This window comes from Drosophila innubila, chromosome X, assembly GCF_004354385.1.
Source record: "Drosophila innubila isolate TH190305 chromosome X, UK_Dinn_1.0, whole genome shotgun sequence".
Lineage (NCBI taxonomy): Eukaryota > Metazoa > Arthropoda > Insecta > Diptera > Drosophilidae > Drosophila > Drosophila innubila.
Window position 1 is genome coordinate 25,601,171 of NC_047626.1, and position 60,088 is coordinate 25,661,258.

The 60,088-nt window shown below is 37.6% G+C and overlaps 1 protein-coding gene across 5 annotated transcripts; it reads right to left on the bottom strand.

The window, feature by feature from the left end:
• Positions 1 to 4,355: 4,355 nt before the first annotated feature.
• On the bottom strand, positions 4,356 to 58,089 carry LOC117794275 (ras GTPase-activating protein raskol). Of its 5 annotated transcripts, XM_034634866.1 has the most exons (10): positions 57,748 to 58,089; positions 45,220 to 45,332; positions 44,959 to 44,991; positions 44,669 to 44,855; positions 24,721 to 24,792; positions 11,276 to 11,396; positions 11,088 to 11,215; positions 6,336 to 9,947; positions 5,143 to 5,425; positions 4,356 to 5,058 (listed from the first exon to the last, which is right to left on the bottom strand). In XM_034634866.1, the coding sequence occupies exons 1-10, from the start codon at positions 57,824 to 57,826 to the stop codon at positions 4,836 to 4,838; spliced, it is 4,851 nt and encodes a 1,616-aa protein (XP_034490757.1). In that variant the 5' UTR covers positions 57,827 to 58,089; the 3' UTR covers positions 4,356 to 4,835. The 5 variants fall into 5 exon arrangements, with proteins under 5 accessions (XP_034490757.1, XP_034490758.1, XP_034490759.1 ...); XM_034634867.1 differs by lacking the exon at positions 44,959 to 44,991; XM_034634868.1 differs by lacking the exon at positions 24,721 to 24,792.
• Positions 58,090 to 60,088: the final 1,999 nt, after the last annotated feature.

Genomic DNA, 60,088 nt, shown 5'->3' on the forward strand with positions numbered 1-60,088 from the left:
ATCATCACTCGCTAAAAAGTATTTCAATAAAGTGTTCCCTCAATTCTCTGCTTCCTTGTAATTCCCTCCGACTAGAATTCGCCTAGACACCCTGTCTCTCCAACTATCTCCATCTCTATCTATATTCCTACTCTCTCTCTCTCTCTCTCGCTCTCGCTCTCTTCATATCCCTTGACTGTTCAATCGTAAATAAAAATTTATCTGTGAATTTATTGCATCATCGAAAAACTTTTCAATTCTTCGGACAGATAGACAGACAGACAGACAGACAGACAGACAGACAGACAGACAGACAGACAGACAGACATACAGACAGACGGCGGGACATTTGGACAGACTAACTGCATATTTAAACACCTGTTGCCTCAATGGGAAATTTATTTGTCAGTTTTCTTAGGCCATTTGTCGTGGCTTTTAATTTGCTTTCAAAAAGCGTCAGCTTAGTTTTTCATTTCAAAATGCTTTCTTCTTATTTGTAGTGTACACTTCTCCACTCTGTGCTATCCTACAGTATCTAAAACAAAAGCTTGTTGACTTTGTCATTCACTTTGTCAAAGTTGATTAAACAAAAAATAGCGATTTCTAAACCTAAGTTTTAGACTATCTATAGTATCATTTAAGTTCAATTTGCTTTTCATAAAGATTTCTCTATCGATTTTACGATAGGAATTGTTAATTGCCGCTAACTTAAGAATCGAAAAATGACAATCTTTATTTAAACAGATTAAAATTTAATGTAAGAACACTGAAATTTTAATGCATAGCTTACAGCTTTAAATTAAGATCATAATATGAAGTAATAATCTTTGAAAGACTAGCAATTTCTATGTTAAAACTATTTTATTGGCTTGAAAATTCTAAAAAAAAACTTAAAACAACTTAGTGAATTGACTACAAATTTCGTTTTTCAAAATCTTTTCGCAAACCGAACCAGTTATGCAGCCTTAGTTTAAAGTTAAAAATTTTTGAATAAAAATTGGAATGTCTCTAGAAATATTACTATCATTTAGGTATTAAATATTTATATACTTTATATCTGGCAAATATAATCGTTAATTTGGTAAGTGTATAACCTGGAATATTATTATCTGGTTTTTGAATATAAAATGGAATGTCTCTAGAAATATTACTATCATTTAGGTATCGAATATTTATATACTTTATATCTAGCAAATACTATCGTAAATTTGGTAAGTGTATAACCTGGAATATTATTATCTGCTTTGGTTAACTCTTGGCTTTTTTTTCGTCGTCTTTGTTGACTTTTTGTGAATTGAGTTAGCGCTTTCCGTTGAGTCTTTTCCCTTTCCTATAGACTCCCGGTAGTCTCTCATTTTCTGTCTCTCTCTTTCTCTCTCCCGCTTCCATTTAGCTCCCCCCACTCTACACTTCGTTTTGTGACATTTTTAAATGTGCATGGCATATAAAAATTTGTATGATATGATTTTTATAGACTTCAAATCGATATTTTTATGATCATCGCTGGTTTTTTATGCGCTCTCCGCTGCTTTATGTGACACTTGACGGCAGGGGGCCTTGGTTAAATGGCGGGATGGAGCAGGGGAGGTGTCGGGGAAGATGCCTCCAATTATGTAATTAGGTGTTAAGGCAAACAATGGACTCGACAAATATTTATGCATGTTTGCTTCTGCTGTGGCAGAGTGGCAGAGTTGAAGATGATGTGTGGACCGTTAGAGTCCGACTGGACAGTGGGACACTAGGGGGAGGGGAGGAGGAAGGTCTTATCGATGTGCTGGCATCAAGTGCCATATGTTGGCGCAGCCAATATCCGGCCGAAAAAATGAGAAGAAATGAGAAGAAAGACGAACTCAAGTCTTGATCAGGAGCTGGAGACGCCTCCGCTGTTGCTGATGTTGCATTTGCTGGCCACCTGTTGCATGCTTTTCTATGCGCCTTGAACATATTGTATTTAATGTCTTTATTCTCTGTTCATTTTAGCAAAACTTAAATTATTTGTGGCAGGGTCATCGTCATCGACTGCTGATTAATAAAGCCGGCAATACGAGGGGCAACAGCTGCTGGCCAAAAAGGCAACAGCTTGGCCAATTTGTGCACGCCAAGTGGACTTAATGGTGTTGTTGTTGTTGTTGGTGTTGTTGTTGGTTGTGCAGAATGCAAGTGCAAAAAATGTGGTTGCTTTTCAAGATCATTTATTAACCATATCAGTATTTCAACTATTTACAGTTTACAACTAATTATTAACTATTTACAACTACATGTATTTATTATATATGTCCCATCCCTTGACTGTCCTAGGTCGCCGTGAAGTGTCGATGGAACTGGCAGGCGGTGCGGCAGCCGCGACTGCAGAAGATGCGATCGGCACACATGGCCGCGGCCAGACTCCACTCGGCGATGACCAGGACTCGGCAATAGTCGTGGCACATGTAGCAATCGGGACGAGCGCGGCACAATGCCGGCGATGTGGATTGCAGCAACGTTTGATGGTAACAGCGCTGACGACACTGCCAAATCCTCAACTGCAACGGCATAGGCAGTGGTTGTGGCTGTGGCAATGGATCCCTTACCGACCTGGCTGCAACTGTGGCGCTCAGCGCACTGGCAAGCAACCAAATGATGCAAGTGATGCGCAATAAAGTTGATGATAATGATGATGCTGATGCTGTTGTGGACGACATGGCTGTGGACAACTGTCTGCTGTGATGTTAACTTGGCTTCTAAATATCCTGTGACAAGGTCCAGTTCGTTATATACCCAGAGCAGCATTCATTCAGCTAACCTCTGGAAAATCCCTGTTAGCCGCATTACCTGATCAATGGATTTAGGGTCTAAGCATGTTACCAACTTATGGCCAGGTAATTGACAACACATGTGCGCAAAATTCATGAATGACGAGCTCGACTGGAAATCCCTTGGAATTTCAGCTCATTGACACAGTGACGGGTCGCCTTTTTACCTGTCACCCGCTTAACCGTTTTACCTGCTGGCTAACGGTCTTACGGTTCGAACGACATCAGGCATAGAGATTTATTTGTGTCAACCAGCGCACACTTTTTTATTATTGCGTAATTCGGCGACACTCAAGGAAATTTACGGGCATTTGAAGCCATAAAATTTGTAAAAACAGGCCACGTGGCGCCATCTATTGTTCATTTGATTGCTTGTGGCCATTGAAAGAATTAAGCGACTCAGAGACGACGCCACCTTTAGTTAGTTATACAGTTAGGCAATAGAGGGCTTCGGTACAGTATCTTTTCACACAAACGCCCGTTTCCCATAGATGGCGCCACAATGGCGGCAGTAAAATATAAATGGTAAGGCAACACTTCTGACAATAAATTATGTAAAACCTAATGCTGGTCCTTTTTAAATCCTTTTATAACAATTGTTTGTCTAAATTTATTCATGCATATGCATTGTCTTTGTCTTCTAGAGAAAGCGACGCCGCTACCCTGGTGGGCATAAGTATTTTGACAAAAGATTGAGGAACATGTACTCATAATTTGAACTTACTTCATGTACATTTTGGCATTAACGGAAAGATCATTTGAGTTCCGTTTGAATGATACAAACATTTCCTTAACCCATTAAGTTTCCATTGAAAATTTTGAATTTATGTAAAAATCACTTTTTTCTTAGGGCTTAAACAAAAAATGTTTTGATGCAAAAAGTTTCTCCAAACAATTATAATAGTGACTGCAAAAAAATTTGTTCAAAAATCTCTTTGCTTATATTTTTTAAACTTTTTTGTATAAGATGATCCCAGAAAAATTTTGTAAAGTTTCCATATTAATCTGCCAAAAACGTTTTTGGCCTGGAAAAATAGCTTTTTTTTTATTAAAAACTATAGTGCATTTTTTTTTACAAAAGATAAGTGTGCTGCTACCTTATTTTGCAACTTAAACTAGTCGGAAAATAAACTAAAAAATACAAAAGAAATCATTTATGACAACATAAAGATGATTTAAAGCTAACTTATAAGGTGGAGGTTTAAGGTGTGCTTCTGGGGTAGATTTGGGAGTTCGACTAATTGAGATCCAAGATCTTTAAGTCAAGACCCGGCCCTGGTCTTGAGGGTGGTGGCGTTTAAGTCTTTTTCAGACAGTACTTAGGCGTCTAGCTAGACTTTTCGGATAAGCTTCTACCCTCTCCGCGTACTTTTTGGCAATCTCTTGTAGTTAGTCGCCAATTTTGAGCACCATAAGGTCGCGCTTAATATTTGTGGTTCTAATGTACCATTCAGACCCAAAGGTAAAATAGCTGATTTACATAGCGAGCAAAACAGTCAACCTGTATCATTTTTGTGACTTTTGTTTTTGCTTTTAAGTTATAGCTGAATATTCAGTAAGTTTAACAAATAAGTAACACAACGATTTTTGTCTAACTTTGGTTATATTTTATTCATTAACTTAACTTGTTCTGTTTCTGCTTCTTCTTCGTCCTGTTCTTCTGCTGTTTACAATCATATCTTCTGCTGTTGCCGCTGCTGCAGCAACAGTTGCGTTTTGTTTTTAAACATAGCTTGAGAAATTCTTTTATAATATGTATATATCATTTTAATATATATGTATATATATTTAAACATGTAGCATAATTTATGTAGCATAGGAAAAAAAAATTTGGGCGCAAAAAAAAAAATAAACAAAAATGTTCTTATGACAATAACGACGACAACGGCGGCGTCTACAACTTGTGTGTTGTGTGTGTGTGTGTGTATGTGTGTTGGTGTGTGGTTGTGTGTGTTTTGTTTCTGTTGTTGTTGTTGTCGAGAAAGGAGCTGCATCTATATCCGCTCCTGCGTCAGTTTCAGCCGCTCACTGTGGCTTCTGGTTCTTTGGTGCTTGATGCTGTTCTTATTGCTGCTGCTGTTGTTGCTGCTGCTGTTGTTGTTGTTGCTGCTGCTGCTGCGTCTCGTAGCGCTGACGCAGTGCGGTTAATGCGCTTAGCAGTCGACTGTTGGCCGCGTCTAGCGCCGCAATCTGTTGTCCCTGCTCCTCGATGACGCGCTGCTTGTGCGACAACGCCAATGACATTTTCAGCTGCTCGCGTCGCAGCTCCTCCTCCATGGTGATGAGTCTGCAATGAATAACACTCATGAATATGCCTGTTCGGTTGTGTGTATGTGTATGTGTGTGCGTGTGTGTGGGAAAGAGACGGCACCTGTCAATAATGCTGCGCATGGTGGACTCCGATTGCTGGCTAAGGTTGCCAACTCCGTTGCCAGCACCCGAGGGACGTTGCAAGGCGAACAGCTCATCGCTGGAGTCACGCAACTCCGCCTCGTCCCGATCCAGCGTGTGACGCAACGTGTCCAGCGTCTCCTGCAGCAGCTGTATCTCTCCATTCTGGTCGTAGCCTTTGCCCAGACCCGATTCCGAGGCGCCTCCACCGCTGCTGCGTAGCTGGCGACGTCGCTTCCCCTCCTGCAGCTGTGTGCAGTGTCCTGAAGAAGAAACATAAATGAATAAATGAGAATATTATTTAATGAAGTCTACTTTGATTTGTTCATCTAAGAATTACAAAAACAAATACTGGTAAATACTAAGAATAAAAATCAAATATTAAAAAAATAATCATTCAGAATACAATAGCTAATAAATATTAGATAATAGTAGCTTTGCATTTTCTAGCGCAGGTTTAATTCTCCTTTCAAATAGTATATGAAATGTAGATTTTTAATTTAGTTTTACCAATCATTTTAATTTTATCAATCAAATATTTTGTTTTCTTAAAAATTCAATATAATACAAACTGCATTATTTCTTAATAATATAAATTTTAAAATTATTCGTTTTATTTTAAAATAAAAGATATGTGCAATTTCGTAAATGTAAAAATTTGTTTTGTCAGCAATACAATAAAATAAATTTCACGTAATTTTTTAATTTAAAACTTATAATAGATACGGTCCCTGTTCTTTTTGATATTGAACAAACAATTTTTCACTAAATTTTGAGTTCCCAGTTCTTTTTCGTAAATTCAATTGTAGAATACCATTTTTTCTAATAACAAGTTTGTTTTTCTGATTCATAGCCCGGTACTCAAAGATTGTAAAGGGACTTATAAGTTTGTGGCAGATAAATATTCGATATAGCCGTGTCCGCATGAGTACCTTAATCTCAGAGACTATAGGAGCTAGAGCTACCAGTTCGGTGACAGTTGAGAGAACTCGACTGACGTCTTTTCTACTGGTGTTTTTCTTGATTTTAATTATCTTATACAATTTTTTAGAATTTTGCTTTTCTTTTTATGGTATTTTTTTTTTGGCTTATTGCAAGTTCTCTAGTTTTGCTATTATTACGTTTACTTTTCATTTTTACGATTATTTTATATAGGGTATACTGGTTGCTTACCCTCGGTGTCGGTGCTGCTGTCGGAGAGCGTGCGGGCCGAGTCGAGGCTGAGACGACGCTGTGCCACCGCAGTTGTGGATGCACCACCTGTGCTGCTTGCACCACTGCTGGCATATTGCTTATGCTCCAGCTGCAACTGTTGCTGCTGCAAATGTTGTTGCAGATGCAAATGTTGTTGCTGTTGCTGCTGCTGCTGTTGCTGCAGCTGTTGCTGGTGATGATGATGATGATGATAGGCAACATTAATGTTGCTGCCATTGGCGGCACTGCCGTAGACATCCTCCCGCTTCAAGGGACCATTGAGGCGACCATAATTATGTGGTTTGCCCGAATTGGAGTTGGAATTGGAGTTGGAGGAGCTGCTGCCGCCGCTGAGTGAGCGTTGTGCCTCCAATTTGTTGCTGCCGACAGTGGCGCCAGCTGCTGCAGCTGCCGCATAACTGTAATAATTATCCGCCGACAATTGCTCATCCGATGAGCTGGGCGTCAAGGTGGCCGCATCCAAGGTGCCGCCGCTGTTAAGGAACGCAGCGCGGGCAGCGACCAAACCAACTCCCAAAGGCTTCACACGTCCGCCGTAAACGGAGGCGGACGCTGCTTGTTGCTGTTGGGGCGTGGCAGGGGCACGACTCGAGGACGGCGTCTGTTGTGGCATGCTGCACTGTTGCAGCTGATACGATGGATTCTTAAAGGCCAAAGGTGCGTTCAACTTGAGTTGCTGCTGTTGCTGCTGCTGTTGTTGTTGTTGCCCCTCGACGGGACTGGAGGATTGTGCAGGCGAGGGATTTGTGGAAATGCTTTGATAGCCAGAGCTGCAATGACTGCTCTTGGCCGACAATTGTTGCTTGTTGCTGTTGTGATTGTTGCTGGTGCTGCCACTTGGCTGTGGTTCCGCCAACACCTCATGCTCCTCGGCATACTTGAACAGATCATCGAGATCCTCCAGATTCTTGGGCATATTCGAGTTGGGATTCAATGGCGCACGCGTTGGCCCATACGAGTGATCGGGTATGCCCAGATTAAGGTTCAAATTGTGACGATTGATGCGTGTGGCACGTGGCAAATTGCTGCTGCTGCTGCTGCTGCCATTGCCCATGTTGCTGGCAGCTGCCTTCATCAATGGCGTTGGCGATTTGCGCACAAAGGCGCTGCTCGTGTCCAGGCCAGAGATTTGAATGAATTCGCCGTGCATGTCGTCAAAGCTGCCGCTTTGTATGCTGTTGCTGCCGCCGTTAGCAACATTAGCCACATTGTTGTTGCTACAGTTGTTGCTGTTACTGTTGCTGTTGTTGTTGTTGCGTGGCAAGGTGCGCGCACGTGAACTGCCTGTGGATGCATCATAGTCATTGCCATTGGACACATACTGATAGCTTTGGCCCAAGCGATCCATGCGCTCCATGGTGCTTGCCGCACTTGTTTGTGGCGCGGGTGGACAATGTTGCAACTGTTGCTGCTGCTGGGCGGGATATGCTGCTGCTGCTGCCGCTGCTGCTGGCAACAAGAGATTGCTGCTGCTGCCATTCAATGATGAGGATGCCATCGAACTCTGCGATTGCGCATGTTGCAACACGGGTGAGCTCATGTAGCCACCACCACCACCGCCTGTGGCAAGTGAGCTCTGTGAATTGGACAACAGCTGATGTGTGGCATGTTGATGATGCTCCAACTGTTGTTGTTGCTGCTGCTGCTGCTGCTGTTGCTGTTGCAGTCGCACATTCACTGTGGGATCATTGTAGCGAAAGATGTTCTTCTCGAGCGCACTTGGTGTGAGTACTCCACGCAACATGCCACGCTCGGCGGGCACAGGTTTGCTCAGCACCGCATGTTGTGGCTGTGCCAATTGATGTTGCTGCTGCTGCTGCTGTTGCTGTTGTTGTTGCTGCTGCTGTTGTTGTTGTTGCTGCTGCTGCTGTTTCAAAGATGTAGCACCCAACTGATCGGGCTGATGATTCTCCTGATTCTCATGCGTGGACATGACCGTGGGCAAATAACCCGAGCCAAGTGCATGTCCAGCCGTCAACTCCTTGGCCCGACTAATGTCGTCCAGTATGTGCTGCAACGGATCGAGCTCATGCTGCCGTGCCTCGGGCAACTTGGCGAGACTCTCGCTGAGCAGACTGTGCAGTATGGACAACTGTTTGCCCTGGTCAATGTACCCGGCCCAGTCGAGTATGGAATCGGGCGTGGCATGCTCCGGTCGCGTCGAGATATACTCCAGAAACTGTTGCATACGCGATGCCTCCTGTTCGAGGAAATCATTGAGAAACTCCATGAAATTCTCCTTGCCCTGGAAGCGTGTAAAGTTGGCCAGCGTTTGCAGTGTTTTGGCCACCAGCGTCAGGTTGCGTGTGGCACGTGCCGATGGCAATTCGCTGGTGATGTTGAACAACGATGGCGACAATATTGCCGGGCAGAGGAAACGCAAAAAGATGCTGGCCGAGATCAGATTATCGGCCATATCCTGTCGCCCCAGTTGCTGCAACCTCTCGCGGAATGTGGCAAAGCAGGCGCGCAGTTGGGGTGGGAAATGCTTATGCGACTCGTAGATGCATTGCCAGGCACTGCGAACGGCGCCACGAAGTGCCGCCTGCTGGCGCTGCAACGATCCCGCCGAGGAGCCACTTGTCTTTGTTGGATCCACCTCACAGTCGCGTTCCGATTGAATCAACTCATTGATGGGAGCCGACAGTGTGTCCTGCAGATACTGTTCACCCGTCAGCTTGAGGAATGCCTCCATGCTCTTGGTGGCCAGCGAGTTGCCGCGAAATGTCAAGCGTTGATCGCCCACCCGCAACAGATCGAGGGCCACGACATCGGTGAGAAAGGCACCGGCCAATCCCTGGGCATGCATCAGCAGCACCAGCGCCTGTCCAATGTCCTCCTTGGCCTTGACACCAATCACCGGCTCCAGAGTCTCGCACACCCGTTTGTAGTTCTCCTTGAGGTAGCCCAGAAAATTGCCATACACATTGATGGGCAGAATATCCGTGCTCTGGAAGCGACACTTGATCCGCAGCGTGGGCAACAGCTCGCGCTCCTTGTCCTTGTCCTTGCCACTGCCACTGCCGCCGAGTCCGCTCCGGCCGAGACTGTCGCTTGCCTTGTCACTCAGGATGGGATACCAATCCTCGCAGATTAGACGTGATGTCACCTCGTGCACGGGAATCTTAACGGAGCCAACGAATTGATATTTATCGCGCTTCTTCTTCTTGTCCACCTCACGGAACACATTCACCGTGATCACATTGATCTCCGGTATGTCCGGGAAATCAAAGTATTCACCCCAAAACAACAGATCCGTCTGCAGCTTTACACTCGTCCGTCCGTAAAGCGTCTTATCCAATTGCAGCTCGCAAAAGTATTTCTTCTTGGCGGGCAGATTCTTCGCCTCGTAGACCCACAGCTTCAGCGAGTTGTCGGTGCGACGAGTGTGCTCGGCATTCGGTGCTATCGATTTGCGCAGCGAGTAGATCCACAAATCTCGCTCCTGCCGAGATCCACATGAATAATATCGCTCGCCACGCGGCCCGCCGCGCACCTGGAAGCAATGACGTCGCCCAAGCACCGATTGATGCACGGGCGCCACGCCCACAGCCCCGCTGCACGACAAATCTGCAACGAGTAAAAGCAGCGAATAAATATTAAATGCATTCAACGAGTGAGCGAGTGTTTTTCTTTTTCATAACCTTACAGAGGATTAATTCATAATTTGTCATGGAATGAAATATATATAGTAGTATATACATATGTTCAGAGTAGTGATGTACAAATATATCGAAATATCGACAACTCGATTTTCGCGTAAGCGATTATCGATCGAGTACTTCAACTAGATGATTTTTTTGACGATCTATCGAGTTGAATAAATCGATTTCCATGAAAAATCGACAACTCACAGAGGATTGTTCATCGTAGGTTATTTGTAGAATTGAGTTTGGTCGTTCAATTTTTGCCTGAATTGACAAATTGACAAAGTTTGAATAAAACATGAAAACGATGCAAGAAAAATATGATTTCTAATAAAAGTACGCGTGTATTTTGTGATTACAATTGTGTTTTCAAATTAAAAAATGTTTGTATTGAAAAAACTCGATATTTGCAACTCAATCTACTATTTTCCGATATATCGACAACTCGATACTTAGTTTTGGCGTTTTTCTATTTCAATATAAAACTCGATCTAAAGTTTGGATTTACATCACTAGTTCAGAGTATATATGTACAGTCAGTTTATTTTTTTTTTTTTTTCAAAATAGTTCAATTTATTGAAAATTATTTTGCTCTTTTTTAATTTGTTTAACATGCCTATAGGTAAGACAGAAGTAATAAGAAAATTCAATAAATATTCATAAAATATGTATCTTTTTTGCAAGAGAAAATGAGTAAATTTTGGACTTTGTCAAATACTCTCTTGACTAACTGTATGTATTTGATTTTTTGGAATTTTTAAGCCCAATAGATCTTCTTTATTCTTATTTCAGGCAATTGTATTTCTTTTTATAAATCATTTTAATTTTTTGTTTTTAAAATTTTAATCAGCATTTATGCATTTTATGTCCTATTTACAAATGTACATACATATTTCATATACTAGCTTTCATAATAACAACCGGTCTAAAATTGCATATTTGTATTTAAACTAAATTAATGAAAACTTTTTATTCAAATTTTTTAAAATCTTCTGTTGTCTGCAAGGGTAACAAATCCTCGGCGTGCTGAAGATAACTTCTCTTCCTTGTATTTGGTACTTACCTATGGTAGACATGACCGCATGACTGGAGAGTAGACTCTCGTGAGAGCGTGATCCACGTAAGCCCCCAGATCCACGCTTAGTGCGCTCCAATTTGGTCACAGATTTTGTGCGCTTTAGGGGATTTGTTCTGTAAAAGATTCGTTAGACATTTTTCTCTTAGCTTTGGAGATAATTCGATTGTTGTCACCTTTTGGAGAAGAAGTTGGTGAAGCGGGAGGCGGCATTGTGTTCCGGCTGATGCTGTTTGTTGCCCAAAATGGGCGTGGTGGGCGCCGAACCGCGACGACACGCCTTCTCATATGAAGTATCTATGAGCAGAATAGAGAAAAAGATTGAGATTAGAATTTAATGCGTAATATGGAATGAAATTAAATGGAATGGAACTATTGAACATGTTCGCATTGCAAATCCAAATTTGTTTTTTATTAATATAATTCAATGCAATTGCAAAGTGAAACGTTTTGGCAATGGAACACATTTGATTTGCAGTCAATTTTATTTTAAACAAATCCTATTTACATATTTATTTACAAAGGATCTGTAAGCATTAATATTAAGTGAAACTTATTGGCAAGGAACCACATTAGCTTTGGGAAATATTGCAACATTCGTTACTCGGTTATTTGACAGTATATCTGCACATCTTAAACTCTTATATTATATTTATATTTAAAGTATGATTGTTGAAATGTCTTTACTTTCTTTTTTTTTTTTAATATATATAGCAAATAATAAATAATAAACATTTTGGCAACGGAACATAGAAAACAATTAACTAAGAAATTTAAACTCTTATTGAAAATTGTCGGACAAGATAATTTGATTTCAACAATAAGATTCTTAACATATTTATAACTCCCAGTGGAACGTTTTGGTAATGGCACACAGAGAAAGATATTTAAACAGTCTTAGCTTCTATTGCTACTCCGCTTTGACAATAAAACAAAGGAGAAAAATAAAAAATGTCACAAATTCTATTGAAACGTTGCATTCTAATAGTAAAAACAATTTAAATTTTATATTCCTTTGTTCTTCTACAATTCCTGTTTGTTGAAAAGAGGGAGACTGAACAAGGGAGAAAGAATTAATTGTTTTATTTGAACACTCGATTAAATCATCAGCATTGAGAAACTTGTATTTAAACCTGTCTTTAAATTGTGATTATACTTATTTCTACATTTTAATGCATTCATAAAGATGACGTTGGCTTATTTGCTGAAATTTGAAATTTGTTCAATTGTTGGAGATTTAAAAAACACATAACAGTTGCAATCGGCTTAAAGATATTTGCAATATCCGGTTGAATTTAGATTGAATTGGATTTGAGAATTTGGCTATGACCTTTGGCAACCTTTGCTGGAATTTGAGGATTAAAAATTTGGTTTACGAGAGATTTATATATACATATATATAGAGAGAGAAAGAGAGTGAGAGTAAGAGAGATGAAAAATGCGAGAAATGCAGGGGCCAGTTAGGACCCGCATCGGAGGATAACCGGTTTTTGTATGCCACTCGAGGCATACATAAGTACAACAAAAGGAGTCGAGAGGCAGCAACAGCAGCTGCTGCACATCACCTGCCCCGGTTGTTGTTGTTCTCCTTCTCGTTGTTGTTGTTGTTGTTGTTGTTGTTGCTACCCCGCCCCTGATGAGACAGTGACGGCAGGTACTCGTAGCATGATTCATGATTCATCACCATCGTCATCATCTGCCCCGAAAAAAGGTAACTCAGCACAAGATGCTGAGATGATGATTCTTCTTCTTCTTCATGTTGTCTTCTTCTTCTCCCCTTTTGTTTTTCCTGCTTTAGCTGTAAACTGGTTTCTTCTTCTTTGCTGCTTTATGGTATTTGCCGCCCTCACAGCATAAAGACCAGACAGACAGAGAGAGAGAGAGGGAGACAGAGACAAGCAACGACCTTGCCCAGGCCACCCAGCTAGCTGATTAGCCTCTCATCAGTTGCGGCCCTTTAATAATATCTGATTCATCCAGTTAAGCAAACATCATTAATACTTCTATGCATCTCCCTTCCCCATCCTCAGATAAAGAAAAGAATTCTAAAGATTTATTCACATTTTGATAAAAAAGTGCTTTGGGGGCAGCAGCTTCCACATCGTTGATTCATTTCCAGTTGCCCAGATGCAAACAACGCGATTTGTCATTTCAAAAGCCAAAAGGAAAGACCCCCCAACAACAAACAACAACAACACACACTAATACACTCACACACACACACATGCTCAGAAATTGTGTCATGTTTTTGTTGTGGCAGCTTCTATTTATAAAAGATTTCTATACAAGATCAAAACTCGTTGAAACATCTTCTTGGCCGGCCCTAAATAGGCGCAGTCACAAAAACAACAAAAAAAAAATGAAAAAAGAAACAAAAAGTATATAGCCCCACTTACAAAAATGGCGCATGATTATAATTATGATTTGTATGCTTATAAAGACGCCCCCAAAACATCCACCCACGTCTACGCCCATGGCTAATAGAAATGCAAAGAGCGACGACACTCGGCACACCACACAAAAGTGCACAAAGCGAAAAAGAAAAGAATGATGATTATATAGATCAGGTTATGAGATGAGATGACTGTGGGGCTTAATTACAGAGGAAGTTGTTGCATGTAGTTATCATTATTATCAGTCATTACATTTGTGAGATTACTCAACACTGCACTTATAGGCCGAGACTAATAAAAAGTAATGAATACCAAGTAAAGTTGATGAACATAAATTTTCAACTACTTACGTGTAAAATGTACTAGCTTATGACTTTTAATGTCAAATATCTCTTAAAATATTTATGCATAAATGTATGTAATCTCCTTAAGTTATAGTAAACTTTATCTTTAAGGTCTCAATTTAATTTTATAATCATTCAAATTATTTGATTAACTTATCTTTTCAACTCAACATTAATTATACAAATTTTATAGCTGTCTTACTTTATGAAATATTCTACTCAAAACTAATTTTATATTCGTAAAAATGTCTAGACATTGGCTTTCTAAAACTTTACATGTTCTTCATAAAAATTTAATTTTATAATCATAAAAATACAATTTTAAGTTTTTTCTAGCTTATTAATCACTAAGTTCATGAACTTTTCAACTGACTAAAAATTATCATCAGAAAACTACTTTTAAATCACATTTTATATATTCTTTTTTATCTCTACACTCATTAAATCCTCAAATCAAACACTTGCATAAGTCTTAATAAATTTAAAGTCTTGAAAAGATAATGAACTTATAATATGAACGGTTTCTTAGTGAACTTTACATCGAACTTGGAATCTTCTTATCAGCCTACAGACTGTTTATTTATCGTTTTTACGATGAAACCCGTGATAGGCTCTTCACATAGAAATGGGGTTCAATAAACACGTTTTCAATAGGCTAGCATTCTCTCATAAATTGTCCCTCAAGTGTTATCAAGTATATGAAATGTTTATACTAAATACTATATAACATTTACCCATTCCTATGTACTCTCCGTTTTTTTTTTTTTTCTTTTTTTGATAAAGCAACAAGACAATATCGTTTTCATGCATTTTGTCGGCTGTACGACATATTTAGTGATTTTGGACTTGCGTTATTTCTGTTTTTCTTAATGTTTTTTTTGCTTGCCAATTCTATTTTAGAGATCGCGATCAAGTGCCAGATATGGCGAGGCCAGGGCCTATTACAGCAGCAACTGGGGAGAGTCTCTGATTGTCTCGTAACACTTTTGGTCAAAAGATGAGATGAGCTAAGCTGAGATGTGATCTGTGATGTGAGGAGGCAGCGACCTCCAGTGAGATCTCTGTGATCTACACGCACACATTGTCTGTGGTGATTTCATCGAGTCTTTGGCTTGCCAGCAATCCGTGTAAGGCCAGTGGCCAATGGCCAGGGGTTATGGGTTATTTAGAATGGTGGGGCAGTGAAAGCGATAAAAAAAAGCCGATTTGATGGTGGGATGGATTGGAAATTGTAGACAAATTCGATTGGTTTCGTTTCTAACTGTGCGATAAGGTCAACTCAATTAACAGCGCGTTAAACAAATTTATATTCTATGCTCTCTCACACGATCCGTCAACTCCAACTGATAAATGGTTGAAGAAAGGGAATTATTGGAATGTGAGGGAATTGAAGTCAAGCAATGGCGACGATCGTTTCTATTGATGGAAAGAGACGACAGAGGGGAGAAAGATTCCGGTAATGTCAATAGATGCATTTGTGATCTGTATCGATAACCGATAAGAAAGCATAGATCAACAATAAATATGAAAAGTACATATACACATAGATACAAACTCAGCAACATGTGTGTGTTTGTATCTATACTTTGTATGTATTTCAAAACACACATTTCGAGTAAATGTTTGCTCATGTGTCTTTCTATCAGTTTCTTGTGTTTATTTTCTGTATGCTTTGGCTTTCGCTTTATCGAGAATCGCTCAGCTGAGAGTCGTGTGTCGTTACAAAACCGTTTTTCGCCTTATCAAATTTCAAATAAAATGCACCCAACAAATGCAACAAACACTGACCGCATCTCTCTCTCTCTCTCGTTCTTTGGTTCTCGCTTACTCGCACTCTCACTCCGTTTGCCTGTTTGTCTCTGTGTGTGTGTGACAAGTACAACAACAATATGCACACTGTGCACGAAAAATGCCAACAACAATTTAGTGAGTCAAAACGCTTGTTTGCCGTTTTCTACGCTCTCATTTTGCTCTTGCTGTTGCTCTCTCTCTTGCGCTGGGATCTTACGCTCTCTGCTGCGTTCAGCTCACGACTGCGACTTCGTCGTGTTTCGTTTCTACTCGTTCAATTCCCTAACTGGTTTGTGGTGCGGGTGTGTCAGTGTGTGTGTGTATGTTTGTGTGCGTCTGAATCATAATAAAAACAGCGAAAAAAAGAAACCAACGACAACAACAACAAGGAACGTGCAATGAAATTGAAATTGTAGCCAAAGAGACCGAAAAACAAGCAGCAGCCACAACAGCAACAAAAACAATAATAATAACAACAGCAAGCAGCAGGCAATGGAGACGGGACAATGGCATAAGTGGACGACATACAGTGGGTCACAGCTTATTTTAGCCCCTACATTTTTAGCTCCGTTTTGTTTTTATGGCTTAATTTGAACATACAATTTTTTTTTAAATATGTTGCTTAAATTAAAATATTAATTAACAAATCTGTGTTTAATTTTAATATTATTTACTTTCCATTAAAAAGATTAAATATTAATTTTAAAATTAAATACGTAAGATCAGTGCACTATGGGCGATTTCATGTGTTCATGTTCTGTGCTGTATTACTTTTATACAGAAAAAGATATAGAAAAAGTTGAGCTAAAAAAATTGTTAACAAAAACATCTAGAATAATATGTTATTCATAATTTTTAACGGCTTTTGCCCTTTTTCTTAAAAATACACATGTTGCAAATGTGCAATTATCCCAAAAAAAAAAACTGTTTTTCCAGTATGATGGAAGTCATAAGTCTATCCAACTTAAATACAAAATTTCAAGTCTCTAACATTAAAAATAGAGTTAATGCCGCATAAATCGAAAGATCGCCAATAGTGCAGTGGCTCAAATACGCTGTGAGCCACTGTACTGCATGCCATTAAATTAGTTCATTTAATAGGATGAACTATCGAAATCACACGATAAGTATCGCTATAGTTTTGCATCGCTTCTGTTTTGTGCTAATAGCATATAATAGATGCTATTATTTCCTTGAGTTTTTTTTTGTGCAATTTCTCTAGTTACCTACTTATTGCCAGCTGTACGTTAATTGTAATTCTTAATTAACATACGATACTCTAGCGTTGTAATGGATAGTCATATCAATAGATTGTAGTGCAGTTTTTGTTTATAAATTAAAATAAATCATTGTAAAACGACCGTTCGAAAGTAATTCCATTTTTTTCTTGATAATGTACATAAACAAACTTTTTGTATCTTAGTTTTTTAAATTGTTTTATATATTATAAAAAGAAGGTTACCTCTGATCTTCTATAATATCGGAAAAATTGCAATGCTATCTTATTTTTAATATCTTTGGGATAGTCTCAAAATGCAGGTTTTTTTTAGATACCTAAGATAACGTAATCGACATTTTTGCAACATTTTGTTGCATTTGCAAATATAAACATATATTAGCTAATTATTACTTAAAATTTTGTTTTACGCAGTGTTGAATGGAATTTTTTTTATAATTTTCCCAAACACATCTAGATTCAAGGTTTTTTAGCGCAAACAGACAGACAAGCAAACTGACTTCATTTTATTTTGAGAAGTCCACTTCTAATTTCAAATTTAATTATCTTTTGAACTAGTTGTCGGATTAAGGTGATCGAGGTATCAATCGACGCGTATTTTAAATTAAAATTAAAAAATTAAAATAAATTAAAATTTTACCAAAAGGCCCCATTAGCTGCAATCACCACCTTATCTCATGAGCCAGGTGAGTTAGCACAAGTTTAAGTATGCCATTTTGGTAATTTTTGGAGTAAATTTGTTTAATCCTAAAACCTTTCGATCGAAATATAACTCGATCTGATCGGACAGTCGTAGCAAATTTTCCATATTAGCTGTAAATTTTGCTAGTCGCCTTTCGCAACATTCGTGCTGATTTCGTCACTAGCGCGGACTGCCGTCCGCAGTGATAATAAAATAAAGATATGTATATTACTATTATGAGACCTAATATAGACTTTGAACTTTTAGTTTCGAAGCAACATCCCCGGCAAGATTTAAACAAATGAAAAAAAGTTTTGTTCTGTAAAATTTTCTTTTGTTACTCGATTTGAAAAAATGTGACTGTATTAGTGCGTTTCAAAGAATTGGGCATAAATAAAATATTTTAATTGGAACTGTTTTCATGGTAAACTAATCAACTCATTATGTGAATTATGTACGTACAAATGTACATACATATATTTATGTTTACAAGAGGAATAACAATAACAAATATTTTTGTAGAAATGATCACAAAGCAATTTTTTTTTGTCATAGCTTTTGGGTTAGATGACGCCCATTGTGCGACGCTTCGTTGCCTTCTCAGGGCCAACGCTATCAAAATGGGCTACAATTGAGCCACACAATTGGGCTACCAAATACACACATACACACACACACACACACATGAGGAATGAAGAAAAAACGACGCACGATCGAACATTGAATATCAACAACATCAACAACGAGAGAGGGAGAGAAGCAGTCGGCAAGTGTAAATAAAGAGTAGCTAGCGAAGATACACGCCAAAAGAACAGGAAGGCTTAACAGACTGAGGGCACTGGAAGTAAGGGTGGAGGGGGGGCAAAGAGGAATGTGTGAAGTACCTCGATATTCGATCGACGATCGCAACACGGCGAACATAAAAACTGTATGTAAGTGGGGGAAAGGTACATACTATATAAACAGAGGGGAGAGTAACGAATTCATGTTCTCTTATCTTATCATTGTCTTTTTCTTTATATTTCTTTCTTTCACGATCGGAAGGGGAGCGAAACGAAGCGAAGCGAAGCAACGGATGAGGACAAAGTAGGCGACCCTGGCCGTGAGGCGAATTTCAACCACCAGAGGATACATATGTACAACGGGTGTAGGTCGGAGGAGGGGATAAATCGATCGATCGGAGGGATCATAATAAGTAGTAACAGTTACAGTAACAGTAACAGGAAGTGACAAACCCAACGAGCCGTAACCGTTGTCGAGGGACGTGTTTAAGTGCACGACCCCTCTCGACCGACTGGAAGGGGGAGACGCCTCTACAGTCCGGAAGGGAGTACATTGGAACCAAAAAAAGTTAGTTTGTTTTCGATATTTTGGCGAAATCTGTGGGAAACTAGAGTTTTGCAAAGCAAGCTTATCAACTTGTACAAGTAAATATGGATATATATATATATATTTTTTTTTATGACGTATTGTGAATTGCGTGTTATTCCTTTCGAGAACATGACGGGAATTCGCACACACAGAATAAGTCACATTCGGGTTTGTTTGAGTGTAGAAGTTGATTAGAATTTGCGACACCTTAGTGGGAAAAATATAACCTACCAGAATGATGTCCTGCATCATCATCTCCCGCTGATGTTGCATCTGCCTGTTGTTGTTGCTGGTGCTCGGATATTGTTGTTGATGCCTCCATTGTGCATGTGGTCGAGTGCAAGATGAGATCCTTGATCATGAAGCGCTCACAGATGAGCTCCTCACAGTGATCCGTCTGAAAGTAGGCGCCCAATTCATCCAATCCCAAGGGACACACATCGTAATTCATGTAGAAATGTTTTCCCCAACTTCCCGTGTCGCTCGCACAACTATTGGAGGCCGACAACGAGGTGTAATGATGTTGTGCTCCAATCGACTGCATGCCAACGTGTTGCAACAACGACTGATGACCACCGCTTGCCACAGCAGCAGCGGCAGTTGCTCCTCCTGCCCCTACACCTCCTCCACCTCCACCACCACCGCCTCCACCTCCGATTGTTTTTAACAGAGAATTGCTACGCGATAATTTTGTGGAATGTGCGCGTCGTATGAAACTCAACGATTTTTTGGGGGGTGAGGTAATTACAGCTGTTTGTGGCACGCTGGGCGTTGGGGGCGTGGCATCTGTTGTTAGTTTCGGTGTCGATTTCAATAGGAATAGATTCTTGGGCGGAAAGCTATGTGTGATTATTGAGGCAGCCGAGACGCTGCTCTGCAATTTATATGGCGATGAACTGGAACCGGAGCCGGAGCCAGAACTGGATCCGAAACCGGAGCCACTAACTGAACTAGTTGCAAAATTACTTTGACTGCCGCCAAACAGCTGACGTTGTTGTTGTTTGCCCAATTGTTGTTGTTGCTGCTGTAGTGACTGATTGTTGTTGTTGTGATGTTGTCGCTGTTGATTGAAGTAGTTGTGTTGCGTTGTTGTTGTTGTTGTTGCTGTATCGTCTAACGCTGCTGCCTCACGTAATGCAATTGAAGGCGATAGATTTTGCGGCAAAGTTTTCGACTTGGCGCGCAGTGTAATCAATGTTGTTGTTGTGCGCGTTGGGGATGTTGTTGCTGCTGCTGCTGTCACAGACGTTGCTGTCACGGACGTTGTTGTCGTGGCCAGACCGCGCTCGACACTGGGCAACGGCACGGCGAGAATATTTGTGCGCGAACGCGATTTCATTAACTTGATGGGCGTTGAGGTGTTGGTCTGCATGCGGCTTATCTCTGAGTCATCATCATCGTCGACAGCGCCGGCAGCGACGCCAGCGCCTGCAGTCGACGCCGTTGTCGACAACGACGTCGACGTCTGACGCGAGTGTGCGGGCGAGAGAGAGAGCGCCTGCTGTTTGGGCGGCGTTGCCATAACAATATCGTTATCTTCATTGAAATGGGTGCGTGGCGCGCACCTGGCGCTATCTAATGTGGCATCAACACCCACTACCCCACCCCCCTCAATATTGTCCTCTGTGCCGCTGCTGCCATTCAAACTGATCACGTTCAACACAATGCCATAACGTTTCAACTTTGCCGCAGGAGTTGTTGCAACAGTTGCTCCTCCTGTTGTTGCTGTTGTTGTTGTTGTTGTTGGTTGCAACGACTTGATCAATTGCTGTCGTTGCAAGGATTGTTGCAACGATTGCTGCTCCTCATCATCTGAGTCGGAATATTGTGCAGCTGCCTCGCTGCCACTGATGCTCCAATTGAAGCCGCAAGGTGGCGACATTTTGTTGTTGTTGTTGTTGTTTTTGTTGCTGTTGCCACTGCTACTGCTGCTGTTGTTGTTGCTCGCTTTGCGCACAAACAACGCGTTTGCCTTGGACACACCTTGACCCCGCCCACCGCCTCCGACCCCACTCTTTAACGAAGCGGACTTTTTTAAACTGTTTTTTAAACTGTTGCCGCTGCTTAAACTCGAGCTGCTGCCACCGTGTGCCGTTAGTTGTTGTTCCTGTTGTTCCTTTGGTTGTTGTGATTGTTGCTCGTCTTCGTCTTCGATAACCAACGGTACATAGAAGGTGGAGCGACGTCGTTGCGTCTTCTCCTCCTGCGTTGGTGTCGTTGCAGCGCAGTCGCTGCTATCGCCGCTGCTTTGGCTTTTAGTTAGTGTTGTTGTTGTTGTTGTTGTTGTGCTGCTGGCGTCGCTATGCGCCTGCAACATTTTGCGCGCTTGTTTTAATTGTTGTTGCTAATGCGGCGCTCAGGCGCCTCGCTCTTCATCCTCACTCTCTTCGGCACGCTCTTTTACTCACTCTCTCTAACACAAACACACACACGCAGCAGGCAGCAAAGGCGCGCGCGCGCACAAGAGCGCTGCAGTGCGACAGAGACAGCACACTTGTCAGGAAGAGAGCGCACAGTGTGTTCGTGTGTGTGCAGGTATTTCAATGTATGTGTTTATGTGTTTTGTATGTTTGTTGTGGCTTCTTTGGCTGCTGCTGCTGCTGCAATTTGCTGACAAGCAATTTCTTTATTTCTTTCTTAAGTTTTCTTTTCTTATTTTTTTTGCTATATTTCTTTTTGCTTTTGTTTTTATTGTATTGTTGTTTCTGGTGTCGCTTGACTTATAAAAATTATGCGCTCAAGTGCATTTCCGCGTTTGCGAGCCAATGTTTTATTTTATTTCTCTGTTTTCTTAGTTATTTCACGCGTCGTTGTCGCCAGTTGTTGTTATTGTTGTAGTCGTTGTTGTTGTTGCTTGCAGTTATTTTATCGCGACTTTGCATCTCATTCGTTTGCGTTTCGTTGCATGCAGCACAATACTACATATGTATAATATAAGTGTACACACACGTTTTACTTTCCTAACATTATTTTAAGCAGAATTTTAAAAGAATTTCACATTCACAATAAACAATTTCAATTTGCAGCCATAATTTATACTAAAATACAATAACACACAGGAATAGTTCAACAGTATCGCGACAAGCGGCAGAGGAAGTTACAATATCGAAAACTAAACCACAAACGCAACAAGAAAAAAAAAACACACACACAAAACAGAAAAACGCATTGAGGGAAACGCAGGCGTTCTTCGTCTTCTTCGTCTACACGTCGTCGTATTCTTCCCGCTTCACTACCATTCGCTGACGCGCTTCTCTCACAACTGACGCCGACGCAGCCGTTGCTACAAAACAGCGTCACACGACCATGATAAATGAATGAGAGAGCGGAAGAGAGTAAGAGAGAGAGATACAAAGAGCCAGAGCGTAAACGTGATCAACGCCAGCTCAAACGAGGGATGCAAAGCAGCTCAACGGCGAACCAATTGGCGAGTCTAAAGCCATTTTAATGGTAAGAGTGAATGAAATAATTAAAATATTTTCATTTATTTCTTTTTAAATTCAATCTTGCTAATATTTAATTATTATTTATTATATTGTTTCAATATAAACGTACAAGTGACTCCAAAGTACTGCATAAACAAATTACGCATAATTTGCATCCCTGAGCAATTTAGTGAGAATGTGCAGTGCAGCCAAGCGAGGCTGCCAAATAGTAATAGTGCTGCCCATGCGCGTTGACAAAGCCACCAAATTGTCAGCAGAGTAAGCGAGTGTGCGAGAGAGACAGGAAGCAATACAAACACATGTACAAAGTGCAAGGAGCGTGAGAGCGAGTCACGATCCAGTCTTGTTAACAAACAAATGCGCTATAATTGAATAATATGCATTAAACATATGTACATATTTACATTTCTGACGCTTTTTAATGTAAATAAAGTTGCTTAAATATTTATAAAATTAATCAGAAAAAGTTTGAATTCTTTCTTTATGCAATCATTTCATATGATTGATTTCAAATATTTTTTGAATTTTTTCTTTTTATTTGACGCTAACAGAGTACACCAGACTAATATTTCATTTTAAACTAAAGTTAAATAATACATTTACCAGCCCTACGATTAATGGCGGAACATGTTCTGGTCGCTTCTATTGTTTTGAGCCGAGAGTTCCGCTTGTGCGACATTAGCACATGCATGTTTGTACGTGTCCATGACTTGCCAATAAATGTACAAATCTCAGCCAAAGACATGAACAAACATGCTTGACAAAAACAGCAACATTAGCAAACCCTGCTGTGCAAAAATAAATTTATCAAGGGCAAAACAATATGCCCGATTGTTAGAAGCGCAGCGCATTTGTAAGAAACCGATTCAAAAGCAAAGCAACCAAAATACAAAAAATAAGAACAAGAAGAAGAAACAGAAAAGGGAAGACGAACAACAACTAGTACAAGTGGAAGAATGTAATGGAGAAGGAGACGCAACATACATAAGCCATAAGGCAGGCATAAAGGCAAACGGCATAAGGGCGTGAGTGGCAATGTGGCTCGTAATTGATCTAATTGAGCGCAGGTACACACACACACACATATATATATACACTTACACTCATATGTAGTACATGTGCTGGTGTGGTGTGGGGACTTTAAGTAGAGAGAGGCAGCGCATAATAAGCAAATTAGAGGCAGGCACATTATCCAACCATCTCCACCTCCTCCTCCTTCGACTCCCTCGACTTTAGTTTGCTTAACGGAAGTGCGTGACTTTTGTGTTTTACGTGTGTGCGACACGTTTCACCTCGTCCCCCCATCTCCCCTCGCACACCATTTCACGTTGCCTTTTGCGGAACTATGCGACTTATTTATGAAGCCTGCACAAGTCAATTCCATTTCTATTTCCATTTCCATTACCAATTTTCAATTCTCAATTTGCATTCGCCTATGGCAGCAGCACAATGAACTGATAATGCGGGCCCAACTGAAGTTATGGTGTCATTTGATTTGCTTTATTTTTTTCCAGCTTAAAAGTATGCAATAAAAAAAGCTACGCACGCGCCAAAAAGTATGCAGCGGAATTTTAAGCTGTATTTAAAGTTGTCATTTGCAAACTGACAGAGGCAGAGAGAAATCTAAAGGCTACATTTAATAAAGCTTAAAATATATTGAAAATGAAATGAAATTTATACTTTTTTAAATTCTATATCACATTTTACATGCATTTATTTATTAAACAAAATACACTAATAATTAATAATTTTTGTTTAAAAAGTGCAGTTAATTTATGGCTGTATATTTTCAAAATCATGTTTTACTTTAATTTATATAAATAAATAAATAAATATATAAAAATCGGTAGCTCGATTTTCGCTGTACTGATTTTGAAATAATTTAATCAGATTATTATTTTGACGTTATATGAGCTAAAAATATTTTCAAGAAAAATCTATCCCTTGATACATTATCAAAAACTTCAAACTGTCAGAACTTACTCAAAAGATTACAAATTTCCTTGCGGAATGTCAATTTATTTATAATCGATCTTTAGAATTAATACCCCGCTTTCTTTATTTGATTCTACGCACATACATATAATACCTAATATGTATATATACTAATATATTATGTATATTATACATAATTGTTAAATATAATTCCAACTAATGAGATTGACAAGGTTGTTAAATATTGTGAGACATGGCTTAAAACGAAATCTAGATATTTTTTATTTGCAACAACCAAGACCTATTTAGAGGATATATTTATAGATAATAAACTTCAATAATGTTTACCCAAGGTTTCTCAAATTGAAAAACTTTTACTACAGACAAGTGTATTCTATCAGCCTAACAATGAAATTGTTTACCTTCATTTAATGACGTATCGTTTAGCGCCGTATCAAAGTGTATGCGAGGCAGTGTCTTCGATTTGTACTCACCTGCAAAGAGAGAGATATTGTTAAAAAGAGATAGATATATAGTGTTGAGAGTCTTTTATCAGTTGTGCATGACTATATAATAGAGCTTAGGTTTGTGGCAAATTGTTTAAAATGAACCGGAGAACTTTAACAATAACCCGACCCATTTACATAGCTTGACCTTTGTTTCGCAAGGCGATGCCAACTTGTTATGAATTCATTTCAATTAATGCTAAATATGAAAAGTAACAAGACAACAACAGCGATGCCAACAGCGACAGCAACAAGAACAACAAAAAATTGCGCCAATTCAGCGGCAAGCGCAAGTTATGTGCATAATTGTGTCGTCAAATGACAAAAGACGCCTCGTTCAGAGCTACAGATACAGATACAAATATATGTAGATACATTTACAACTCGAGATACATCTACAGATACTGATACGAGCATTCGCATTCAGAGCAGCTGCAGCGGAAGGCGAAGAGGGGGCAGGGGAAGGAGGAGACACGTGTGAACGCACATTGAATAGCCTTCACATAGAATGGAAAACCCTCTCTCCACCCAGCCCCCCTTCCGCCCACCCACCTCCTAAGCAGACGCTTCTGATGAGGAAGTTGCAGTGCGCGAGTGAAAGGGTTTTTTTCCAACCCGAAAACCAGTTTTCAAAACTCACAAATCATTCAGAATCATTCACATTCAAGTCATTCACACTCAGAACGAATGTCAACGAATGTTCCTCATGATTATTCTCATCTTCCAGTCTCATTTCCAATTTCTCATTGCTTTTGTTGCATTTGTAGCGGTTTCTTACAGGTTGCGCTTGCTAAAACGGATTATTGTGTGTGAGTCTGTTGCCACAAAATGTTGCAACGTCAGCGTTGCAATCGCCGTTAGCTCTTTGCATCGATTAACCGAAAGGGCAAACGGAATTCATCCATTTATCCATCTATCCAACCATGCGCCACAAATTGAGCGCATCTTTACTGACTCTACTGACTCTGAGTGCATGAATACACTCACAAACACTCACTCACTCCGTCATTCTTTCAGATATTCATTCGCACTTATTCGCACAACTGTAAAATTCTGCGAGGCCTCACTAATGACATCAAAGCAAAAGTGCCCCGTCTCCAAGTTACAGACCCCTCTCTCATTACAGATCCCGTCACAGTAGCTGATGATGTCATTGGCATCATAAAGTGCGTATCATCAAATATGATACATTAACGAATCCGACTATACAAGCTATATTTTCTTCTGCCTTTTCCTTCCATTTTCTTCTTTATACGTTTTTATTTTTTATCATCACTTGGAGAATGGGAATATATGTATGTACATGTATTTACTATGCTGAATCGATAAGAGTTTGTTTATCTTTAAAATACCGAATGTTTGACACCTCAAACATATCAAAAGTCAGTCAGTTCTCTGTATAGTCTGCAGTTAAACAGTTCTAACAATAATTATTTATCTTTCGAGAATTTTTTCAGCTTCTCCAATTTTTCTCAACTCTCTCTACGCATTACAGATTTAAAAATACATCGAACAATCGAAATCTAGATTTTTGCGAAAGCAATTTTCAATGAGTTTAACACAATTATTTGTTTGACGATCAATCGAGTTATTTAAATAGATTTGATTCAGAATCAAAATTGGGGAATACAATTTTTTCCATCACTGCCAATATTTTCTACATATAGTATTTTCCCCTTGACGCTTTTTCAAAAACTTTAAAATGTCATAACTTTGTCAATATTCAATTTAATCATATTTTGGTCTCTATTTTGATTCTGCATCCGAAGTGAAGAGTTAAATTTTTTCTCCTTTCTTCGAAAACTTCAAGCTGTTACAACTTTATCAAATCTTAACCGATTTCCTTGCGCAATATAGATTTTATCAATATTTGATTCTCTACTTTGATTCTGTGTCAAAATTGGAAAATTTAATTTTTTTTACCAATCTCCCTATCAATCTTTTTCACTCCCTTTCTCCCGCTCTACTGCTGTTGGCATCGTTATAAATATATCGATATGCGTTAAGAATAAAATGAGATTATTGATTAACAATTATTAGTTAATGCAATTATATAAAAATTATCGATAGTTAATACATCGATAACAAATATATCGATATGCACTATCTATGCTTTATCGATACCTAATTACGAACACTTTAAGAGATTGTATATTTCTCTTTCTCACGCTAGTAATCTTCCCCATTCTATCTCTTTCTCCGTCGTCATCTCAATCTCACAAATATATCCCTCGATTACTTACTCCTACTGCCCGCTGCCTCGAGCGCTGCTGTCGGTGGCATAATACCGCTGCCGTTGCTGCTGCCGCCACTGCACAATTGCAGCTGATCCTGTTGTTGTTGGTGTTGTTGTTGCAATTGCAATTGCTGTTGCTGCAGCTGTTGTTGTTGTTGTTGTTGGTAGAGCAACTGCAGCTCACAGTGCACCTCGTGTATGGGCGGTGTTGGAGCATCGTCGCGTTCGCCGCGCAAACAGGAGGCGAGGCCACGCCCACGCGGCATTGTGCTGCGCCGCAGCGGCTGCTCCATGGCAACGGCGCGACACTGCGCTGGCGTCGACTGCAGCGTCGACTGCTGCGTCGGTGTGCGTGGCATTGAATGCATTTTACGCTGCGTGTCCAGCTGATTTTGATCCTGAATTTGTTGTTGTTGTTGCTGTTGTTGGTGCTGCTGCTGCAGCTGCAGTCGCTGCTTGCTGCGCTGCTGCTGCGACGTCTGCAGCTGCGCCTCGTCGTTGACTGTGCGCAGTGCACCGCAGTTCATATTCAATTAACGTATTTTGGTTTCCTTTTATCGCTTGGTAATTTCAGTTTTTTTTTTGGTACTTTTTTGGTATTTTGTATTGTATTAATTTGTTGTTTTTTTTTTGCCTTTTTGTTAGTTGTTTTTGTTTTTGGTTTGTGTTGCATGTGTTTGTTTAAAGATTACGGCATGTTATCCATTCACTGGCTCTGCAAATTCATAACTTAATTAGTCCTGGCGACGAGTAACGAGCAGCGAGTAACCAGTAGCGAGTTAATTTTAAAGCGCGACACGCTCGCTAAACCCGTCAACCGACCGAGTGGCTAACTGGCAGACTAACTGACTCGACTGACTGAATCGTTGGTCACGACGGATGCCGCCCAAAAACACTGCTGCTGCGTCGACAGCGGCAGCGGCGCCAACGTCGCGACTTTGGCGGTTTCGCTTGCCTGCGTCGGCAATTAAGATTTATGGTCATGGCGTGCTGGGTGCCCTAAGGTTTGACCCTGACTCGCTGGTTTAGGGACAACACAATCCCTCAACCCTCACCCCTTAAACTCTCACAATGCCCACCTTCCCCCTCCTGCCCTATCACCTAACATATTTTCCCATTTGTGGCAAATTGTTAACTAATTCATTATTATTTTTAAATTTTTTTGGCACGCGCGACTGCGCAGCGTCTGTTCCTGCATTTTGGCTTCTTCTTTCTCCTCTCCTTCTTCTTATTCTTGCTTGTCTTTAGCCCAAAAGTGTTATCGTCATCGTTGTTTAAACAATTTTCTTTATAACTTGTACAATTTTACGCTAGTTGACTTTTGGCGTAAGCAAACTATACGGAACGGAATGGTAATGAAACGAACATATTTGCCACTGTTGTTGATATCTGATTAGTGACTAATCGATAATAAATCGATCAACTTAATAACCAACGAAATTAAGAAAATTGCACTAGATTTTGTAAACATCAACATCAACAACACTATCTGTTGAAGCCGATTAACCAATATAACTGTTATCGATAACTACGTGTTTACTAGGATTATCATTCGTCAGTTATGGAAACTTTAACACAAGTGTTAACTAATAAATGTAACGATATACTAGGAGCAAACTACATTTCCAACAAATCGATAATAAATTGATAAAAAAAATTATTTTTGTTTAGTAATAATTGTCATAGTGACGATAGTTCGATTCGACATAAAATATCGATAGCATACATATCGATTAGCATGAAAAACTGATTTATCGATATACATTTATGCATAATTAATCACAGTGTTTTTGACGAATACAATGATACGCTCAAATGTTTGTCAATTCTAGGCCGCAATTTATCATTTCCATTTTCCACTTTTCTTTTAGCTCTGCGGCTTTTCTATTACTATTGTTGTTGTTGTTGTTGTTATTGTGGATTGTCGTTGTGGCTAATGAATTTTCCTTTTTGATTGCGTTACGGTGCCAAGTTGCGTGCGTTTTGCCATGAACACTTTTCTATAATCATTTTCAGTTTTTCTTCTTTACTGTTTATATTTTTTGCTTTTGTCTTCAGCTGCGTGAGCCCAAAAAAAAGAAAAGAAAACTAAAAACTCGCATGACGTCTAAAAAGATGACTACACACACATTCGTATGTATTTATGCATATAGTTATGGTTATAGTTGTAGCGATAAACATAAATTTCGCCGTCTCGGCCGCTTTACTTTCTCCATTCTCCATACAGAGAGACAGAGGACGCCGCACGCAGCTGTTCTCAACGCGTCGCGTCGCTGCCAACGCCAACTGCAACGAAGCGTAACGCTAACGTCGACGTCGACGTTGACGTTGACGTTGACGGCAACGTCGCACCTGTAAGCGCAGCTCAGGACTTTAGACGGAATGAACGGAAGTGCGAGCCAGTGGCCAGAAATGGAGAGAATTTGATATACGTGCACATATGGTTATAGGATCGAGCAACCATATGGGCATGGGAATGTGCGTGTGTGTGTGTGTGTGAGTGTGAAGAGGAAGAAGAGCAACAACAACAAAGCGACGCCGACTGCAGCAGCGGATGCGCCGAATAAAGCAATCATTGCAGCGAGTTGCAGCCAACCTAATGCTGATTAATGCAACAATAATATCTCACAACAACAACAACATCGGCCACTCATAACAACAAAGGACAACAACACATCCGCGTGGGTCGCAACATAATGAATAATTTGGCAGCGCTGCATTTTTGCACGTCGCGGCGACGCGTCAAATTCGCAGTTGACGTCGACGTCGCCGCAACAACTCATGCATGAGAAGTTTAGAGGGTTGCTGCTGAAGTTGCTCACACATAACAACTAAGAATCTATGTTTAAATCTATGATATTATGAAAGACTAAATTTTTTTTAATTTAAATGTAATTTATCAATTTTGAAAATTTACAAATATATTTTTTTTAGACTTAGTTTGTACATTTTGATAAGATTTTTTTTCAAAATTCTTTTAAATTTCCTTGACTTTGCCTCAACAAGCAATATCTTAAATGGGTATTTCATAATTGCATGTTGTGACTGAAATTGAAAAACCTAAATCAAATGTCAAATTTTTCCCACTTTGTCAGAGTTCACTGTACTTGAAACGGGTTTAAAGAGCAACATACTTAAAGTCAGTTGACAAATTTAACAATTTATTTATCTAAACATGATCAGGATTACGCATAAACGTTCTCAAGTGCTTACTGTCATGAATTCTTTCTCTTGTAGGTTAATCAACTTTTTCTCTCTTTCTTTCTCTTATTTTTGTCACTTTTCAACTTGATTCTTGCCTGCGACTGGCGTATTACGAGTATCATCACGGAAATGATCAAGCAAACAATGTTTATACGGTAAAGATAATTGTAATTATACACTGATTGACTTGGCTAATGCGAAACTGCCGAGTTCGTTTTCAGCGATGCCACTTTCAATGTTAATGAGCTTCTGTTTCTCAGTAATTTGAGAGCGTTACCACTTGTTTACAAAAAAAATCAAGCACAGTTGCAGAATGAAATGAACTGGTTGAATTATAGATCAACAAGCGACTATCTTTAGTTTATATTGACGAGAATTATTAGCAATACATTATTTATCTCAAGAGATTAATTTATTACAAGAAAATCAGTGAGTTATACATTGGGTGGGCTTTTAAAGCTTGTTAAAAGATATTGTTTTTTGCTTTTAATTATATTGTATTGTTTAAAACAACTTTTTATTGAACTTATAAAGAGTAGAAGCCTTAAAAGCTTTCAAAGCTTACCATTAAAACGAACATATAATTAAAATGAAAGCTTTTACTATAAGAGCTTACATGGAAAAGTTAATATTTTCTGATTGTGCTTTAGAATATTTAAGCTGCTTAAAGTTGAATAGGCAACATTTCGAAAAAAAAAAGTCTTAAAAAAAATTGTTGTATTACAATAGTTGTATTAAAGATAAGTGGAGTGCATTTAACAATGTGTATAAAATGTAATTCAATACAATTACAAAAATTCTTGCTTTATAATATGCAATTAATGTAAAAGTTGGACTTCCAGCTAAGCACATTCTATATGTGTTGATAGTTTTCGATCGACCCTCGTTGCAGGCATTCAACCATTACTTTCTTCGCTTGAACGTGGACGTGGGAAACTTTGTCCGATTGTCGCATAGAACAAAAGATGCAAAAGTCAGACGACGCAGTCGCAGTCGCCGTCGCCGTCGCCATCGCAGTCAGCGTCGCCGTTGACGTTGGCAGCGCTGAAAACGCAGTTAGAGCTACCACAACAATTGGCCATTTCGAGTATGATGAGCGTTATGCAAGCAGAGTCAGAGTCACAGGGTCTCTTTGAATTGTGGGTCTGGTCTCGTAGAGCCGACAAGCACAATTCCCGGAGGGAGCTACCGAGGCCCCTAAGGTCGTTGCCATTGCGGCGGCGCCAACAACACAGCAAGACAGAGGAGGAGGAGGGAGGAGTTGAAAGCGTGCAGATCAGAGTGAGATTTCTATTATATGGTATTATACGATATGCTGTGCCCAGTTTTATTTGCACGGTCGGAGAGTTCAGTCTCCGTTTCGGTTCTCCTCCTTCTCGCCAGGGTAATTGACGCTGGTGATGATCAAAATGGACCACGATGATTGCGGCGATAATTGCGACATACATAAAGCCAGCAAAGAAGTGAGATAGACAGAGAAAGATAGAGAGAGAGAGAGAGAGAGGCACGCACAGAGAATAAAATGAATGAAAAGAAGAAAGAGACGCAGACAAACAAAGCGACAGATAGACAGACTGACTACAGCTGAAGTACGTGAACGAAACAGTCAAAAGGGGAGGCAGAAAGAAGAGGGAGGGCGGTAGAAAGGGGGCAGGGGAGAAGGGGGAGGAGCACATGGGGGCAGATAGCCATAAACGTGTTGCCTTTTGTGTGATTCATTCAGAACAATGCACACTCAATTCGGCTTGAAACGTCAACTGAAAAACTAAGCAGGTAATGCTTTCGGAGGCGTGGCAGTGGGCGGGCGGGAGGTACAATCGTTATTGTTGTGGTCGTTGATCGTTCGTTGGCCACAGTCAAATTAAATTAACAACAAGCCAAGAAAGCAAATGACAACAACAATAAAAAGTGAAAATTGTTGTTTATTGTAGTTCGTCCGGTCAGCTTTTTTTCTCTTTATTTTCTGTATTTTTTTTAGACGGATATTTGCGGTTCTTTTCGGGGACAGCCCATTTACAGAGTGAGAAAGAGATAAAAAAAAAAAGAAGAAAATTCTCCAATTGTCTTTTCTTTCACATAGTACAACAGACCATGAATTTCAATGGGCTCGCAATAATCACACCGAATAAACTCTTGAGAATTTCTCGTTTTGTTTTCCACTCGATCACCAGCATCATCATCATCATCATCAGTTTAATCTGTAAACATTCGTTTAAGTTTACAGATACAGATACTGATACATAAGCTTTAATCCGTTAAATACTTCAGTTATAAGTTATTTTTTTCTTTTTTTTTTGCTTATAAACTGTTATTTGAACATTAGTAACATTTCTTCTTTGTTTTACGATTTTGAGATAAAATTTTTTTAAAAAGTATTATTTTATTCCAATAAAAATATAATATTGTTGTATAATATTTTCTTATCGTCTTGAGTGATGAGAGGAGTCTCAAATTTGACTACTTTTTGGAAAATTAATATTGATAATGAACGCACAACCTTAACGGTTTGAGCTAGAGGACTGCAATTTTAACAGAAGAATTTATAAAATTGATATATTGTTCAAATTCCAAATAATCACATTTCTATAATTAAAACGGGAGCAAAGTCGTGCTTTAATTGTATGTCTCTTTTCCTGTCCCGGGGTATATATGTATATAGCTATATCTGTCTACATATTTTCATTAAGTTCTGGACATTACGCACACAGTGATATTTTCCACATTCTTAAAGGAGTCTGTATCCTTAACATAGATTTAGCTTTAGCTTTCTTTATTCGTCTCTCTCGCTGTCTTATTATCATTTTATCTGTATTTTTTATTATCCTTTCTCTTTGCTATATGTCTTACTTAAACTAAGCGCTTTTCATTGGAAACATTTTTTTGTAGGCTTTCGACGATTTGAAAATAATGAACTTCCCGTCAACGTTTTTTTTCCTCCCTTTTCTTCTCTGCCTTTCTCACACTAGTTCTGAATGTTGCTCTAGTCTTTTCAAATATCTAGAGCTACTGCCTATAACACTTCACTACACAGTCTCAACTAACTCTTCCCCAATTAACTTGGCTCTTGGTGATTCATTATCATCAAAATGACTGAAACACTGTGGTTGAAAATGAGCCACACTTTCCACTCAACACTTGGCAAACGCAATTTTTCACACGCTCAAGCGGGGAGGGGGCTGCAAAGAGGGGCAGTTGCGAATGAGAGAAGAAGCAGAAGCAGCAGCAGCAGAAGAAGAAACGGACGATTGTTAGTTGGCGTCTTTAGCTATCTCCACTTTAAGGGGCTGTCGTAAGTAAAATAGCTCTACCGCTTGCTGAAATAGGGGGGAAGGTGTTGAAGAGCAAGGGGAGGAGGAGAGGAGGTTGTTTCTCATTTGCCAAGTCTTTCAAGCGGCCGCCCGACCGCCCACTTTTGGCTCGTTATTCGTGTCAACATGTGTTGCATATTATGTAAATTATTTAGCAGGGCAAAAAACTACAGCTGCTTCCAAAGGGGGGTTTCAAAAGAGGGTTCAACGGGGGGTAGGGGTACTGGCCAAGGAAAGAGGGGAGGGGTCTGGGCCTTGTCTTTCGGGCCCCTAAGTAGTAGCGCCCAACGGGGTCTTTGTGATGTTGAAATGGGCACATAAAGCAATTTAACTGTTTTGTGCTCTTTCTCTCTTTTTGTCCCTCTTCTATAAAAAGGGGTATAGGGGGAGTAGGTAGGGGAAGGAGGACTGTTGGGCATTTTGTGTTTTAATGGCAGAATTGTGTGAACTTATTGTTGTTGTTTTTAGTTTGCCTTTAGTTTGCTTGTTTACGCGATTATTTTTCCTTATTTTAATTTTTCTTTTCGCTAAATTTATCTGATTTTTTCTCCTCAAGCAGAAGACGTCGGATTGGCGTTGAATTTGAAAAGTTTTATTTTTGGAAATGATTTCAAACGCATCTCAAGGTGTGATAAACATTCGTGTAAACAAATCAAAAGCAAAATAGTGGCCATGGTGCTTCAGTCCCCGAGTAACTGCGCTTCAATCGAACTCTTCCGAATCAATTGTGCCCAGCCCTGAGAGTCGAACCATTCACCGAGCCATCATCTCCAACCCCAACCCCACAACCCAATAATAAAATTGTAGCCCCATTCCGTATTGCGATTCAATATAAACAATGGGCACACAATGGACATGTTTACAGTTTACATAGCTGCAACTGTTGCCAGCGAGATCTGTCGAAGATCTATTTAACTTTGGTCAAAACTAAGTCAATGCTAGATCAACTTATTCTGAAAAGATCGCACAATTCAACTGAACTAAAAGATGCAAAAGTAAAGTTAACTGGGATAGATCTGTCTACAATCGATCTTTAAATCGATAGAATTTCTAGTCTAGAAAGGAATTTTTAGAATACATACATTAAATTGATCGATAGGATACTATGCAGGATCGAGAAAGCTGATCTTGGGAATAGAACTATTGATCGCTTAAATTTCTAGTCACAAATAAAAGTGATTGATAAAAAAAAGTATCTGGAGGACAGAACTAGAAATGCAAAAACATCGATTCTCCTAAACATCGACGTGTAATATAATTATAAATATACACATACAGTGTTTGCAAAACACACATTTTTCGATAACTGTATATATATTTTAATGACTCATTGAATTTATAAAAATTAGTGAATCGGATTTTGATTTTTCGAGAGTCTGTGTTTCTGAGTATCGATGTTTTTGCCCCTCTAGACAGAATAGTGTGAAGCGATCGATGAGCGGTGGTCTACTTAAATCGTTTTGGATGAGTTTCTAAGGTACAGTCAATGGGATAACATATTCACATATTGTGATAAACAATTTAAATGTTAGAATATTTAAGACAGTTTTATTTTTTTTTTTTTTGAATACATTTTTTGCTGAAAAATAAAGTCAGACAATCGACAGACAAAAAATTTAAAATACAAATGAATAATATACCATATGGGATTGCAAATACTTAACATTCTTAGAATTTGAGTACTCTTCAAAATGATGTAGTCCGAAATGAGTCATGGGAAAATTAAGATATATTCACAATGCTCATGTTGAAAGTAAAGTGAATCTGAATGTCAAAGTCATCAAATTTAACGTTTATACTACATTTCCCACAAACTAAGTTCAGATCTGAAAAATTCATTTCATTTTGTTTAAAACATCAAGTTAGGACAGAATAATATCAAAATAACAATGTTTAAATATTTTCCAGTCATATAAGAGTTTTCTTGAATTTGTTCTGCCTAATAGAGAAGTTATTAAATGGTATCTTTACACTTGCTTTGCGTGTCTTAGATGAAAATAGACTAAATGTGAGTGAATTAGTGAGTATACCCCGTCGTCATATATACATATATCTATTATATAATTGGCTATCTGAAATTGGAAGTGGAAACAATTGCCTTATGTAGATCGACTGCTCTCGACGGGGCCACAAGACGTTCATGATTATGATGATAATGATGGAGAAGATGATGATGATGATGACGACATCGCGCAGTTTTTGTGCAAAGTGCGAACGGGCAATTTACATGCACAGCCACAGATACAGATACAGATATATATATATACATATACAGATACAGTCATGCAAATGTGTTGAGCGTGAACCGAGTGACTGACAGATATTTATGACATATGAATTACTGAATGTGGCGTTGTTAATTGTTGTTGTTGCTGCCGTTGTTTTGTAGTTATGCCTCAAATGGTTCAATTGAACAGCAGCAGCAGCAGCAACAACAACAACGACTTCAAAGTAACGGATACAAACTGAGGAAATTCACTTTTAATCAACTGCACACAGTTGCAGATACATTTGTATCTAACACATCCCATATGCGTGCGTGTGTGTGTATCTAAAACTATCTATGCATGGCTGTTCCAGCTGGAAGCACCCATAATGCACCTGTTGGCAGCCGCATCGTTGACAGACAGTCAGACTGACAGACGGACGGGCAGATGGAGAGCTGTCTCAGCTGAATGCGGAGAGCAGACAAGTTGAGGGGAGAGTCGTTTGAGACCGACTTGAAGGTTGCTGTTGCCTATTGCAATGCATTTTAAATTTGACTTTATCTATTTGTGCATAAAATTAGCTAACAGAGAGGTAAACAGACAGAAAAAAAGAGAGAGAAGAGAGAAAAAGACACAGAGAGGGGAACAACAATAGCAACAACTCAAGCAAGCTAGCGACAAAAAAACGTAAAAAAAGCGCGCAGCAATCGCTGTCTTTTTTTGGCCTGGCAATTTCACCCACAACAAGGCAACAACGCGACACTCAGACAGATGGATAGAAGTCCAAAGAGAACAGCAACAACAACATCTATGGCATTCATCATCAACAATGGCAATAGTCGCAGCTACCCGCAAACACCCAACAAAGGGAGCGTCTATTGTTTCGCTTGAAGTTTGAGTTTTCATTGTGAAAACCAAAAAAAAAAAAGGTAGAGTATTTCATAGCGGATATCACGACTATGTGTTGTACCTTGATCTGCAGATTGATTGTTAGATTAACACAGAGAAATTGGCTTAAATTCGATCTAATCGTTTTGGGAGAAACTGTTATGTTGTCTTTCGTTATCAGTTCGTTTGAAGAGCTGAAAAATGCTTTCTACAGCTATAAAAAGACTACGGTTAGTAATATCAGACAATAGTATTGATAAACTTTGCATATTTTATAATATTTGATGAGATACTGTCGAATCTTACTGAATAACTAAATCTGAATGCAGACATTGAAAAAATTCTTTTGGACAAGTTGTCTTAAAAGGCGTTTTTAATAAAAATGCCTCTCAAAAGTTCTCCTTAAACGAAATCTTTATAAGAAAAAATTTTACAGAGAGTTTCCCATACGAAATTTGCAATCGAGAAGTTTTCCACAAAAATTTATAGAAGTACGTAACACAAAAGGTTTTTTTGTGACTTGTCATAAACCATAAAAACATAATCATAACAAAAAGATTGTTGAGAGAAGTTCTCTTTGAATAAATTTCTTGTAGGAAAACTATTTACAGATGAGTTCATAGACGTTGCATATCTTTTAAAAAAAAATCTTACAGATAAGTTGCTTATAAAGAAGTAATTAAAATAGAAGTTTCCTTGAAAAACTATTATCTCAAAGATAAATTGAACTTATATTCATCAGTTGTAATAAAAACCTATGCATATATTAATTTTGATGAGAATTAGACGAATTAAGTTGAATGAGTTAAAAAAAAATATATAGTTAATTTTGGATCAGTTGACTAATTTCGTGTTTTTTATAAATTCAAAAGAAAATGAGAAGAAAAGAGGGAATTTTTGTTATTTAGAAAATAATATAGTATTACTTTAATTTAAGCTTAGTTCAACGGGTAAGAGTATGAATAAAGTTGGCGTAAAATTAACTTTGTTGCGTTAAAATTTTCGTCAGTCTGTAATTTCGCTGTGGTTGTCATTGTTTTTGCTGTGGTTGTTGGTGTTGTTGTCTCGTTTGAGACAATCTCTAGCTAGGGACAGTCCCCAAAGCTCTGTAGTTGGGTGGTGCTGCTGACGATGGTGTAGCAGTGCATTTGATTAATGATTTTATGCTTTTAAAATACACAACAATTTCAATTATTTATGCGCAGCATTAAAAAAAAAAAAAGAAAGTTTTCATAGCAGCAACCACAACAACAACAATAACACTTGTGAATTGCGTATTTATGCAGTTTTATTTAAAATGTATATTTAGAACAAAAAAAAACCTCTAAACGAGGTAAAAGTCTAGTGACGAAAGCCATTTCTAGACCCAAAATTTCTGATATCCAATTTTGTGACGAACAAAATTCAGTTTAATCTAAAATGTTAAATAAAATATAAATTAATATAAAAAAACGAAAATTGGCATTGTGCACTGTGAGTAAAAGGGTGATCTTCTTTGTACATAAAATAACTTTTGCGCAGTGCCGAATGCCAATTTTCGTTTTTATATAATTATATTTTATTTAAAACAGATTAAACTGAATTTTATTCGTCACAAAATGATATCAAAATTTGTCTAAAATAACTTTCATCATAGACTTTACCTCGTTTAGAGGTTTTTTTTGTGGGATATCAGAAATTTTTGCAATTGCTTTTGCTTTTGACATTGTAACTTTATCATTAATGCAAGCAAATAGTAAAATATAAAAATTTAGTTGTTGAACGTATTTCATATTTAAAAAATTTTTTTTCTTTAATTATAAAGAAAAACTAGCGGGCTCCGCCCCCTGCTCGCTTTGCTCGCGTTGCTACAGCCGAGCATACTCTACTGTCGGAGACCCCGAATTTACTATGAAAAAAAAAAGTTTTTCATACTAAGACTTGGATTTCACCCGATCGGTCCTATGACAGCTATATGATATAGTGGTTCCGATTAGAACCAACTTTGTTCAGGATATATAAGTCTTAAATAAATGCATATTCTATTAGTTTGGTTACGATATCTAGTAAAACAAAAAAGTTTTTCATACTAAGACTTAATATTGGACCGATCGGTCCTATGACAGCTATATGATATAGTGGTCCGATTTGAACCAACTTTGGTCAGGATATATAAAACCAAGATAAATGCATATTGTATTAGTTTGGTTAAGATTTCTCATTAAACAAAAAAGTTTTTCATACTAAAACCTAATTTTGACCCGATCGGTCATATGACAGCTATATGATATAGTGGTCCGATTTGAACCAACTTTGGTCAGGATATATAAAACCAAGATAAATGCATATTGTATTAGTTTGGTTAAGATTTCTCATTAAACAAAAAAGTTTTTCATACTAAAACCTAATTTTGACCCGATCGGTCATATGACAGCTATATGATATAGTGGTCCGATTTGAACCAACTTTGGTCAGAATATATAAAACCAAGTTAAATGCATATTGTATCATTTTGGTTGAGATATCTCATAAAACCAAAAAGTTTTTCGTACTAAAACGTGATTTTCGACCGATAGAAAAATGTATTTATTCATAACAGGTAATATCTTCCGAACCCCTCAACCAAAATTTATGTTTCATATACCAAAAAACGAAATTGTACGTATTACAACCTATTAAAATTTAACAAAAATCGTTAGAGCCGTTTTGTCAGAAATCGCCAAAATGTAAGCTAAAAAACTTTATTTCACCTGTAAAATGTTACCTGAGTACTTTAGAAAAAAAGTTTAAAGGTACGCCTAAAAGCCCTCAAACACACCTTTCTAATGATATATAGAACATATCTGTAGCTTCTATGGTTTGGAAACTGTTGAGGTTTCAATTTTGGCGGATTTAGCGTTTTCCCGCTAAACTAGCGAAATTGAAAAAGTCGTAGAACAAACATTTCTAGATTTTGAAAAGGAATCAATCCCCATCATTACATTTAAGCTCCTTTAGCGCTTTGATGCAAACAGACAAACAGACAAACAGACAAACAGACAAACAGACAAACAAACTGACTTTTCATTTCATTTTGAGAAGTCCACTAAAATTTTCAAATTTATTTATCTTTTGAACCAGTTATCGGATTTGGGTGATTGAGGTATCAATCGACGCGTATTTTTAATTAGAATTTTTAAAAAATAAAAAATTTTACCAAAAGCCCCAACGGCCCCATAAGCTGCAATTATCAAAATTTTTCCCTCCCACTTACACCCCGTATCTCATGACCCAGGTTGGTTAGAAAAAGTTTTAGTACGCCATTTTGTAAGTTAGAACTAAACCTGTCGATCGGTATATAACTCGATCTGATCGGACAGTCGTAGCAAATTTTCCAACTTAGCTGTATATATAGTTAGTCGCCTTTCGCACCCTTCGTGCTGCTTTCGTCACTAACGCGAACTGCCGTCCGCAGTGATATTTAGCAGCATTTTGTTGTCGTAGTGCTTGTTGTTCTTGGCGCATAATATAAATAAAATGTGGGTCATGTGCATCAAATTATTTAATTGGTGTCAATTGGCGGCATTTGCAGTGTATTTTATTTTTTTTGTTTTGCTGTTAAAGCTTTTGCCTATTTTTTGTTGTTTGTTTGCAACTTTTCTCTTGTTTTTTCTTTCTACTTTTTTTTGTTTTGGGTTGCTGTTAACTTGGCCAAATGCGACTGACACAGTTTGCAAAGACAACACGCAGTTGAATTCTGATTTACATAGGCCATAGATGGTACCCTCCCTCTATCCCCTCCTCCCCACCCTCCTTTCCTCAATCCCTCCACGTTGACCGCGATCCGTGTCACATGCAGAGACACTTTTAACCAAAAGCTGATCCGGATGCGATTATGGCCGTAAACGGTTTACAGTAATAACAACCACAAAAATAAAAATAATAATAACAACAACAACAACGAGGAGAACCACAAACGTTGGCTTTCCGGTGTCTCTTGGCCGCCTTTTGGGCGCTTACCACGGCATGCCACGCCCCTTTGCCCACCGCAAGAATATTGGTGTCAAGCGCTCATTTCCCTAATTCAGTTTACATTTCTTTCATTTCATTTTGTTTCCTCCATTCATTCATTTTGCAGTTTTTCTTTCACTTCTCTGGCGATCAAAAGAAGACAGCGAATAAAAACGCGCCCGAAACGCGAATGAAACGCGCACAGAACGCGTCTCGTGCGTTTTTGTGGGCGTTTTTAGACGTTACGAATTTTCCTTTGTGGAGGAAAACTGAAAACAGAATTTTTTGTTGTAAATTTTGTTTTTGCTAAATTTATAGCCCAGATCATGATGATGATGATGAGACTAGCCATGATAATTGTGTTGTTGTTGTTGTTTGTTGTAGTTGCCCAGTTTTAATGGGCGATTTTTGCTTAGTTCCTTTTTTTTGTTGTTTGTGTTGTGCGTTGTGCGTCGCCCGTTTATTTGTTGTTTTTTGCATTTGTTTTTGTTGATGTTGTTGTTGGTTTCGCGTTTATTTATAGAACATTTTATTTCGAATTCGCAACGCTCAACGGCGCGCATAGTTTTACAAAATATTTTCACTCGATGATTTTTCATTCACTTTTCACAAAACAAATCGAATAGCTATACAACAAATATTAAAAACAAAAAATATAATTAACATATGTAAATGTTGTGTGTCTCTTCTCTGGGACGCGAACCTAAAAACGCACAAACAATAACAAAAACACACACACTTGCAACATCGACCAGTCAGCCGCCACTCAGCTGTAAGCCCGAGTACAAAACAATAAAGAAAAACAAGAAAAAAAAAACAAGAAAATCCATCTGCAAGCAGAAGAAAACGTACCGAAGCGCGAGAGCTAACGAACGAGTAAAACGAACCCAACCGCCTGCGCCGGAAGCTTAAAGTAGACTGAAACGAATCGAACCGAACCGAAACGCAACAACAGTCAGCCAGCCAGCGAGCCAGCGACAAAGCTGGCCGAAATGCTCTTACAGTGGTACACAGCTGATTAAATGCCGACAAACTTTTCCAAAAACTTGTCAAAAAGTAAATTCAAAATCTTGATGAGGAAAATTTTCTTAAAATGTAGTGTGTCTTTGGTTTTATATATTATATTTAATGATGTAAAAATATAATTAAAAAATCGATATTGATTTATATATGTATATATGCATATTTTTGTATGACATTGTGATGTAAGAAATATGAATGAAGAATGATATATGTAATATCTATATATATATTCTAAAAAAGTTAATTAATCAATGTATCAAGCTGTTTTACTTCACTCATTATATTATATCCGAGCTTTTGCGGCATTGAAAAGTTTGACAAAAAATATCGCTTATGCTTCTGGCCCGGTTAAGAATTAATATGCTAATTTTTTTAAATTCTGTTTTATAAAAGCTATTAGTATTTCTAAAATGGCATATTTAAGCAATTTTTCGACAAATTTAAGTGAAAATAGGTGAAAAATTAAGTGAAAATATGATTATTTGACTATAAAATTTACCAAAAAAAATTAACTAAATTATCACAGAAATATATTTTAAAGATTACTTTTATTGAGCTGAATTTTGAGGCTTGCAAATTAAACAGATTTTATAAAAAAAAATTCATAAAATTTGGATAATTTTGCAGCAATTCAACTAGCTAACTAAGTCACAATATCTCACAATATTTCAACACAGATAAAGGGTTTCTAAAAAAATCAACACCTTTAAGTTTGTAGCAAGTTTGAAATAAAAAGTGCTTAAGTCTTATCGAGTATATTTATTTTAGTTAAATTTTACAAATAACTCAGATGTAAAAATATTACATTACTTTTTATTCACATTTTTATAGTATTTGCTTCACAGTGCATTGACTTGCATGAAATGAAACGCAACGGAAATGAGACACGTTGCGCTCTCTTACTCTCTTTCGTTCTCTCTCTCCCTCTCAAAGTTCTCGGTTCATTGATGGAACAGTTTGGCAGTAGAAACAAAGTTTGAAACGGCAACGCATGAAGCGTTGCAAGTGTTTGCGTCGTGTTGCCGTTGTTGCTGTTGTTGTTGCGCGCTTTGTTTACATTTGCTGCAGCAAGCAGAAGCAAAGGCAGAAGAAGAAGAAGCAGCAGCAGCAAGTAGCAAAAAGCAACTTGAGCTAATCGCAGTTTTAATTGCATTTTAGTTTTGGTGTCGAGCAGCGACGCCTGCGCAGTGTTCGCTTCAGTGATTATTTAGCTTTGAATTGGCTTAACTCGTCCAACAGCAACATCAGCAGCCTTGATACGCAGCCATTAACAACATTAACAACAACATTAAAAGCCAACACCATGCACGCACAACAACAACAAGCGATGCGATGATTAACAATTGAAAAAATGCAACAAAAAAAAACCCAACAACTTAACAAGAAAACATAGTGTACAAAAAAATAAAAACAATGTGAATTTCAAAACAGCATGAAACGATAACAAATACAATAGCAATAACGATAGCGATAGCGATAGGTTCTGACATGACGTTAATGTGATCTAACAACTTTACTTTAAATTCAGCACTCGCCATTTTTTTTGCACGTTTTTGTTTCTTTTATGTAGGCAACAAACCATCCGATATTTCTCTGACGACTGTAAAATTATTGAACACGACATATATTTTTACAGTCGATATTCACCACAGGCAATAAAAAGCGAAATAGTTTGTCTTGCGTTTAGTTTAAGACAAGGCAACTCTGTAAGCTACATAGGCTGGGAGCTCCTCTCAAAATGCATTTTATGTTTAATCGATAACGATAGAAATAGCGATAACGCAGTAATAAAATGTATATTTTCCCCCTTTATTATTATCTCACTCGATTAAAAATTTCTCAAACCAAAAGTCTGCAAAGCTGATTGATAGACAATCAATAAACAATGCTGTAAAACAAAAGCAAAAACGATAGCCATTTCTTATTACGATTAAAGTGTACAAGCTGGAATCATCAATCAAGTACTTTATTTTTTTAAAAGAGAGCACATTAAATGCCTAATCGATAAACAATAATATCGATTCGCAAAGCTACCTTTGTTATGCTCGTTTTGTCGCCTGCACTTCAATGTTGTTCAATCGCGCGTAGATTGTCATTAACGAGTTCGCCATTGTTGTCGTGTGTCGGGTGGTTGTTGTATTCATATCGTTGTTCAATGGTTGTTGTGTATAGTGTATCGTTGCTCTTCCGCCACACAGAGTCGCTACTCCTTCCCTTCCCTTCCCTTACCTTACCTTCCCGCTCCTCCTTCCCCATCGCGCCTCGACAGCCATTCAGCTTCAACGCTGTCTGCTGTGTTGCTATTGTGCCCAATGTGCTGGCATGCGTGACGACGATACAAGCAAATTTCCTGAGTGACTTCTCACAGAGAAAGACAGAGAGAGAGAGAGAGGACGGTGGGAGGGGGGTGGGAGTGGGGTTGTAGTGTATAAGTTTTGAAGAGAAAAGGGCAGTTACACAGACACACGCTTTGATATGATCATCGGCCCCAAAACAACAACACGTATTGCAATTACTGCGCTCAATCGTAGGTCAATGCAATTAATAGTTAACCGCAATTGAGGGTTTGACTTTCCTCATCCAAAAACCTAGCCAACGAAGTTACATAATGATTTTTCTGAATGGAATGTCATTGGCAATAAATTTATCCGGCATTAAAAATTTTCTTTTTTCGTTAAAATAATTTTTTTTTGACAAGATTCGATTTATCCTTTAATCAATTTCTTATGTCATGATTAGTATAAAAAACACTAAACCATTTTAAAATGTTTTAAAATTGATTTGTTGCACCGTTACATTCCGGTACTGATACCGGAACCTGACAAAACTGAAATAGTTGACCCAGGACGTACCGGAACCGAAACTGGAACTATGTATGTTTCGGTTTAAATCCATGGCGAAAACCTTTACGCTTATTGAAATAAAAAATTTATAAAATGACCACGTTCAATCGGTCTGATCCCGAAATTAGAAAGAAGTTGGCTCAGCAGATCGTCTACATATCTATTTGCTATTATCCAAAAACTTACCTAGATCATTGTAGAGCGTTGTGTTCAGCACGATGTCGTTAAGTCCGTTCATGCCGTTGCCCAGACACGTGTCGGAATCCTCGTTCTCCTCGGCGAGCGTGGGCGGACCATCCCAAAGAGCTTTAGCTGGACGACGCACGCGATCCAGACGCACACGTGGTATATCCTCATAACAAACATCTCCCAGCTAAGAGAGAGAGATAGAGGCCGAGTTTAATTATCAGTCAAGTCAAAACAAAATGGCATCAACTTAAAGGTAAACAGTACAATATGGTTAGCACATTACCCACCTCAAGCTCCTTTTTTGGCGTTGCCGGAAATATCTACAAAATTAGTAGCGATTGTTTTTTTTTTGTACATATAATTTTGTGGGATCCATGTTATTAGTGGGTGCAATACAGAATGTGAAAAAGAGATACAGAAACAGAAGCACAGATACATACAATGAGCATGAGAAAGTGGTTTTTCTTGGCATTATTAGTTTGTTATTTGGTACAAGCGTTTCTCGTTACTCGCTACTCGTTGCATTTTGCTCGCTACTCGTTACTTACCGATATCTCTTCGCTGCAGTAGGCGGTAAATGTTTGATCATCCTGTTGCAGCACACAATATAGCGGTCCCCATGGCAGTGTTTTAATTAGACGTGTTAGTTCACCTTCCGTTTCTGCAAATAAAAAATAAACAAATTAAAACCGAACAGGGTATAAAAATAAGAGAAATTCTCGTCACGTTAGTTGAAACTAAAACTAGACACAATAATTTTTTGGTTAAGAATTATGTTATCTTCGTAATCTCAGTCCTTTCTTATCTATCAAATAAACATTCCAAATATGTATTTTTGTAAAGGAACGAGAAAATCAATCAATCAAAAAAATCAAATATTCAATTATTTTTACAATTGTGTCATCTCTAATTCTCAGTGTACTATATTTTAGGAATTTCAAATTCCATTTGTTATTTAAAGGATTAATATTATATAAATATAAATATAAATATAAATATAAATATAAATATAAATATAAATATAAATATAAATATAAATATAAATATAAATATAAATATAAATATAAATATAAATATAAATATAAATATAAATATAAATATAAATATAAATATAAATATAAATATAAATATTTATATTTATCTCTTTATTTATTTAACATTCTTGTAGTTGTAGTTCTACAAGTTTTTCTTGTAAATTTAAGAACTCATTGCATAATTATATCTCTTCTTTCCGTATAAATTAATAACTACACTAATTAAAATGATTAGTTTGCTGCAATTCACATTAATTTCACACTGGCGCCATCTAGTTCTAGCTCGTAGCAACAGCCACTTTATGCATTGAAGAAAAACATTGCATGCTTTTAGGTGGTACATTGAAATAATATAGTTTGCATTGCGCGCGCAGCGCTTTTGAGATAGAAAAAGAAACGGGCTAAAAAATACCAAAAAGCAAACAGACTAACTGTCATCTAGTTCCTCACTCCCCTTGGGACTGCACATATCGAATGCCGCTGCACGCATGCGTGTTGTTGCTAATAAGACAACGGCCAAAAAATTAGAAATGCAGTTTGGCACACGAGATCAGAGTCCGCAACTGCAACAGCAGCAGCGTCAAATGCCGTTTGCCGTCTGTGGAAATGTGAAAATTGTGTGGATTAGAAGTAGAAGATGAAAACGAAGAATTGAAAGAAATAGAAGCAAATAGCAACAACAATAAGAATAGCAATAGCAAATATAACAATGAGCAGCCAAGTTGAACTAAGTAACTGCGACTGCCTCACCTTCCTCCCCGTCCCCACTCCACTGTTCATCACTCACTCCACTCTACTCTACTCCATTTCAGCACCTCCCCCACCCCTGTGATGCTCTATTGCCCCTCCCCGACAACGTGTGGCTGCCCGCATCTGATTCAATAATCCCATCGCCCATTCCTCCTCTCGTCGTCGCGTTGCGTTTCGTGCCCCGGCAAAATTATTCTCAAAGTTCGTTTCACTTCGGTTCCCGGTTCCGTCAACGTATGCGATAACAATGTGAAGCGCAACAGCAACAACAATAACAAGATAAAAAAATAAGAAAAGCCAGTAAGAAAGTTCTGGCCAATTTCCTGACTATGAGATACCCGTTTTTTAAATAAAAATTATTATGGTGTTGCTTAAAAACTTTAAACATCCATTACTATCGTTATATTTATCGGATTTTGATGTGGATAATAGGATGGTTGAAAATAATAAAAGTTACCGTTCACTACTAAAAGAAGCGCTTTATCTTAAAAATAAAATTTTCATAATGCATTGGTTATTTTTAGTCGGTATCATTATATTCAGTCATGCTATTAATAATTCTATTACAAAACTACACTTTTCATGTTTTAAATATGAATATTGATCTTATTAATTTGATCTTATCATTATAAAATTTAATAAATTTTGTCCAACATTTATTGTATTGTTTTTCCTAAAAAAATGTTAAAAACTACTTGATCTCCGTAGGGTTCATAGAAGTCTGTGTGCCAAATTTTGTGGCTCTAGTTCTTACAGTCTCTGAGATCTAGGTGTTCATACAGACGGCGCTCATGATGATAATGATAAATATATCGTTTATTAACTTCAGTACTGTCAAACCACAGAAAAAAACACTCTTTTTCAGTTAATGATGCAGACATATTCCGTATATCTGGTTTTATGATGTGTAAAATATTAATATTTATATATTGTGCACTTTTCATGTGAGAGTTGAAAGATTTCTTTTATTTTAACTGCAATTTAAAAATTTAAAAAGCATTTTTTATTTGCAACATTTTGTTTTTTGAGTTATGACAGTATTGAGGTAAACGAGCGATATATGTATGTATATTTGATGGAGTCAGCAAAGCTTCCTTCTCACTGTTACATATGTATGTATAAACATAGCAACGAATACAATATACCCTAGTTTCGCACAAGTAACGGGTATAAAGATGATGATGATGATATTTGATGATGTTCACATGATGAGAGAGATGTTGAGACGTCGACCCAACGCGACCCCGAAAAGCAACAAAAACTAAAAACTTTAAATATAAATAATAATACAAAATAAAAAAGAACTTAGCCCACACTCGGAGTGAGAGAAGGTATGTGGAGTGGGGGAGGGGAACGAAGGGGGAGGGGGGTCACTTGTTGAGTGCCTGCTCTATCATCAGTTCGAGTACGAAACGCGAGTGTTTAAGCCCGGCGCCCGTCTGGCCATTTAACATAAATATTGTATGTAATTGTGAAGAGCGACCACAACGTGACGGTGACGACGACGTCGGCGTCGATTGCGACCGCGCATCGTGGCTCAGCAACTTTGCGTTAATTTTGAAATGTTCGTTGGTCGTTTTTATTTTTATTTTTTTTTTTGCATAAGAATTTCTCGCTTCTGAGTTCAATGCACTTTGTCAGCGCTTTTTAATGCCTCTACAGAACTTGTGCAGAGGGGAAGAAAGAAGAGAGAGGGACAGCAGGTGATGGGGTGGAGTGTTGTGGGGTATGTAGTCTGCCCACCTGCCAAGCGGCTGCGCTGCAGTTGAACAGCTGTCGTTGCGATCGCTGACAAAAGCTGTCAGTTACGTCACGACTGTGACTGCCGAAAGGATTCACCCAGTTCGATCAATTATCGATTAGCGCGCTTCAAGCACTCACACACACATTGTCCAACACTGTCCAGCTGTAATCGCTCATGCAGATAACGGCACTTCGTGAGAATTTCAACAATTTGTGCGATTATTTAATGCCGTTGCAATAAGGGCAAAGAACTAAGATCGGATACCAACATCAACACCACCACCACCAACAACATCATCATGTGGCGGCTGATTAACGTGCGGAACAGCATGTGCAACATATGAACAACTACAGAATATACCCTGAAATACATGTTCTATAAATCTTTGGCTAGACAAACGCGAGTGTCAATGTTCCTATGAACAATATTACTTTGCTTTCCACTGTCAATATTATTGTTGAAAAAATTATACAAAAAATATTTAAATGTATTAAATTAAACAAATTTAACTTTTATATTGAATAACATTGCAAAAGTAACACTATTTGATTTAAATTATTTATAAATTGTATAAATACCCCTGATATTTCAGGAGCACTTACAACATTTCTATAGATTTATGGAACACACATCTGATAATAATCTTATGCCCATGTATACAATTTCTATTTATACATTAAAAACCCACTCAGTTTTCCCCAAGGTTCTGCAACCTTAGCCTTGTTTATTCTATTGTCTATCTAAATATACATACATCCAACTAACTTAGCTAGAAACGTGCAAATTGAATACTCCCTATAATCTATTTATAAAAATTCCAAACACAGTTAAAACTGGAATTGATAGAGCTCAGAGAATACGAGTATTATAGTAAAATGATTGTCCATATACCCGTATTCGTACTCATACATGCCGTGCTTTGAATGTTGCTTAATTGATTAACGTTTACTTAAAAGCTAATTAAATGAATCTTATGAAAACTGTTGATTGTAGCTAGAAACCAAAATGGTATTAATTAATTATTCAACTTTTATAATTATCGTAGACCTTAGTAATGAGTCTACTGAGTGCATATGTTATGTAGTATTTATTTACTGTAGAGATCTATTGAATTCCGAATCATATTTCAAAGCTGCGGCAGTTATTCGACAGATATTTAGATAAATCTTTGAAGTTTATTATTTTCTTTTACATTTATATATTTCTTTGATTATCTTTAAAATTATTTAGGTTACAGATATTTTCTTATGCTTAAATTTTATTGAAATTCGATAGATCTTTGGAATGAAGTTTTTTTTTAATCATCTTACATTTTTGTATATATTTTTGTATACCAGATATGGAGAGAGGGTTCTTCAATTTTATATTTCACTTTTCCACAGCTGTATTAATAATATTTAATCCGCAGAATTGATTTGAATATTAATATGCTGCAATATTTCTACCAACTTAACTTTTTGCCCAAGATTTCAAGCACAATTTTATTCGAGAAACTTTTTTAACTAAAAGCTCTAAAGATTTTTTTATTTTAGTTAAAGGAAAAGAGCGACAAGAAGTGCAACAAAATGTAATTATTAAATGTTTAAAGCACCCAAAAGAATAAAAAAAATTCAACAAGAACAGAAAAAAAAACATTGCCAATTAAAAGTAATTTAAAATAATTTATGCGATGCGTCATGTGTGCGTATGTGTGTTAGTGTGTGTGGGAGGGTGTGGCAGTGTGTGAGTATGTGTGTGGCCCTGTTGCGGTTGACGGAAAGCAGTGGCAAGGCCTGGAGCAGAAAGTGGAGTGGGGAGGTAGGGAGAGAGGCAGGGGCAGGGGCAGAAGCATTTGTAGTGACGATCGACGCGCGAAGTTTTTTTCTATTTCATTTTCTTTTCTTTTCTGTTCTTATGTTTTTTTCTTCTTTACTGTTTGTCCGTGCCTATTGGCTGTTTCTTGGCCAAGCTGCTTTTATTTGCTTGTCGCAGAGAAATAGAAAAGAAGGAATAACTACAATAGAACTTCATTTTTTAAGAAAGCTATAGACCTCATACGCTATCTTATCGATTTAAGTACTCCCATAATATTAATATATTAATCAGACATTTTCAACTTTGATTTTATGTTTAAGTTTATAAATAATTTACATTTTATAACTTATATTATATAATTAAAATTTCTGTCAGCTGTTGACAATAATAGTTCATAATATTTGAAAATAAATAAGTAAAGTTCAAAATAATTGATCGGGCTTAAAACAAACAAAACACGAATCTAAGAATATACAATTTCATGGAATTTTAAAGATTTGACAAAATGCAAAATATTTAAAATGATCTTGTCTTTTATTTCCATAGTTTATTTTAATAATTGTCAACTGAATATAGCGACTCTAACTGTGTTGCAATACGTTTGCAAATATTATCGATAACAGCGATAACAATCCTCAGCTATTTTTAAAATTGATTTTCAATAGAATATTTATAGATCAATTTCTTAAAAAAATCATAAACGATCGTTAGAATAAAAAAAACTATCGATAGTAACAAAGCAAGTAGATATTGATATTCAAATCTATGGAAGTAATATTCGCATAACTAACATAAGATTTTGATTAAGCAATAGCTAACATACCCAGGCTGTTAGGGTAACAAAAATGTGTTTTATTTCGTTGTCGCAGGCGCCAACATGAGAAGCAACATCTTGGCAGCACGAAGAGCGACAACAATGGTAGCTAAGTTGTTGCTACTTCCGCATAGAGGCAGCTGCCCCAGAAACAATACCAAAAGAAAGAAACACCACCCAATTCATTATGAAAACCCCATAGACACGATCCCCCAATCCAAATGCCAAAACTTCTCCACCCTCTCGCCAGTCTTAGCTTTGTGTGTGGGTGAAACTTGAAAATTGACAGACGAGCAACAAAAGATAGCGCAGAGAGAGGGGAGACAGGAGGTGGAGAAGAAGTGGGAGCTGGAGGGGGTGGGAGTTTATAGACGGGATTCGGGCCATATGCCAAGCAGGCAGACCGAACATACATAAGTACAAACATATGTACCATACATATGTCTGTCTGTCTGTTTGTCTGTCTGTCTGTCGCTACATGCATAAACATGCAGGCCAACACAAATAGTTGCGTAAATGCAACAGCTACAACAACAACAATAAGAGCAACGCATTTAATTAGGTTTATGGGAAATATGCGAAACGTAATGATAAAAAAAAAGTAGAGAAAAAAATCAGCGCAAATACTAAACAAACAAACAATTCAAAACAAACTCAAACCGATCTCTCTCTGTCTCTGTTTCTTTTTGTCTGCTTCTCTCTTTCTCCTTCTTTGTCCCCTTTGAAGACAAACAATGCAGAATTATAGCATAACTTGAATTTCGCATCATGTAATAAGCTTAGAGCCAAAACTCAACCATACCGAACCGGGCCGGGCCGCATTTTATTTGTCAATTCATTTATAGATTACTTTTTTGCTCGCTGCTTTTTTATTATACCCTATAAACAAAACAAAAAGATGTATTATAAACAGGAGATACAAATAGTTTTAATTATGTCAAGTCTTTAATTCTTAACAAGCTTCAACATAATTAATTTGGAAGTTTAAATTATAAAAGAGTATAAATTATATCGGCGATAGGATATGGAAACATATGTCTATTTAAGTTTAAAGTTTTCCATTTTTGTATAGTAAAATAAACAATGTATAAACACATACATATGTATATATTTTATATTTATTAATTAACTTATATCCATCCTATGATACAATACCATTTTAATATATCTCAACCAGGTTCCTCAGCTTTTGCATTTGGTGATCAACCCTTAGAATAGTTTATTTTCGCATAGATTTTAAAAATAAATTTCAAGTGATGTGTTAAATAACAAGAAAAATATCATATAACAGTTTGCCATTCACTTTTCTTTCTATCATAAATTGGAAAAATTGTCAATCAATGAAAATTTGCAGCGTATCTCCTCGATGATCAATCTCTTCTAAAGTAATCTTACTCTACTTTTTTTTATCTTGGCTATTGCAAAATTCATCAGACTAAAGAAACGCACACACGCACACACACACACACATGCCAACGGGATGTGTTTGTGTGTGTGAAGTTTTTAGCATTTTTTGTGTCTTTTCTTCAATATATTTTCCAGGGCGTATACGCAACACAGTTTTGTAATATTTCTTAGAAGACACGCAAATGCGCAGTTGAATGCAATTTGCAATTTGTGTGAACTACTTTAAACAGAGTTTTCGCATATTTTATTATTAGCTCAGCAGATGTAATCATTTGTTGCACAAGAAATCGTTAAACATATTCAAATTAAGAACAGAACTAGTTAATAACTTGTTACACAATCATTCATGCTTGGAAAGAGTTAGGAAAAAATTAAACAGTTTGACTTCAGTCAAAAGGTTTTTTTTTTGTGATGAGACAGCTAGACAGTCTTTAAAATTCCAGTTCGAGAAACATTATATAAGAAAATATGAGTTCAAATTAAAGAAGCTGAAGCAAAAGAAAATGACCTGTCATTGTAGAGCTATTAACCGTCATTTTGCTTAACAAACTAGTTCAGTTTTACTTTGAAATGTAACTGAAGTAGTTTTTTTCTAGAAAACAAGTGAAGAAGGAAGAATCTAGACTCTACATATAGGGGCTATAGTTAAAAAAAAAGTGCAAATGAAAGAAATGTAAATGGAAGAGGCTGACTCGCTTTAACTTTTTATGTTTTAAACCCTTTAAATCTAGAATTTCCAATCTAATATACATACATATTGTACAATGTACATGTTCTATATTTTCTTCAACAACACTCATATTTTTACTCTGATAACTTTTGTAATTTGTAATTTGTGTACTACTCTCAATATAAATTCTTATCAGTCTGCCTCAATTAATTTTAGAGATAAGAAGTTTTGACTTTACAGGTTTGCTAACGATAAAATCTATTATTCTCACCAGACTACACCAATTGTCATTCTATTATCTGAAATAGTTTTAGAGGTAAGGTAAGTTTACTTTGAAGGCATGTTGCAATCTTAAGTTTAGGTAAATCTATTATCTAATTATTATATGTATGTTTTTTCGATAATACAAAACTCTCGCTTAAAAAGTAGAGCAACGAGTTGCTCCTTAGCAACTTGTACATTAGTTTAGTTACCTGAAGCCATGATTATTCTCAATTGATCACTGTCATATCTGATCATTTGTCTAATATATCATTTGGGTCATACTATAGTTCCCAGTATTTCCAGTTCTTTAGCTAGTTCTCAACAGAGATATGCAATTATCGAGTCGGCTTTCAGTTTTCAATTTATAGACTTGCAGATCTGTTGATGTTGTTGTGAGTGTGATAATCTATGCACTTGTTTGTAGTACTGGCCAATACTAATTCCGACTCTGTCTTACTCTTACCTCCTTTCTCACTCTCACTCTGTATCTTTGGCTATCATGCAGATCTTGTTTGGCATATGGCAGCTATAATTTCAATAGCCAACAGGTTTTGCATTTTTTATTTATTTATTTATTTTTTTTTATAAATTTCCTTTTTCTTCATTTCTCATTTGTTCCGTTGTTGTTTTTCCTCTTTTTTTTTAAGAGGAATTGGAAAAACTTGAGACACAGACCAGGCGGCAACGTGTTAATCCATTCGACGTTCGATTTACCAAAAACAACAACAACAAGAGCAACTAGCGTGGCAGGGAAATGGAGTAAAGGGGTGTGGTGGTGCGAAGGAAGGGTGTGGGGAAGGGGAGGAAAATAGGCTTAGCTACAAAAGCCTGCTTGGGCCTGCCAATAACGTCGTCAAGCGACGTCCCAAACACTTCAGGAAAAAGTGAATTTTTTCATAGAAAGTTGCTGGGCAACATTTGCGATGGAGCGCGATACTTGAAAATAGAAAATACAACAACAAAAACGATCAGAAAGCAGCAACAACTACAACAACAAACATAACGAGTGTGTCGCAGTCGCAGTCGCAGTCGCCGTCGCATTCGAATTTCCGAATTCTGCAACGTTATTTCACTTTCTAGTGATCTCAGCTGCATCCACGTCCACATCCCGATAAAGAGCGCATTGAACTTTCTACCGACAGGTGGCGCTGCCGCTTAACCCATAAACTAAAGTCGCAGCTTAAATACAACAAAACAATAACAAAAGCGTCAAGCAAGTGCAACAATTTGGCCAAAACTGTGCCACGACGACGACGCGTTGTTAATGACGCCATCGCCAATCGACGATTTTTCGGATTTAACGATTTCTCTCTCCATCTCACTCTTTCTTTCTCTGTCTCTTTGCTTGTCTTCCTTTAACGCGCGTTTTTGACGGGCTTAGAAAAAAATGAAATAAAAACGAGTTAGAATGATATAGCTTTGAGCTGGGGCTCGACTTGACAATACCCTTTACACTCAGTTATATACTTATTATTATCATTATTTTTATTTGTATTTTATAAAAACATTCTACAAAATCGTTTATAAACATAAAAAAATAATAAACAAATACGCTAAAATTTATATGTATATAAATAAAATTGAATAGTCAGAATAGACTATGTTTATATTAAAGTAAGAAAACTATCGATCATACAATTTATATGAATATCGTGAAATGTAAATATGCGTAAAAATAAACCATGATAAATCTAGAAAAAGTTATTACCCTCTATTCACTAAAAAGTCTAGTACATTTTTCTACGTGCTTACACATTTTCATTCTTAATAAAAAATGTAAATTTGCTGATTGTAGAAATCCCAAAAAATTAGTCAGGGAAAAAATGTTTCAAAACATATTAACTTTTATAAGTACTCGTAAACTAAAAAGTGGTAAGCAACATACCCTTATGACGCCTATTTGAAGGGTATCTTAAATGGCAAATGGCCTGAAAACCAAAGCCAAAGTGCCCAAGAACCAAGTCGTGCCAAGTCGGGCTAACCAAGACCAAAACGAAGACGTGTTAGCTTAACCAAGACGGTCAAGTGACATGCAAAGCGAAAGCAGCAAGAAGCAACATCAACGGGGCAACATGACAGAAATGATGTCAAGCCAGCGGGCAATCAACAACAACAACTATCAACAACAACAACAACAACAGCAACCAGCAACATGAACATGAACAGCTGCTCAGCAGGGGCCATTGGCCAAATGGTCGAAACCTGTGCGTGTAGGTGGCAAAAGGCAAGGCTAAGCGAAAAGGCTGTTAGAATGTCACTAATGACCTTGACACACCAACCTGCAGACACACACAATCACACACACACACACTGAGATAAACACACCTTCCTTCCGCTGTTGGCTACAACAATAAAGTTAATACCATAACGAACAAAACGAATGATATGCGAAAATGGCCAAAACAGTGCTTCGACTCGTTGCCATTTACGTGGCCATTTACTTGGGCTTGGGCTGTCTTGGAGCCTTTTTTTACATTGTCACGACACACAACACTGCTTCTTCAACTGGGAAGTACCAGCTGCCAGGCGACATATGTTTATCAATCAATTTCAATGGTGTTCATTTACCAGGTGAAGTTGACTGTGAAGAATAAACTTGGTCTTGGTATAGCTAAAGGTATTTCAAATATCATTTCTCTTAATTATATTCAGGCATGTTTTGTAAATCTCTAAGCACTCAGCTTCATAAAATCTACATTTTGATAGAGAAAATTTAATTAAATTTTATTTAATGCCTCAAATATCAAGAAACTTATAGAATAATTTAGCAAACTTAAATAAGCATACCTATTATAATATGTATAAGGCATTATTTATGTATTTTATTTTCTTTTGTATTTACGTCCGTTAATATGTTTATTTACCCTTCTTTCTTGAAAATATCATATTAATGATATAAGTTAAAATAGCTACCATTTATAGAATGATGAATGCAAGTTATAAGCTAATAAAATCATTGTATTCTATTTATGAACCCCGTTTAAGAAATTGTAAATTTGGTCATAACATATCGTTAAAAATCTAGAAATATTACGCATATTTGAATATATTTTTCTTGTCATTAAACAAACTAATTGCTACATGTTTTCTTCACGATTTTCTTAATAATATTTTTGAGGAAAAACGCAGGTCAACTCATTAGACAAAACTATTAGCGTTGTTTTGTCGCCTGTCTGTGGGTTGGTCATACATTTATCGTTGCCTGTGTGCTCGTAGGAGTGTTTGTGTGTCTGTTTCATATCTTTTGCCTTGCGGGCAACGAGCAACCCCTCAAAAACTACAACTACAATAATAAAACTGAAACGGATGAGCGACAGGTAAAAATGCTAATACTCGTAGATAACGGAAAACGGCCATCAGTAACAACAACAACTACAAGCAAAAACAACCTGCCCAAAGTTGCTGTTTGTTGATGCTTTTGTTGTTGCTGCTGTTGAGAGGCAACCCTGTTGAGTTTTCCCAGGCCAAACCGGCAATGCTTGCATTTGCACAGGTGCTAAAGGTGAAGGAGAGTGAGAGAGGGAGACATGAAGAGAGAGAGAGACAGGTTATCGCAGCATCCGCAACAAAATCAGCATCAGCTGTGTGTCCAACCACCCTCTTAGTTTACACACACACATATGTATGTACTCGCATACACAGACCAGGGATGCAACTAGATATACCAATATAAAAAAAATTGTTTTTATAATAGTTTTATTTAAAGAATCTAGTTACTCAAAAGCTTAGTATAAACAAAGCCTTCAAATGATCCTTTTAAGTTTTTTTTATCCCCATAATAAGAGAATTCAATTATTATAAATCTCAGTTTAATCCAATGCTTCTTTAATATCAATTCTTAAGTGTTTTATTTAACTTCCAAAATGTTCTGATAGCAAGATGTTGATAAAAATACTGGCAAAAATGTCAAACTATTTTTTTCAAGATTTGTATGTACATATGTACTATATAAATATGGGTCAGCTGCGTTATTTACACTCGGAACAGCTATAAATATGTCTACATTCTTACTCACTTGTCGTTTAAACAGAAATCTCAATGATGACGTTTAATAGCTTAGTTTCAATTATAATTCAACAAGCTTTCCGCTTTAAAATTATAAATAAAACAAACAAGTTGTGTATTTAATAAAGAGATTCGACTGTAGTGTTGGAGATCTGATGTACTGTATCAGGGGTGCCACAGATATCGAAACCAACCGAAAGAATCTCGCAGCTTCATATGTTATTGTGAGATTTTTGGTTGGTTTCGATTTCAGTGGCAACCCTGTATGAAAGTTTATCACACTCATTAACTTTAAGTACGTAAGATTGAAATACTTAACTATTTCTCCATTTTCAAATTGTAATATATATGTAATATATACATATGTAATATATGATATTTTATTACATTTGAACAGAACGAAAAAACTGTAAACTTGAAATTTTTATTTATAATAAAGAGAGCATAATAATGAATAAAAGTTCACTATAGAGAAGTTCGATTGTCGTTTCGTCTGTAGTTTCTGGGAAACTTTGCCCAGTTCCAATAGAACAATTACGTATTTTAAACACTTGGAGATTTCTTAAGCTTGTTAGCTTGTGCCCAAACACTTACCACAAACATCCAGCCAGCCCTCGACGCGACTGGGGTAGTAAATTGCATAGGAGCGATTTAGATACGTGCGTCGTCCCATGATTATTGTGGGTGGTTTTAGCGCCTGTCGCTGGTCGCTTGTCGCCTGTTTCCTTTCGGACTTCCTTCGCCTTTTTTGTGATGCTGCAGCGTCCGCTCTCACCTTCTCTCTGTCTATGCTCCCAGTCTCTCTTACGTTCGCTCTCTTTGGCCGCCTGCTACTCGTTATCTATCGGTCTATCGACAAGTTGTCGAATTGCTGCTGCTGTTGTATTTGTAGTTGTTGCTGTTTGTAGTTCTCGTTGTTGCTGTTGCTGTTTCTGTTGTTGTATTCTGCTTAATTTGAATATTGATTTTGTTGTCTGACTTTTGCTGCCATTTATTTATTTGCTGTTGGCCAACTTGATGATTTTTTTTATTGCACTTGTCTTAAAAAAAACAAATTAACACAAACAAATCAAAACCAACGTTTTTTAGCATTTATCGAGTTTCAGTTGTTTTTATTGTTGTTGCACCCTTTCGGTTTTGGCATCGGTTAAAATCTCAGCAACAACAACAACAACGCAAAACAAAAGCGCGTTTCAAGAGCAAACGTTAAAAATGAAAGATGAAGATGAAGACAACAAAAAAAAAAGAAACGATTTTCGTTTTTAACTTCATATACTTTTTTTGATTTGCTGCTTTTGTTTTTATATTTATTTGTTGGTTTTCTTTACGCACGGCTCAAGCTCCAATGATGCCTATCTCTCTCGCGCACCCACACCCGCTCCCTCCCACTCTCTTTGTGTAAGTTTCACGCGTGATTGTGTGTGTGATTATTTGAGCTATTTTAGCTGCTGTTGTTGGCGCTCTTAACAGATGAGCGCAGGCCGCAGGCGATTTGAGAGAGAGAGCGAGATGCTTATTCTCCGATTTTTCGACAGTCAACTTCGACCGACTCCCCCCGACTCGACTCCCCCAACGTTTAGTCACAGACGATGCGTGACAGTTGTTGTTGTTGTTGTATCACTGTATACACACATAGACACACATGCATAGATATTGTTAATATTCTGCGCCGAAGGCCGGTTGGCGCATATTGAAGTTGTATTTATTGTTGCTGTTGCCGTTGTGGTTGTTGTTGTTGTCGCAGCAACGTAACCAGAAACTTTTTTTTACATATATGCTGCAGCAAACTGCAAGTGTATGTGTTTTTGGGTGTATTATTTTTATTTTTAAAAATACAAATGCGACATCGGCGCGCACTCCAGCAACAAAATGCGCCCAACAAACCCAAACAACACACACACACACGCACACACCCAAAAAAAAAACACTTTGCATATAGCGCATACAGTCTTAAAAAAAAACACCGACTATAACGCACGAGTTTAAAATGCACATCAGCAGCGCGCGACGTTCGGAAATGCAACAACAAACATTTAAAAAAAAATTTGTAACAGTTTAATGCGTGCGCGTTCAGAGGCGCGACGTGCGAACCGCGCAACAACAAGCATTAACTAAATTACAGTGTGGCAGTGTGACCGCAGCCACTGTTGCCAACTTCTTAGAGGAAAAAATAGCTGTTTCTGGCTGGAAAGCATCCGAAAAATAGCTGAAACCAGACGGCACAGCTGATTTCCAAATGTAGTTTCAGTGCTGCCAACTTGTTTTAAGAGTCGTGCGGCAAAAAAAAACGGGCTGGCGGCTTGGTTCACGGATTTAAGCTGGCTTTCATATTCAGGGGTGCCACAGAAATCGAAACAAACCGAAAATCTCCCAAAAATGTATGGGGCTTTATCTTGGATTCGCTTTCTGTGGCACCCCTGACTGTGATTGTGTGGCCGCAATAGCAGTCGAGAATAGAAAATACCAAAATGCTATAATTTTTTTTTTCTCCAAACTTTGTAAACATACAAAAGTATGCTACACAAAATGTCTACCTTTATATGACAATGAGCAAGAAATGTATGAGAAAATGATATGTTCATTTTTGTAGCATACTTTGAGGCGACATGGGCGCGCAAGTTGAAATTGTGTGAAAAAAGTAAAAGACTTGTAATTGTTGAACAGTTTACATTAGTTTAATAGTGCACATTATTAGTATATTGTTATTAGTAGGTAATCAAAAAAACGTAATATTAATAACATTATTAATAAGTAGTTCGTGTTGCGCATTTAAACAGAACTTGCTTTATGTTTTTGTTTCTTTCATTTTGTTGTTGTTACGGTTTTTTCGTCGCATTGTTTTGTGCAGCGTAAAATTTTGGAGATAAAATTGCATAAATAAATCATAAACAATATGCAACAGCAATAATTTATATATATACGCATATATTGTTAC

Excerpts from the sequence above, each read along its gene's own strand:
- LOC117794275 (XM_034634865.1), bottom strand. The coding sequence starts at position 21,234 with ATGTTGCAGGCGCATAGCGACGCCAGCAGCACAACAACAACAACAACA. Across the intron at positions 11,397-19,148 it reads TGATGCAGGACATCATTCTG|ATACTTCATATGAGAAGGCG; the intron begins GTAGGTTATATT and ends TTCTGCTCATAG. Across the intron at positions 5,059-5,142 it reads ATGCGCAGCATTATTGACAG|ACTCATCACCATGGAGGAGG; the intron begins GTGCCGTCTCTT and ends TATTCATTGCAG.